Here is a 72,089-nt window from a genome sequence, read left to right as displayed (position 1 = left end):
AACAATTGGTAATTGTTTAATTTTACTAATCCCACGTTGATCCTTTTTTATACAAAATGATGTAAGTAAATTGTTAAAAACAATTTATTCTTGATTTCTTTCGTTGAATTATATTTACTCGATTTCATAAGACGGGAACCAAAAGGAATACACCAAAAATATTTTTTTAAACCTTACACTTGCGTAAATAAGCAAAGGCAGAATCTTATACAGCCACAGTTAAACGTTTGTACGATATTAAATTGGTTTAAAAGTTATTTAGCACTATATTCATGAAAATAAAATAAAATACAAGATAAAAAATTCTTATATTATTAATTAAATTGTTATTTAATATTTAAAATACTTTTATTATGTTATTACATGGTGCGGCGCACCAAGGTCGCGGTGCGGTCCGGTAGTCTGTTGCGGCTTTTAGAACGAAAAAGTATAAAATTAAAAAGTAAGAGGCAATCCCGCTGATTTTCATACTATAATGAACAAATCATTTTAAAAATACTGCAGTTTGTTAAAAAATGTGTGTTTTCGTAAATATTGCAATCTAAATGATTTTCGCTAGGGGTTATTAATCTTCATACATGTAAAGTCTCCGATTGCAAGTAAGTCTTAAGGAAAAAAAATCATGGCCGTAGGTCTATTAGGTATACTTCAATTACTGATTTTGCGAAATTGCCTTGTCTTGTTTGGTTTCCTCGCATTCGATATGAAAAGTAGAGTGTTTAACTCGGGTGAAAGGCACCATTTCCGTCTCGGACTATTGGCGCTCTCACTGCGTTCGAGCGCCAAACTACCTCGACAGAAATGGGTGCCTTTCAACCCTTGGTTAACAATCTACTATTCTAAAATTATTATAAAACACGTTTTGCTAAAATTTACAACAGGTTTTATTTTGTTACCGCTGGCTTATTAATTAACAAAGCTTTAATAAAGTCTGCACTCAAATAACCTTCCAGACCATTTGTCACAGTAAGGTTGGTAAAGTTTAGGCGGCCGTAGAAAGAGTTCAGGAAGTGGATGGACCCCGGTGTCGGCCCTCAAGATTGATGGCTTCCCCTGCCACGTTGTTTGGGTGTCCACTCTTCACAAATGTACCCTTTATTTTCATTAGCATATACGCTAACAATCCTCATTAATGACCGACTCGATTTCTGTAGGTACTTTGTTCTTTCCCTAATCTACTACCTTTTTATTATTACTGCGAAGAAAATAAACCTAATGCCTTTATGAAACTAGAGAAATGAACTCTTTAGAAAACACAACCCAAGGTATTGGTTTTTTCTCGTCTAAATAAAACATTTTTTTTACATTTTTGCTAATAAATACGAAAGCTTTATCGTCCAGCGGACTTTGTTTTCCCGGTTTAATTATTACAAATCTCTTAATAAAAGCCTCGACGCTCAGTAAGATAAATTAAAGCCGTAGAATTTAAATTTCATAAACCGAGGAAGGTGTTTAACGTCGATTCTCTATATCAATAACGGTATGAATTTAATTTGGCCGAGTCCCTTTCACCTACGATATTTCATAGATATTTGCCGACAATATGAATAATTCAAAAGGAGAGTGTGGCGTGAAAGAGTCTCAAAGGGAAGACGAGCTCCTATCAGAGTTTAAAATTGACGGTTCTATCGCGTCTGCTTGCTCGCTACCCACTTTGCATAGACATCAGACATTTAAATGCAGTTACGATCTTGAAACACATCTAAATCTTCATTATTTACCAATAATTCCACTTATTATTTGTCTATAGTTGAATACCTCCCTACTTACCTAAATGAAATGGACAGTCAAAATTACACATAACTCAAGCATAATATAAAATTCAAAAGCATTCTTACTTTAATCCGCACCTTAATTATTAACACAGGCGCTTTTAATCATTGCCTAAAATCTACCTTTCTACGTCTTGACACAAATAAGAACAAAATTACGAATCCGTTCGTTACCTTTTTTGTTCGTGACAGCATGCCGCAGCGCATTGCATCAAATTACCAAGATCAGAGCAAGTCACGACCTCCAAATTTTATGATGTATCGACACATGCTGAATTTATGAGCGTACATTGGCACTGATACTAAAGCGTGCGGCCTAGCGGTAAGAGCGTGCCTTTCAATCCGGAGGTCGTGGGTTCAAACCCCGGCTCGTACCAATGAGTTTTGCGGAACTTATGTAAGAAATATCATTTGATATTTACCAGTCGTTTTTCGGTGAAGGAAAACATCGTGAGGAAACCGGACTAATCCCAAGGCCTAATTTCCCCTCTGGGTTGGAAGGTCAGATGGCAGTCGCTTTCGTAAAAATAGTGCCTACGCCAATTCTCGGGATTAGTTGCCGAGCAGACCCCAGGCTCCCATGAGCAGTGGCAAAAAGCCGGGATAACGCGAGGAAGATGATGAGGCAATAAGCACTCAAAGGGACATGCACTAATAGCAAATTTTTTTCCTATACTACTTATATATACGTATACGTTCATAGTAGGGTGTTATCAACCTTGTTTAATTTATCTTGTCACTTATTTGTTTATACTTTGTTTTAAGAATACATAGGTACTGGCATGAACGAGGTATCATGTAATATCTACATAAGTACAAGAAGTGTGTTCTTTGTAGGTTTATCGGAACTTTAAGTACCTCATTGATAAAACCGCGATGAAATCCGCTCATTAGGTACGCGTTTCATCAGGCAGGACCGTCAGTTTTAGAAGTGCAAAAACAGATTAAATTATATTTTGCAGACACTTACACGTACATTACACAAGTCTAAAATTAGGAGATTAGGTACAAGCGTCGTGTCGTTCAAAACGACAGTATCAATCTTTCTGTGCCTGACTGAATATGCAATTACCAGTACAAAACTATAATACCGCGCTAAGATTAATTTTCGTTCTTATTCAATTGATCGGATCTTTTTGTTTGCACCCCGCTTAGCGCCTATTTGTCTCGTCTCACGCTTATCTATGTGAGATTTAACTGATTTACTGTCATTTTTGGATGCCGGGGACAGTTTTATATGTATCTGTGCCAACGACTCCACCTTTTCATATTCCCTCTGTCCTCCCAAAAGGTGAGATTCCCATTCCTAAACGTCTTCATTGATCCCAAGGGCTTAAACTGTGTATACCGATGCCAAATTTCATCAAATTCTCAGTAGTTTAGTGTTGAAAAGGAGACGGACAGATACCTAATTGTAGTTACATAATTTCCATCAATGTGGATTAACGACAACAATGCATTCTGTTTGTGTATGAGAGTAGCGTCTCTGGTTTAAATTACGCAATGCTCGAAACGTAATCTATGATGGCAGCTCCCGAGTGCCACATTCCCGACACGTCCTTTTCATTCAAATCAGTGTCGAGCTTCCGAGGCAAAGCGAACACTTTATCACTGTATGCGAATAAAACATATCTGAAACGGATTGAAAATGTACGATTGTGAAACGAATGGGCTCAAGTTTATTTTAAAACAGTTTAAGTACAGGGAACTCGCTTCGCGAGTCAGTTTCGAACAGAAAATTGAAAGGCTGCCAGAAGAAGTATTAAATAAAATTGTGCACTGTATTGCAGTTTTTATTAGACTGACGATAGAGAGAGGGAACTGTTTTAGAGTGCATACGTGTAACTCCACGTTATAAACACGAAGGTTACTACGTAAACAGTTTGGCGGCTTGGTTTTATTTTGGAAAAGTCTTCATTAAATTTGTTTCAATTTGGGAGTGAAATAAGATAAAGCTTTTGACTGACTTGTGATGTGACTTTCCCTGCCAATGCTCAACAATTGCTCATCCATTACGCTGTTTCACGTGCATTTATGTATTTATATTTGTTTTAAGGCTCGGAATCGAATGATTATTATTTATGTATATTGTTACGAGAAATAACTCAAAGCACAGATTAAGAAGGTAACCAAAGAAATACATAATCTCCCGAAAGTAAAACATGTAATAATATAATCTTTTTTATTTTCCTATTGAACCCCGCTAGAGTCGGGAAAACCTCCACCATCCACTTTCCGTTAACAAGTTTATCACACACGTGGCTATTTCAGCTAAAATCAAATAAGCTGTATTTTAATGTCATTCCAGCTACCGATATCCTATAGGTAGGTAAGAAATTTTGTCAAATGAAATAATATATGAGATACATTTTTATGAAGTTATTTTTCTTTAAAGAAAGAACAGCTGTAAATAATAGAATTTTCTTTATTTTCCTATTAAACCCGCTAGAGTCGGATAAAACCTCTTAAACAATAACTTTCCGATCTCCACCATCCACTCTTTGTTGAGAGGTTTATCACACACGTGGCTATTTTAGATAAAATGAAAATGGAATACGAGACAAACTCATCCAAATCCCTTCAGAGACGAGTGTAGACGCGCGAGAACTTAGGGTTCCACGTAACGGATATAGATGGCACGTATTTAACCGGGCATCTTAATAGGTAATAAAAAGTAAAAAAAAAAAACAGAAATTGATACTAGTGGCTTCATAATATCTTCATATAAGTTTGTATTTTAATGTAATTCTAGCTACCGATATCCAAATAGGGTCGAAGTAACTATACATATTGTCAACTGAAATAATATATGGGGGCCCGTTTTTAAAAATAACTTCTTCTTTAAAGAATAAGCAGTTGTAAATTTTAAAAATTAAGATGTTTTATGTTCTGATAGCAAATAATACATTCAACAACACATACATTCAAGTTTTTGTCACGTTTACAAATACAATTTGCCTTATGTCCTTTTGCCGGGCACCTTCCAAGTCAGAGCCACTTTGCCACGCTTCAGTTTATATTATTAGATGCCAAGTCGTTATTTTAGAAGACAACGTATAAACAAAGAGAATAGATAGTATGTATATGTAGAGGGGTCCTGTCATAGTAAATTTTGTAGTCACAGTAAATTTACTGCCATCTATCGACACACGACTAAAACTCAAAATGAAAACGTATAAAATTATCAAAAAAAATGTATATACATGGATAAATGATTTTATTATTTTTATATCATTTTGACCCATGTTCATTCACTGATATCTATGTGTTAAAATTGTTAAATATGAAACGGTATCGTCGCGCCATCTAGCCGAGCATAGGCTAAAGGTGTGTGCGCCATCTATCCGAGAATGACTTTTTCTTGATTTCCGAGGCACGTTTTTTCCTTAGACTTTATTCATCTTATACGAAATTACATATGTCTTTGGTATAAATAAACCATAGACTAGGAATCCTCTAGACCGAGTTTAGAGCAATTATTTCATGCAACCGATGATGCCAAAAATGCGGGGGTGCGCGGGACGAGGTGAGCGAATCCCGTGCCGTGATTGGTCCGTTCAAAGACACGGACGTCACACAGTTTCGACTCGAACATGGAGTAAAATTACCGTATGCGTGGCAGAGGGGGTAGCGCGACTATGCTCAGTCTGGAGGATGTTTTGTCTGTGAAATAAACTCAAGTTCTTTGTAAATTTTTGAAAAAAAAAACAGAACCCTCGGTGGACGAGTCCGACTCGCACTTCTCCGTTTTTTAATAATATGATGGGCGATATACGAGTATGGTGCCTGTCTACATAAATTAATTGCCGCTAAAATATTAACGTGCAGTTAAATTATTATATTTAAATAGTCCACTAGATGCTGCTGTAGGTAGATGGACGAAAAATAACAACCGAAATCGCAAATAATACTTAAATGCTAGACTTATGGAAATTCGAACTTGAAAAGGTACCTATTTTATCTAATTTCTGAAACTCAGTAACCTGTAATGTAAGGAAAAAGTATAATGAATTAATGGCAACACTTCAAGTAAAACATCTGCTCACCAAAACCTGTGTCTATATAAGTATCCTAGTTTTCGTTTGATTAAATGCGTATTCGAGTTTTTTTTTTATTAAATTAGGAAATGTGCTGAAATCATGAAGGTAGCCCTAATAAGAGCTAGCTGTTTTTTTTTATGTAGCTTTGTGTTATGGAATAGTAAAAATTTGGTTATCAGCTGGACCTAAGCAGTAGCTTTTCACTATGTTTCCACCGTAAAGGAACGGTATAATGAAGGCTGATTGAAGGGTTTTGTCGAGGAAAAGGGGTACCTCTGGCAGTAACACATTTTAACTCGTCAATAAAAGATCCATGTGTCGACGCCTTAAGTACCTCCACGCGTGCCACGCGCTCTTCGATTACTATAACATATCGACAATACGTGTTTACTTTTGACACTCATACATAATGTTCCACATTCAAGTTTCAAAGATATTGGAAATAATGTTTCACGCTAAAGAACTTTCCGATAAAAGGTTTATGATACATACTGCTCGTACGTAGCATAACTACGGATTTGCTACGAGATCGAGAGTTACGTAGTAGATCCTACGCGTAATCGGTTTAAATTATTACAGGCCTATTCGGATTTCGAGATAATCACAAGATCTTGAGACGATATAGAGATCAACTAGATCTACATTAGATATCGACTAGATGTGACTTGGATATCTAAGTCATAACTTGTCGAAATCGTTCAAGAGGACCTCCAGAATCGCGGAAACGTCAAATTTGACAAATCTATCTTACAAATATCTTTAAATTATCCGTATCGTAACTTGTTGAAGTCTAGTAGAAATCTAATTCATTTTCCGAATCGAGCCGTTAGTATAGGTACGCTGGTACGCGTTCTGGAACAGGGGGCCTATTCTGTTTTAACAGTGTGATATTGTTTTTATCTTATTTTGATACGACCTTGAGTTGAAAGCTTAGAGTTTAATTGCTCGACCATTTAGGACTACTTCATTGATACTTTACAGCTAATTACATCATCATCATGTTTGAGCGACACATCCCACTCGGCACTGCGAATCGGATGCAGTGTGCCATGCGCCATAGTTTAATAAACGCTGAATGGCGAATTCACATGGGTCATTCTTTGATTTGGTGTAAATGCATGTCGCCCGCGTTTTTCGGTACTAAACGAAGTTGGATCTTTACCGTGTCTTATACTTATAAGTACTAAATACAAAAATATTAGTACAGGCCGTTTTCTATTTCACGATATCTTAAGAAGATCTATATTTTTTAAGGCTCCAAAGGGTCAAAATGTCACTACCAACGCGTGTCGCCTGACCAGATTTCATCAACACATGAGCTAAAAGTCAATTTAAATGTAACTTTATGGCTAGTATTTACTAAGTGCCTAAAACTATATTAGTTAGTACATTCATTATTGATTGCACAAATTAAATTGTGTCGTACAGAACTACATGGCAGCATCCAACTTTTCCGGCCTCGCGGTACCGTCATTTCCGTGGATGCTACTTGTACATCATATAGCTCTCCAATAGAAGGCTGTGCTGAGATCCTGCCACTGCCACCGCGCGCCTTTCGTCGCCTATTAATCGACAGTGAGAACACACTTCAACATTTGTGCCCGTATATATTTTATTTTTAAATAATAACTCGATTACCGTGGTTTCGTCCAAAAAAAATTGTCAGTTCCGTGTGTCTTATTTCTCGGTAAGTGGAAATCATTTTAATACGAATTCTATTTGATATGATAACTTATTCGAATTGTTATGATGTAATTGGAAGAATGTTCTGGAACATTAACTATGTTTAGGGTTATGAGACAAAATGATAGTTTTTATCATTACCGTGGTAGTCATTGCCACGGAAACACGGTATTTTTCGACCACGGTAATGACTATTAATCCACGGTAAGAACATGAAACGCTTTTTTTATTGTTTATGTTTTCTTTTTTTACAAAATTTGCCGAAGGAAGGTTTTCTTTGTTGTATTTTATTCATATACTATAATATTTCACTTAAAGTGAGAAAAATATATAATTATTTATATGGTGAAAATGATAATTTGTCATTACCATGTATTAACGCCATACAAAGTCATCACCATGACACTTAAAAATTGCGAGGTCCATATCTTCGCAGATAAGTTTCACAGAAAGGGACCAAAACTTTTTTCAACATCCTTGCATCCTAAACATTTGATTACGGTCAAACAAATACCCAAAATAAAGATTATTTAATTTTTTACCGTGGACCCGCCGATTTACACCAAATCAAAGAATGACCCACATACAAAATAACGTAATATTTGGAATTGGATTTTACATCTCTATATAAAATACAAAATAAATTCCAACATTAAGTCCTATTATGTTTGTGGAATGTGCTTGCTTATGCCTGCTTACGTATCCATAAATACACCCACGTAATCCGGTACTCCGTGCGTAATGCTACGGAATAAATGGTTACGGTATAAAATACATTAAACAGTACGGCATAGGTTTTTCATTTCCGTCAGAGTAATGACGTAAAGTATCTGGAGTAATTCCAAATGCTGTGTAGGCCTATGACCATATTCGGAATCTAAAACTCTATGCCAATTTCAATCAATTCAATATGAACATTATGGTTGTAGGGTATTCTAAGGACAACGCACACCACACGTAAAACGAAATGTATTACTGGACATAGTGGACATAGGTGATTTCATTGTGACGTCAGATATTATATTTCTCATCTTAATTTTATATTAAAGCGTTTTTGCGTTTCAAAAAGAGTAGATGATTTGACTGATTAGAAAACTACTATTCTAGTTGTTTCGATTTTGATTTACTAGAATGCGCTGCAACTTTCAGCTCACGCTCTTTTACGTTGTGTACCCAAAATGACACAACGAAACGAAGCCCATTTGTCGATCTGTCTGTCACAAGAATTTTATTCAGAATGTATGAAATATATTATATTCATATATATTGAATATTAAAGAACCGACTTCACAAAAAGCAGTCCCACTTAACTATTTGGTACTTAAATACAATATTAGAAAAAAAATACGTATTACTTTAACAAATTAAACCACTGTAAGTGTTATTCTCTCGGTTTCTCCAGAATCACATTATCAGATACTGACGTAGTTACAATAAGATCAACTTGAAAACAAAACAAGAATTCTTCAAATTGGTCCAGCCACCGTCTCCGAGAAATCGGAGAAAATACACAGTGCATACGGTGGTGTGGTTGTTTCTAAATATAAAATATATGTTAAACTGTTTTGACCCATTAAAATTTAATTCGCGAATATGGCCCCTAATTTACGGAATGACATAAAGCCCTACACGCATTCGTCACTCGAACGGGCCAGTAAATCGTTAAACAAAGTCGTTGGCGAAACAAAAGAAACGAGCTTAACGAATTGGGCTATTAGAATCGAATTGGCTTGTTGGACTATCAATAAAGATCAATTGCCTAGTGCGGACATTTTTGTTGACAAATATATTGATTATGTGAATACGGATACTCGTAGCTCTGTGAGCTGTAGATCTGGCGACCACATGGCTCCGTCATTTTGAAAAACTTCGAAATAGTGAAGCGAACATATTTCCATATAATTATCGAACCCGTTTCCAAAATTTTACGAGAATCGGTTAAGAATTGCGGCCTATAGAAGATAACAGCCGAAGATACGCCAAGCTTGTCCAGTCCAAGATCTGCTTTGCAGTCGAAAAGATTCTGATATTTGTATGGATATACAGGTCTGTAGAGTCAGATAAAGTATTTGAAAAATCGTTATTTATATTTAAAGAACACACCTCAAACTTACTAAATGAAAAATGAAGTAAGTAAGTAATCTAACAGAAAATATTCCTCGAAGACAGCATAAATTCCTGGTGCATTATCGCGAAAGCTCGACTTCAATTTTCTACGTCAAGTAATACTCGAGTGAGCAAAAATGTGAAATGTGTTATTGCTCGTCTTATAACCCTAAAATGCAAATCGAATCTGTTTTCGTATAGGATATGTTTGCGTGTGGGAAGTATGAAATAAGCTTAGCGGAAAGTACGAAATTGGCTTGGATATGTCGATATTATTTAATGTAGCGCACCCCCGGGCTTGTTTGTCGACTGGAAAATATTTATTACGCTTTTCCTCTATTAGAATATTTTCATACGTTTCCATACTCGTACTCGGTGGATTGGAGGTGCGTATTAGATGCTTAGATTACTTTGAAAAATAAACTTTTGTCTTGTTTCAAAGGATGTAAATTATTTGCTTATGTTGCATAAATATAGGTAAATGGATTAGGTATGCATTAAATGCCATAGTCGGTATTCCATAGTAAGTTGGCCCTTAAACCAATTTGATTCGGTTTTTTTTTGTGAGTACCTCTTATGGTGAAGGATATTTTTGCTGAGTATCAACATCCTACTAGTGACAGTTTATGACTTATGATTTTTTTTTAATTTTTCTTTAATGTATTGTTTATCGGGATGTATTCAAGCGATTTGCTTAATTTTTTTAAATAGTGTTCTTTACTTAGGTATGCATCTAAACTCAAAAAACGAATACCAGTTGTCATATAAAAAAAAGAAAAAAAAAAGATTAAAAAAATTTAAAAAAAAATTATGTCGTGGTGAAGTAGTGACACCTCTATTTTTTTTTTCTAGTTGTAGGCCAGACATTGACCTACTACTTGCCTAAATATCAAAATTTTCCAAATGGTACTTCCTTTCAAAAATTAGCAATGTGTGTGGTAAGTTCTGTACTCAGTCGGTGTTTTTCAAAGTAGTATACAAACTCTTCGATTATGTTTCTTATCAGGTTGTCGTATTTATGAGTAAAATGCTAATGACAACTTAATGTTTGTATACTACATTGAAAAGACCGATTGAGTACAGAACGTGACCACACACATTCACACGTTGCTAATTTTTGACAGGAAGTACCATTTGGACAATTTTGATATTTAAGCAAGTAGTAGGCCAATGTCTGTCCTACGACTAGAAAAAAAAATTAGAGGTGTCACTACTTCACCACGACATAAAAGAATGATTTATTTTTTTAAACTTTTTTTTTTCTTTGTTTTTATATGACAACTGGTATTCGTTTTTTGAGTACAGATGCATACCTAAGTAAAGAACACTATTTAGAAAAATTAAGCAAATCGCTTGAATACATCCCGATAAACAATACATTAAAGAAAAAAAATTAAAAAATCATAAGTCAAAAACTGTCACTAGTAGGATGTTGATACTCAGCAAAAATATCCTTCACCATAAGAGGTACTCACAAAAAAAAACCGAATCAAATTGGTTTAAGGGCCAACTTACTATGGAAAACCGACTATGGCCTTTATATGCAGACGATTTTATTGCACGAAAATATGTATTACGTGTGTAACAAATTATTTATCTGCTATTTATTATCTATCCCACGGCACCACGCTCTAAAAGGCATTATAAGAAGTTTAGTTTATTTGTCTGTTCAATATATATTTTATTTAAACAAATGGTACCTAAATGAATGTGGTAAATGAAGATTTATTTTAAATATCACCACTAGGATTGGCTGAATACCTTTTTTGTATGTTTAGCATAACATAATCAAGACATTACAATATGCTGCAAAATTGACGATTACTTTAGGTATTTTTGTAACCAAATTTAGCTTGTTTCCATTTTCCGAGATATTTGACAGGTAAAGCGTAGGAGTTTCAGAACTTCTTTGTTTATAACGAAGACTCGCCGTGTCAACTCGGCGCATTTGCATAAAAGGCCGAAGAAACGAATAATATCGCTGATATTGGGAAACTTGGTGACTTGGTTTGAGCTACGTAGGTACATAGCCAATAACTTTCTCCGAGACGTTCCATATTTGCACGGTTTTGTAGGGCTGCCAAAATAATTAACTTCTATCCAGGTAAGTAAAACCATCAAAACACATGGAAAATAAATAAGAGAGCGATGGTATAATGTACCTATTTAGCGCTAAGTCTTAGTGATATTAGTGCCTACACTAATATCACTGTTCGGACTAGAATTATGGCTGCCAGAAATAAAATTAGTCCTTCAAAAGCAAACACTCAAAAAATTTTTTTAATGTTCTTGGTCCCATAAAGGCATTATTGATCATCGCACAAAACCAGACCGATTAACAATGATCAAGAATTATTTGCAGTACTAGCACGTCTTGCCGCCGCTCGCGCGAGGAGGAAAGATCGGCGCGACTCGATAGATGAAGTAGCGCGAATGACAGCAAAGCAAGACGTGCTAGCCGTACTAAACTAGTATTTCTTCACTCTATCAGTCAGCAGGTACTACGTGTACGTGGTATGTATATTGGCATTAAAACAATGATGTGGCAACCCTAAGACGAAATGCGTCTTCTAAAGCAACCAGCGCTTGCTATTTGTACGGAGGCGGAGGCTCCAATGCTTGCGCGCATCGTTTACCTAATACAAACTTCTCAACCGCGGCGCAACTGATGATAAGCCGCTTTGGGCCATTCCATTATATACCTGGGACCTATTTGATTACGGTGACAATTGACACCTGACACTGACAATTATCTGTCCATTTCTGAGTCGATATGTAACAACGGTACTTAGCGTCAATATTTACTTGTTGAACCTGTAATGTGCGGTCCAACAATGTGCGGCGAATTGACTCTCAGGTGACAATTGTTTCCACTTTTAACGATGAGACACTAATCTAACATAATTTATTAGGCACTTGAGCATGAGGCTGCCAATTTGTATAGTTTTAGAACTTATTTTCTACCTCCATGCTCATGCATGCATGGTATATTTATAAAAGTACCGAGTAGGTAAATGTAGTTTAACGCTACCAATAGTTAAAGCCTTTGAGTCGCCTGACACAAAGGGAATACCGTTGCAGTGTAGAATTCTGAGACTGAGCCATGACGCTTGACGTTGGGAGACGCATTCCCGACCATGCACGTAATTCATAAAACATTTTGTCTCGATATTGAGGCAGTTCCTATTCCTTTCATGTATACTCGAACCGGTTGAACGTTTGAGTGAAGGTGGCTGGTCGGCTTAGGACGATAAGTGTGTTAGGCGATGGAAACAAGAGTCCTGTGAAAATCGTTTAATCATGATGTTGCCTAACACAGGTTTATGTAGCCAAATCACCCAGCCTTTAAACAACGAAAAGTACCTTAGATGTAACGAATTATTTATTAGAATTATGTATGTACAAAAGGTAAAAACGTAAGTACCTATATAATTATATAATTACTTACTGTTTCCCATCACTTTGTTCGCCTGGATTTTTATATTGAATGTTTTAATTCTACTTATTGAACATTGAGCAGCAAAAAATGGTAGGGTAGTTCTCACAAATTCACAAAGTCTTTTTACGAAGTATCAAATCCCTCACTTAAAGATATTTGGTCTCAATGCGTTGTTTTGTAATATTGTATCTTTCTACGAACTTTCAAATCTCTCACTCAAAAATATACTCAAGCCCGATACAAACTATCAAGCCCTTTTTAAACCTTCTATAATACTTCTAACAACGGGTCCTTTAAGTGTGGGTTACAAAGAAAAATAACTGTTTATTTTTAAAATAGAATTAACATACAATTTACTTAGAACTAATCTTCCATTTTTAAGATTATTAGAACTAAGGGACATGGGGAGCAACCCCTATCAAAATTAATGAACATTACCATTAAGTTACATTAATACAGGATGCTTTACAGTGTCTGGCAATATTTTGCAAAATTATATGTAGTAGGTAGGTACTTACCTACATATATATTAAGAAGGTAAAGGGCTAGAAGCGCTGGCGCTAGTAGTCTAGCGTGCAACTTTCAATCCGGAGGTCGCAGGTTCAGAATCCGACTGTTACCAATGAGTTTTAGTTAAGTTTTAGTTAATTTGTAAACTTTTTCAAATGGTTATTACAGAGATATTCGATCATATGAGTAGGTTAATATCAAGAGGCCACACACACTTCCGTAACGTTGTCTAATTTCAGTCCACTACACTTTGTTCGCAACACCCCAATAATTCCACTGAATATAAATGAAGGTTTACTACTTCTATGAATAACATTTTACCTAACAACACAATTTACATTCATTTGCCGCCATTGTCGTGTATTTATAGGCATTCTAACAGTAAACATGATTAGTGTGAATTAGAGATGCACCAGATATTCGGTTACTATCCGGTATCCGGCCTATCCGGCCATTATTTTAATATTCTGCAGGATACCGGATAGTGACCTACTATCCGGCCGGATACCGGATAGTAACATTGCTAGATTTCGGAGTAAACAAATTGGATCTAAGAAACAGTCATGGTCATAATTGTACCCGTTTATTATTTGAAAACAAGTTAAACATTCCACTCACTTGCACGCGCACTAATTTCGAACCCAGAAATAAGTCCGCGCAAACGTTAACTACGAAACAGGTCAAAGTTTGCACAATACGCACCTGAAAAACCGAAATGTAGGTATAATTCCGCCGGCCGAATATTCGGCCGATGGTCAACCCGACTATCCGGTATCCGGCCAAACACTATCCGTTGCATCTCTAGTGTGAATTATACATAATCTGGAATTCGCTTGTAGGTACCTAAAGTTATTTAAAAGCATTACTTATTGTCTATCGTAGTGTTCTAAGCGTATCAATTTTTAAATAAGTAAAGGCTGGATATATATAGTTGTAACCTTACGAAAATCCGGAAAAGTTAACGGCGAAAGCTGGCGGGATACCGCTCTGGACCGATCAAAGTGGCGTGTTCTTGTGTTGGAGGCCAAGACTCATTTTGGGTCACCGCGCCAACCAAGTAAGTAAGTAAGTAAAAATTTGGTATGTACGAGTAAATCCAAAAGTACTCTATCAAAAATTATTTTATAGCTACGTTTTCGAGACCAACCATCCCGTAATATAGGAAAAACATAATCCACCTACTAAAAAAAAGAAGTTCACTGTACCTACGCTTTTTTAGGGATGTACCTACGACTGTACATGCTTAAGAGCGTACCTACTCCCATGTCCACGGGTAACGGTAATTGCTTACCATTAGGTGATTTTTCTACTCGTTTACCTCTTTGCTTATACAGTGGATTCTCTTGGCCAAGGTAACGATTTTCCCAAAAAATAGGAATTGTACAAATGTTCACCACAGTGGCAGTGGGGTAGCTTCGTACTCCATTGGATTCTTCCCGGGATTCATTTTCTCAGCTATTTCACCTGTTCTTGTCAACTTTTAGGTATATCTTACTGACCTAATCTCATTCTTGATTTTAATTTTTAACCAGTTCCATGACCGTGCATTCGTACTGTTTAAATTACATAAAATTGGAGTTTACGAGGGCACCCCGATCAATCGGAACACAAAAAATCTAAATATTTTTCTTATATATTATCTTATTATACCTACGTATTTACGAGTAGGTACCTAACGCGTTCGCGTCGGCGAGCGCAAAAATTACTCGTCTTGAGTAATGTTCTCCTTTTATTAACATCTGAAAATATTACCACGTAAGAAGAAAACACCCGTGACACGGCCAACGAGATTACCTGAGACGTTTTTCAAGGAAGATAAAATCCATTTATCTTGGTTGTGAAGAGGATGGCTTTTGTCAAATCAAAGTACTTTTGCGGCGCTTTGCCTATAAAATCAAGGGGACTGAAGTAAACTGAAACGTAATTCCATTGTTATTTTTCTACAGCTCGTGATATCTTAGTATCTTGTAAAATTACAAAGATTTCACAAAGAAAAATAACTGTCACAGAATCAATTTAACAGTTCGCCGATGATACCCACACTTGTAACGAAGCTAGCCAAATAATCATAATAATAATTGAATTATGATATGACAAGTCGTATAATAATTGAATTGAAATAACAGAAATGACAATAAAAGGTAAAAAATAATTCATAGCAAACAGACAGGTACTTGAGACGGTCCTTAATAATTGGCATTGATAACATAAAACATGATACATAGTTAAAATACCGATGGCTCACTGGGCTCTGATGGCTCTGATGACAAATAAAGAATATTGTATGAAGCAACAGTTTATGCTTTTTATTTGAGTACTTACATTTGAAATAAAATGCATCTTGTAGTGTATGAACTCAAGAAATGAGCATTATACTACGCAAATATCCCGTGATTAACTGTAGTTTTAAGTAAATTACCAGTTCCTCTTTAGCTTAAAATCGTATAATATTAAATGAACCTCATTATATAAAATTAAAAATATACATTTTTAATGAACTGGTGTTATGAAAAGCACGTAGACCTTGGACCCTCGCGACGTGATTTAAATTAAAATGTCTCCGTTTGCCCTTACTTCGTTGAAGAAATATTTAACTTGGAAAGAGGTACACCCTGTTTTCGTCACGGAGCTAGAATCTTTGCACATTATAAGTTTTAATGACGTCCGAAGTTTTTCGGCGGATGATCGCCGTCATACAAATTATGGAGCGTCGTTACTAAGTAACTGAATTTTTATGCTGAAATATTTTCTTAGAAATTTTCTTTTGGAGTTTGAATTTGAATTTTCAACTGAAGAAATTCATAAAGAAAATGTAATTGAATTAAAAATAATTTGCTTGTTGAGAGTTAATATATGTAGGTAGTTAGGTACATGAATAGATAGGTACGCGTATTTAATATTTTAAATTTTTACTCAACTAAGCACTTACTAAGTAACGATTATTGAATGCACGATTACCTATTAGCTGTGCGCACTTCGCTGAATACTTTATAATATAATTTATTGATAATATTTATTCAAATAGGTACTTAGTTACAGTAATAATATTCTTAGCTTTTAGGTTTATACCTAGACAAATACCTAGTACAGTTGAAGTGGAGATGGGCAGGTCACTGGACGAGAAGGAACGATAGAAGATTGACAAGAAAGGTTAGAATGGTAACTAAGGTGTGCAAAAAGATTAGCGTGGAGGCCACTATACTATCAACTAGATGGTCAGACGACCGCAAACGATTGGCATCTTGGCTAGCCCCCCAAATGCTATCTGCTGAAAGATAAATCTGGGTACACTGGATGACTTTAGCACAGGATCGAGGAGAGTGTCGTAATAAAGAAGAGGCCTAGTCAGTAGTCAGCAGTGGGTGGATGCAGGCTGAATAGTTCAATACGTATAAACTTTGGGTTAAATAGGTATAATAGAAGTTTACATAATCTGTAAATATTTATTACAAGTTTTATTTTATGATTTACATAATAAGTAATTTCATGAGTGATTTTATAGTTACTTTAAATGAAGTATCAAATAAAAATATTCATTTCATATCCGAAGATTCCGAAGTGCGAACGAAGTTCCAGTGAATAAGAGCCCTGTGTTGCAACAATACCTACTGACATTATTGGCCCGAAAAGTATCTCTATCCGTCTTCAGAGTTCGAAAACCGATTTCTCATTTAAAATGGAAATCCATGGCTCTTGTAGAATAATAGCCGCTGTCTATGGCGGACTAAACTTGTTGACAAATAACTTTCAGCATTGTTCGATTACGGGTCACGCATAAACCATAAACAAAGATTCACTGAGAGTAAAGTATCGAGATGTATTAGGCAATTTCAATACAATTTAGCAAAACGCTACCCCTCGTGGTGTGAAATATTTAGTGTTTTCCTCAACCAGTGTTTTCCTCATATTTAATAAATCAAGTAGTAAACGAGTCGCCAACTATGTAAGTCAGTGGGTGGTAAGTTTTAAGCTACTCGTAGCGTTCCTTAATGGAAAAGTGGGAACTACTAGTGAGGTGTTTATCGGGTAATAAACATTTGTGACCTCGTCCTCAGAATAATTTTGTGTCCGAAAAAACTCTTCCACTTTTTCTCGTTACTTCTGATTTGGATTCAAGTAGCTCGTCATTTTTATAGATATGGTATTTCCAATTCCCGCCAGTCCTCGATGGGCACTTGCTTCAAACGGGGTAAACACTCCTAAAATTTGATGTTCGGGTCTCAGCAATGTACTTGAATTACTCGAATAAGTCTTGATAAGTATCTGAAGGGGACTCAGTGGCTCAAGTTTGGGGATTTCCTTTTCGGTCAACGATATTAACTTTCTCAAGTAATTTTTGGTCTTACCTAATTGTTGTATTTTCGGGGTTCTTATTAATAATGCTACATCTTCCTACTGTTTGCGTAAACAAAGATAAAGTTTCTCTTAGACCCCTTGTTTTTAGGGTTCCGTAGTCAACGATGAACCCTCATCCGTCTGTTTGTCCGTCTGTCCGTCCGTGGTTTTGCTCCGAAATCGTTGTTTCGTTAATACTAAGCAGCAATTGTTTTTGTAATTGTTATTATATCTGCGTATTGTGTCTGTTTCGTTAATGCTCCGTAATTGCTAGAAAGCTGCAATTTGCAATTCGATATATAAATCAATCACGCCGACAAAGTGGTAAAATAAATAAATATGGGGTAAGTACGTAAGTCTATCAAGTACTTAACCAAAAAATATGCATCCTATACTTTTCCTTACCGCAAAGTAAAACTTCGTAACCAGTAATTCGTAAAATTAGACAGTATGGGCCATTACAGGTCTTTTATCCTAATTTTTAGTTTAACCTCCATACAAATGAATGTTATTGTAATGTTCCTATCGATCCATGAATTATTCACGTGGGAACGCTTGCCGACAACGAACAACAGCTGTAATAACCCAACAACTCGCAACTCCCAAACAAAAACTTGTTTCTTTTCGCTATGAAACAATAACGACAACATTCAACAGATCCAACCACAATCACGTGTTCGAATATCAATTTGAATTGTTTGATATAATACGTAAAAAAAACCGGCCAAGTGCGAGTAGGACTCGCGCACAAAAGGTTCCGTACCATGCAAAAAACGGCCATAAAATCACGTTTGTTGTATGGGGGCCCCACTTAAATATTTATGTTATTCCGTTTTTATTAGTGTTCCGTACAAAACTTTGTTCACGGAACACTTATTTAGTATTTGATGTCATAGCGGCAACAGAAATACACCATGGTTCATGAGATACAGCCTGGACAAACAGACAGACAGACGAACAGTGCAGGCTTAAGTAATAGGGTCCCGTTTTTACCCTTTGGGTACGGAACCCTAAAAACCAACTTTCTGACTTTACCCAATTAATATCTACATATTCCCGTTACCGGTTTATGAATTATTCGTTTCAATATAGATACCAAAAGTAAGTACAATGTTTTCGTTCACATTTTTTTCGTATAACTGTGTAGTTTCATGTTATTTCGTTTATTCATTTTCTTTCTTAGGCTAGGTTTTTTTACAACATTTTATTTCGTTATTATTATAGAGCCAACAACCCACTGCAAAAAAACATTACGTGAGATTTTAAATGTTCGATTCATACATTACTTAAATAAAAAATCGTCCCGCCGAATGTTAAATAGCAGAATGTGTTTTATAAAATTGTCTTGGTTTTCCTTCTATATGATGGTACTGTATGCATGCTGAAATCCGTGCTAACAGTAACACATTCAGTGCCAGCTATGCGCTACGAGTGTAGCCGATAACAGGGGAAAAACCGTATGTAGCGGAAAGCGCCTACGAACAGAGAACGCACGATCTACGAGCGAGTCGCTGGCAGTGAATGTGTTAATAAAGGCAGAAACTCACCCCGCACCGGAGCGGCTTCGGCTTCTAGCACGAAGTCGGGGAACCGCACTCGCACCGCGAAGTTGGTCTCCTTCTTCTGCGTAGCTTTGCATTCGCTGCCAAATCAAAGAGAACATTTAAAAACATGTTACGTCACCTACAACTTAATAAATGGATAATAAAGTTACTAGATTCAGAAACTATAGTAAGACAAAAGTTTTTGATATGTTTATATGACTGTTGGGTTATATAAATGAATTAATAAAAAAGTAATGCTTTGTTGTTTGTTTTAATAATGATTGAATTCCATTAAAATAGAGTGTATTACGTACATCATAATATACATTGGGCACGAATATGCTATAAACGGAGGTGGTTTATATTTGAACATGTACTTAACACGTTATTCAATTCAAAGCGTAAAAGTCACAATTGGCGTAAATAATGACATTAAGTAGGATTATAAGAAAATTTAAGCCGTATTTCAGAGACTCCCCCATACAGCGACGAGCAAACGTATTCATTTGTAAAGCGCCCAACACAATGATGCGAGTATGAAGCGATCTGTCGCTATGATAAGCCTTTGTTCTCCGCGCGACGAGTTTTTAGAATTGTTATCAAGTCTATTGTGGGCGTTAATGAACGACGTTTCGCGGAAAGTGGTGCCTGGGGTGCTACTTCCAACGTTTACCAAGCGCAAGAGAGTCGAGCGACGAGATCAACTTATAAAACGTACCCTTACGGCCCGGCCACGACATTGCGCGACCGGCGACGGCGGCGGTGACAACCATAGGCTGGAGCGAGACACAGCGATCGGACATTTCGTTCCCAACTACGGTTGCCGCCGCCGCCGTCGCCGGTCGCACAATGTCGTGGCCGGGCCGTTATATGCCTATAGATGTTTCTCCGTACAAACGTAGTTCCCATTTTCCTCTCTAGTATTTTCGGCATGGCCCCTAAACTCTATAACAAACTGCCAGATGATATCACTAAATTAGATGACATAAGTATTTTCAAAAAGAGTCTGTTTAAATTTTTAGTTAGGAAAGCATACTACTCGATCGGAGAATATTTGTCTGATACAGAATATTAATTATATAGGTATATGTAGGAATGTAAATTACTAAATTATATTTTATTTTTATAGATTAAGTTTGTAAATATGCATGCACCATCTGGAAAATATTTGTATGCCTAATGGCTAAACATAGTGATACCCTTTTTAAGTGTAGAATTATATCTGTAAAAACCTATGTTTACAAATAAATATATGATTTATTAGATATTGACATTATGGAAAATATTTTCACATAATTGGATGTATATTTAACCATAGCTAATAGCTATCTATGCCCCTATGTTTGACTTTTATTAGATTTTTTCATTATGGTAATAATTAGGAACGAAAAAACAGATTTCATACACTAAATACTCCTAACCGTTATACAACAAATTGTGTTAAAATATTTTCCAGTAATTTTAATATCCGGAGAGGAAAATGAGGACTACGTTTCTATGAAAAGATGAATTCACGCGGGTCCTCCACTTTCGTCTTAAGGATCCTGAGGTCACAACTACTCTGGCAAGCCTTTGTGTTCGACTCGCTTTGCACATTGGAAGACTCAGCTTGAAGGAAGATAAATAGAGGGTGAGTGGGTGTGGAGCTTACGAGCTACGACTCCCGGAGTCATTCCAGTTTATACATCATCGATAGGTACCTGTACCTTTGAAGTCTTACTTTACAATGAAATAATTTACTTATTGTAAATAATGTACTTCAAAAATCATTAAAACTACCAGTAACGTCAATGTGGAGCAGATCGGCATATAAAATGTATTGCAGGGAAGACTGTCATAGGGTATGAACTCTCGTATTTTATATAAGTACTTAAGTATAAGTACGTCGCTCAGATACATTCAGAAAGGAATTTAGTTGAGAGGATGATGTTGGAAATAAATTCGATTGTAATTAAATTAAATTAAAACCAAGTCAAGACCATACCACTAAGTTGACTTTCCAGTAGATGATATTGCCTAGTATATTAGGTAGGTACTCGTACATTTCGTAAATAGTGCAGTATTCACGAAAATAGCTTTTATTATATTACAGTAACTAACTCCATCCAAGTGTATTAAATTGGCCAACTCCCTATCTGCCGAATAGGAATGAGACATCGTGAGCACTAATTGCCATGCAATGAGGATTACTATTACTAAAGACACTAACTAGTATCTAGCCACCATAATACCTACCTACTCGTAATTTGAGTAGGTAAGCAGAAACACTTTAACAGATTGCGACAGAGACAGATGATTTGCTAAATCCGTTTTTGTACAAAACATCGAGTTTATTCGATTTCGGCTTTAAGATTCTACTTCTTTTTAGGGTTCCGTACCTCAAAAGGAAAAAACGGAACCCTTATATACTAACATAAATACTAGCCAAAAACTTATTTAAAAAATCGAATTAATTTCTCGCCTTGCGTGACCTTTTCACCCTGCATTTTTATTTGCTTAATTATGTAAATTCGGAGAACGGCTTCCAGCTTTTTTACATAACGGCACTATTTTATTTTAATACATCTACAACATGAATATTGGTAAAGCAACGGTTTTGATTGGTGCACAATACACCGGTAACATTAATTAACCTCGCCAAAGCAAGTAACAAATTGTAATAGTTTCCACCACGCACTGAGATTGTGCAATCTACCGAACCATAGCTCACTGGAGGGGTGGATAAGTTCCAACGGTAAATACGCAGAAGCGTTGGAAGAGCTTCCTTTCCTCTCTGTACACTGAGAAAATAAACCAAGGTAATTAGACAGTTTCCCTTACTTTGTTCTAAGAGCACCGTCTTTATTTTGTTGTAAAAAAGCTTTTATAGTAGTTTGCGTAACGAAGTTAAATACAGCATTGTTTATTACATTAGCAGTACCCAATGGAATAAATTTAAACAATATATACCTGTATTATAAATTACTATTGATTGATCAAATCATCCCGATATATTGCTATTAACAAAATAGCACGATTACAACATCTTCGTTGTTACGTTGAGTAAATAATTAAAACTTCTGTAAGTGTTGTACGTCGAGTTAAATTAATTGACTTGAAGAATTCTTGCCCAAAAAAATACCTAGGTAATTGTGGTTCGTTTACATTCTTTTAAATAGGTACCTAAAGATACAGACTATTGAAAAAATAGTAGTATTTTTTTATTAGGTAGACTTATTGTTGTGTTGAATGTTATGTGCTGATTCGAGAACAGTTTCGCCGTTGTTATTTTTATTCTAAAATGAGACTAATCGAAACAATAACAAATTCAATAGAAGATAACTCATACCCAACTTAAAGTTGCATTGATAACAAATAGACTATAGGTATATGTAGGTACTTAACAGACTACTAAGATCCCCGTGCAATCTCCTGTTAAAGGTTCTCATTGTTACTTATGATTATCACCAGATAAATATTAAAAATGAAAATATTTATCTCACCTTCATTCAACTTTATCCTACAACAAACTTTATAAATAAATAAAAATCCAAATGCACAGATGTCCCTTGTTGACTAAAGGCCCTCGCTACGCTCGGTCATTCGATGGGCTCAGATACTAGATGGGCAACACCGACCGCGAGCCATGGCTACTACGCCACCCTCCTCTTAGAGGAGATTAGTGTCTGAGCGCGATGAAAAGCCAAACGGCAACCCGGCCGTTTCAGCTGCACAAGTATCGGCGGCCACTGAACGTACTCCTACTCCGCGGTCGTTGAAGAATGAGCAATCCCATTAGCAAGACGACCGACGAATTCCCGAGTCTCCGCAAATTTAATTAGACTTGAGCTTAAGAGACTCCTCAAAAACCAGCTAGTTTCTTAATGCCATTCATTACAGCGCTATAAAAATGTTACAGTATTCACAGGTCGTAATTATGGAGCCGCATTATGTTCATTATGAATTCGACAAGCGTAAACTTACAGCAACCCCACGCGGGAGGTAAACTAATTAAATTTTCATAATGCCTCAAGCATTCAACTCGAGAAAGCCAAATAACCTCGCAGGTTGACAACTTGACAACCTGACTAGCTCTAAATTATAATTTTATAATTAACCATACAAACCGCTAACTTTAATTGAAAATTACGTAAGTATTTCACAGGAATTGAATTTTGCGGGAAACGAAATGTTCTGCAAAGTACCTACCTCTACCTATAATAATAAATAATAGTGAAAACACTTACAAAACTATTAATTATATCCAGTAACGGGAATCTGGGCAAGTATCTGACCTATATACTGTAACGTAGATACGTTACGTAACCTAGGTTACATTTATAAAATTAAATTAGATTGATAAATAACTTGTAACACTTTAATATTATTTTTACAAAACTGTTCCTTCTTATTACGACTCACTGTACTTCGTGCAACACTCTTTTGTTCGAAGTAAACCGGCTAGCGGCGTCCCCGTCCCGCGGACCCTCTCTCCGCGCGGGCCCGCGCGCGAGTCGATCATAGTCAGGACAGATCTAGCTTTCGTCGCCGGCGCACGCTCGCTTGCCTTCGCGCAGCGACGTCTGTCGTGCCCGGCGAGAATTAATTTGTTCGATTGTATTTATTCATTCCGTTCCTGCACTCATTTAGTGCAAATGGAATCATTTTTTAGTGTTTTAAATCCCCTTTGGGTAAGTGTTGAACATTTCTTACGCTTATTCTAAGCAGGTAGATTTAAATGTTATTTCTAACGGCTATTTCGCTATGCTACTTCTTTGTGTGATTTTGCTTGCCGCTTAATTCAAGTACTCTTGCATTCATTCCACTCTTATTACATCTCGTTTTAATTGCTAAATTGTGTTTCTTTAAAGTCTATGAGTTAATTTATTTTCCAGTAATTTATAATTCAAAATTTGACCGTTACATTCTATACTCAGTTTTGTTTTAAAGCTTGTTCATTTAAACTTAGCATCAGTGAAAAGTGTAAACTCCGTCTGACTGTACCATTCCGCACATCACCAAACTTTCACCATCATCATCACGCAGTACTGCTTCTTGCTTTGCTTTTTGCCGTGCCGGGTACAGTCAGCGGAGACTTATTAAGAACTTTTCCTCACACAATGGAAATAAATTCCAGGGAGCCTAGTTACGGCTAGAACCGTAGCCGTGAAGACAGCCCGGCAGTTCCTGAGCGGCCCCAGCTGACGTCCCTCAGCTCGTCCGTCTCCCAACCCGCAGTGGCACCGGCAGCTTCAGGGGAGTACTTGCGTGGTGGAACTGTCCTCGGAGCAAAATCAGTACCGGCCTAGAACGTACCCTACCCTACGACGTAATCGTGTGCTTGCGGCGGAAGTTAAGGGAGAATAAATTTAGTTCGTTATTTTAAAAACTACAGTTTTATTTATTCTCACCGCCTACCCGTAGCAATACCTACATAATTCGAATGACAATAACAAATTGTCTTCCGAGATGAGTCGAATCCGACTCTCCTAAACGACATAGGTATATATATATGTATTTTGTTACCAAATTTTGTACCTATATATGAAATGGATTACTTAATAGTTAAAGTTCAGCTTCAGTTGTAAGCGCTACAAACAACTAACAGGTAAAAAAACAACGGGTTGCACTCCGGGAGTGCCGACAGAAGTGAAAACTCAATGACTAGTCCAAAATGTCTGTAGCACTATGTATAATTGACCCATCCTCCTTTCTATTGAAAAACTTTAGTTCCGAAATTGCTGGTCAGTGAGCTTGTTTAAAATTCGAAATTCAAAGTAGCGTTCATTGTTTAAAATTTGAATAGAAATTGTAAAGTTACCTTGCAGACCTCGCATCTAAATATATTTGGTCATGATATTATGAGTTTTATTCACCAGTACTAGAGTTCACTTTTATTAGCGATTTCATCAAGATGTAGCTTTATTGAATTATATTTGAGTGATATAAAGTTAGAATGTAACTGTGAGATCCTCGTATTTCAACCCGTACAAGATTAGAACCTTTTTCATGTAATGTCATTGAGTTTTTCTTTATTGATTTAAATGCCATCTAAATGAGTGGCCATCTAAACGTTACGGTCACGCGATACGCTGTCTCGAGTTTATCATTTTTTCCCCACCTCAAAAAGTGCTCAGCGCCGCTAAAGAAGTTTTCACTTCAAAAATATACTATAATAGTATACCTACTGTAATAAATTAATAATTAGGTACTAATACCTATTCTAACCGGATTGCCTTATTCTGTAGCCAATTACCCCCGGTAACCTGTGAACGAGTTTCTCCGAAGCCGGTGTACTTCTCAACTAGCCATCGATCGAGCTCCAACAACCACCACTTCTAGTTACTTAACTTGAGTTTGGGAGATTAAGCGCTGAGGAATACTTCATTATTTTCAGCTTAACGATCAGGATAATACTGGTTCTTGTTAGTCAATAAAACAAATGAATATATATTCGGTAAAAACTAATAAAACTGGCTACAACTTCCGTTTTTATTCATTTTCATAGATTATTGGTTATGTAACAAGAATTTACCAATCCTATCGTGAAATACTCCTAAAGAATTTACATCCTACCTAGTAATGATTTTTTCTGCCCATAACAGGACCATATTTATTCGATTTATTTTCACTCTACCAGCTTTACCAGCTTTTTTTGTCTTTTTCTTTGATGGATTGATTTGTAATTTTATATACAGTTGTAGGTAAATATTTTACGTGCCTATGCCCTTTTTATATCTATATACATTGATGCAATAGAGAGAAGGTAGATTATGTACCAACTTAAATATTATACTTGTTGTACCTACTTGTTAGATGATTTCACGAAATTGGGGAGTCAAATGACATGAGGGAATCAGTGAAGTTATTGTATAAAAATATCGTTTCCCTTCGGGATAAGCTTATTTCATGGGCGCACCGTATCCCTCGCAAATACATGATTTTTGCATGCATAAACTTTGGAATAAAACGCGTAAGATTACCTGCCTACGACTACGAAAGAAAAATATCTTTACATCGCAATGATTTCAGCGTATTTCATCGAAGCGATACCAACAACTTACGCCAACTCATCATTATAGTATGTACTTCTAAAGAAATAAAATAAAAATAGGTTCATCAATTAGGGCAATCCATAAAAAATATAATATATCGTCGGGTGACAAGCAAAAGTCACTAACTAACACCATTGAAATTATTGGACAATAAACCGTGTTACAAGTGTGATAAAGTGCATTGTTACTTTAATTTTTTGATAGTACTTAGTGACTTTTGCTTGTCACCCGACGATATTTTCAAAGTCTATTCTAAATCTTATATGTTCATTTTAAAACCTTAAGGTTTTAAACTTTAAAACTTAATGTACCTAAGTACCGTTTTTAGGGTTCCGTACCCAAGGGTAAAAACCCTACCCTAATACTAAGACTCAGCTGTCCGTCAGTCTGTCTGTCTGTCTGTCTGTCCGTCTGTCTGTCTGTCACCAGGCTGTATCTCATGAACCGTGATAGCTAGGCAGTTGAAATTTTCACAGATGATATATTTCTGTTGCCGCTATAACAACAAATACTAAACTTAGAATATAATAAATATTTAAGTGGGGCTCCCTTCGAGCAACACCGGCTTCCGACACGGGGCTCCCATACAATAAGCGTGATTTTTTGCCGTTTTTTGCGTAATGGTACGGAACCCTTCGTGCGCGAGTCCGACTCGTACTTGGCCGGTTTTATTTTTTATTTATAAGTAGCCACTTCATTATTAAACAATCTGTTCTTATCGTAGGTACTTATGTTTGACGCGGCAGTTTTTCAGCCACTTTTATTGCTTTTATACGCAGAACCGCTGGCTCAGCTTTTTTTGTTTTCGCTTGACCGACCTACGGTTTTCGCAAATTGGAAGACTGAATGCTGCGAATGCTTACACCACCTCATTAGTAACAATTAGAAGTAATCTTATAAGAATAAATTTTCTTTTCGTCACTTGAAATTTCTCAAGCTCTGTAAATTATATTCACAACACAATGCAAAAAATTACGATCGGATTTGCGACGAATCCATTCGAGGATATTCATGACACTTTTAGATCAATTCTTATAACGAAGCATATGACTTATTCATGGTTTCGAAGGTAGACGCAATAAGTCCGATGCCTTCAGATGGAATACCGTATTTTAAACGAGACGATAACGAACGAAAACAAATTTATGGCACAACCACCTTCCTCTAAGTTTTTTCATTGTATCTAATGTAGGTATTTAATTGGTTACATTATATCTGTTATACCTAGCATTACCCAAGCCTTTTGGGTAAAGCCCAAATTTAAGTAGGTAAACTTGTGTTTACCTGGGTGTACCTAGTATTACCCAAGCCTTTTGGGTAAAGCCCTAAAATTAAAACATCTTTAACTTTGTTTTCGGCCTTTACCCGTATATGTCTAGGTCTACCTAGTACTGGGAGGGTAATATCACTTAACAGATGATGCAACACCTAACATTACCCAGCCAGTGTTGGGTAAACCGAGATGTGTACGTGTAAACGCCGAATACAGATTATGTTGTATAAATTTACGGACTTTATCCAAAATGCTCGTATAATACTAGTTATACCAGGGTAAACATGAGTTTAATTATCCTTCGAACATTACCCGTAACACATACAAAAAATAATGATACGGTCGAATTGATAACCTCTTTTATTGAGGCAGTTAAAAGTAAAAATAACGATAACACAAAGTAATAAAAAAAGAAATTAAAAAATTATATAAAACTAAAAGTGACCGTTCAATCCGTTCATAATACAACAGGGACATGAATATGCGACACAACTGAAAACCGCCGTGTCGCCGAAATAATTTTTAGCTTGTAAGATTTTACTATTGTATGTATGTTAGTTTGTAAGGTATGTATCTATGGGCCTTAGTTGCCTGATAATAAATGATATTTGATTTGATTTGATATGCCAAACATTATATGCGGTAGTTCGCGCCCGTACAGGTCTAAGCAATTTCATTAGAGGTGGTCAAATCTGTAAATAATATTAATTTTGTTATTAAATTTACAAAACATCCATGAGACACAGACATTTTTAAATATATTAAGAACGGGTCACTCACGTACCTATCAATCACGTATCACGGGTCGGTACGAAGGGAAAAATGTCGAGCGTTTTTCGACTTAAAATACGTGAGTGACCCGTTCTTAATATATTTAATATAATGCAAAAGTAAGTTCATAGCGTTTTGGAAAATATATTTTTAGGGTTCCGTACCCAAAGGGAAACCTATTACTAAAACTCTACTGTCCGTCTATCTTTCACCGGGCTGTATCTCATGAACCGTGGTAGCTAGACAGTTGAAATTTGACAGATTTCACAGATGAAGTATAGTCTGTCAAGCAAAGTATATTAGTAGCAATGTACAGCAAAGTGAAGTAGGGCAACACTCATAGAGCAGTATTGCGCTAAGAAAAGCAGCAATGTACATCGAACCAAAACATGTAATTACCTATCATAACCTCAAATTTTACAAATATTTACGATCAACGAGCATGTAGCATTGTAGGCACCTTGACTTTGCTTAATTTCATGCACAATCTTATTTATATTGGTATTTAATGGTGACAGCAGAAATTTCTTTTGAAATAGCAACGATTCAGAATGTAAACAAACAAGATGGCTGTCATTCACGATCCACATTCCACAGATAAAACACAGATGATACTCGATTTTGGAATTATTCGAAAACAGTGTTGCTAACCCGCGATTTTTCAAATTTGCCGCCTTTTGCTACTGACAAGATTTGCTTGACCAAGTATATTTTTGTTGCCGCTATAACAACAAATACTAAAATTTACTTTATCGGGTAATTTACTTTATCGGGTTCCTCGTGGCGTGGGCATGTTGTACATGTGTTTGTCTTATTTCTAATAATGGTAGCGATTCTTTTAATATTAGTAATTCTAATTAGAATTAGACAGCCGTTTTGTAAAGAATCCCCGTTAAGCCAGGCGATGTTGAGCATGATGGGCAATGTTGAGCAAGTTATCGGTATGTACATACTTCATTTGGTATGCATATTACTTGTACGCTGCAAAAAACTGAAAAGTCAGTCAATCGGTGGGGATGGGATTGTGAATATGCCAAATGTTATTCGGCAATTCGCGCCCAAATACGTCTAAGCAGGTTTTCATCGTGGGAGCGTAAATCTGTAACAAAACATGACGCACTTAATTAATTTCTGGCATTTATTTAAATAGGACTAATCAAATCTTAATTTAATTCCTCGACTTTGATAACTTACTTTCCCGTAGAATCCCGATTCCCCCTTCCCGGTGTCCACGCCTAAATTAATATTGGTGGCGCAATGATTTATTATAATGTCTTCATTTACCTAAAAATTAAATATTTTATATGATTTGAATTTAAGCAGATGCGTCTACAAAAATGTTCCTGACATCTTGTCGACAATATTTTTCGGCTTTTATATATACATACATGGAATGCTGTGTAAGCCGATACTGCGGGCTCAGCAGGGTTCCATTTTTATCGCCTATCATTATGCGCGTCCCTTTCGCACTCACATACTTGTTAGAACGTGACAGGCATGGTGACAAGCGATAAAAACGCGACCGTGCTACAGGCTACGGGGGCTGGAGCCCATAGTCGTCACATGCGCATTGCCAAATTTTTATACTTGTATGTATATATTTTACCCAAATAATAATAAATAGAGTAAATAGAGATTTAAATAAAGATAATAATAATATATAGAGTAAATAGTAGCCCAATAATGGTCGCCCCTAGGTTGGAGCCATTGGAGCTAATTCCCTAGTTAAACTTCCTTTTAAATTCGATCTTTCCAGCCGTGTGTTTGGTATTCGGAACATATTTTTTTTTTATAAAAAGACTAATCAATAGGCTTACAGGGACTGGTTTCCCTTCCTGTTCAAAGCGAGAGATGTTAGGCCTCTGGACCGGCAGGATTCGCCAGCGCGTGCTTGACACCGCATGCTCGCTCAGGAACAACGGGAACTTTCCGCACAAACCTGGGATTGGGTTCGGGTCGAACCTCACGTAAAGGGGCTAAAAATAATGTAGTAGGCAGTTGGTAATCGTTTTTCATAATAATTTCCAGAAGTCGGTACTTATATGAAACTATCAACCTGCCCCGGCTTCGCACGGGTTACACAAAGACGCTTAGCACACAGGGTACGATTCGCACGTCGTTCCGATGTTTGAGCGAAATCCTCCTCCTCCTCCTCGCACCTCCTCCCACTCGCACATCGGAACAACGTACGAATCCTATCCAGTGTGCTAAGCGCCAAAACCTCAACAAATTGTACTTTTAAACTTTTCTCAAGAATCAATATCAATAGAGATAGGTAAAACCGCATTAAAAATCTGTTCAGTACTTATTGTAGCATCCAAAGTATTCAAATAGTTCGGTACGCCATACAAATTATATAGTGTACCTACCGAACTATTTGAATAAAGGTTTGCATCAAATTACTTTTCTTCTCCTAGAATTAATTAATAAAATGCAACTTTCAGCCACTGATTGCAAGGTTTAAAGAGAGCCTTTCCGAACGAGTGTGGTGAACAATGTTTTTTTTTTACTTTTTGTGGATAATAAAGACCTTGGCAACGAATCGCAACCGATTATCGATACAATGCGGCATAATCTATCGATTGAATTCGTTGCAGCTATAGTCGGGCGATGTAAAAAAGTTTTTTAAAATACCTATATTATAGGCACATTTTAAATTATAATCACCTTTTTCTTCACTGTTTTAGAGAGAGTTAGAAGAAATTCCTGATTATACTTCAAAATTTCGTGTTCCCGATTGCAGTAATCGGCACTGGTTATCACGAAGGTGTGTTTTTCTTGTGGCACCACATCCTGGTGAGCTACCACCGAGCATCCATCGCGGAGCTCTTGTGAGTACATTATTTCATCAGGCGAAATGCGACCACCTAAGAAGATACCCATATATTCCGCACTGGGATTGTTTGAAACTGCAAGAATATAGTTCCAATATTGTTACTCTGCATTGAAAATTTAAAAACCTGAGTTAAAATGTCAACATTTAAGAGTCTGATACAATGTGAAACTGCTTAAATCTGCCAACAACCCGTTTACAAATTAGGCGTCTTTCTAATTGAAGCATCAGCAAGCAAGCAGCATCTGGTTAAGATTACAAAATGTTATTGTAACGTTATAGGTGTGTTTTTTTTTTCGCTTCAATCCTTTAGTTTTGGGATGTCGTTGAATAGGTCGTTTAAAACTTCTAGGTTGAATGTTACATTAAATATTTTCGTAAATAATCGCTCCGAAAAAAAAATGCGTAGCCAAAATTTTAGACCGTGAGACCCTGGCTAACTCTCAGTAAAGGACCAAAAATTAAATATTAAGCCAATTCATCCAAAATCCTATTGCTATTAATATGAAATACTACGTACATAGCGATCGATCATAAGCGCGGATATCCACAATATACAGTGTGTTTTTTTTAAGTGGGACAGTATGGGGAAATCCCAAAGTATAAGAGATACAGGGAAACTGTCTTAGGAAACATTAGGTACTTTTTTGTGAAAAAAAAATGGTATAGTCAAAATTTTGGTCAAGTGTGAGTTGTCCCTAAAAATGATTAATTTTGATGAAATTTTTTTTTGACACACATCTACTCAGTTTCATGAGGGGATCATTTTATTGTATGAGAAGAAAAAAATCGGGACAGCAGAAGTTAGTCAAATTTAAGAAAATCGTTTTCATTTTTACAACCCGTGTAAATTGAAAACCACTGCCCACTGCAAGGTTTTTATTTAAAAAATATTGCCTATTCCAGTTTTACATTTGAATTTGGAACACTTTATTTGGTTTAAAAAGGATTAAAATACTTTAAGATATTCTTACGCGAGCCTTACCTTACAAATCTAATTTAAAAAAAAAACAAATTTTAAATTTGGAACTTCTTGAAACAAACAGTATTTTACTTGATATTTCATTGTTTAAAGTTAACATTATGTTAAGTTTTCGTCATGGAATTACCAAACTCGCATAAAGTAGATTTAATTGAAGCGTATTTTGTAAATTATCGTAGCTCTGTGAATGCGTTACAGTGGTATCGGGAACGTTATCCGGACCGCGATCAACCGGACCGCAAAATTTTTGACAAACTGGTGAAAAATTTAAGAAAGGGAGGCTGTTTTAAATTAAAACGGAAGAGACGAGCCACAGTAATAAATGAATTTACAACTATCGCAATCTTAGGATATTTTGAAGCCTACCCAAAAGCCTCATTGAGGGAAGCTGCTAACACTATCGGTGTGCATAAATCTACAGTACGAAAGGTATTGAAGGCTTACAAGTACAAGTGTTACATAGAAGGTCATCTTGTACAAGCATTGCTTCCAGGAGACACTGACCGGAGATTAGCATTTTGCCAGTGGTTTGTAGCATGCTCGATTAGAAACCCGTCTTTTCCAAGCCGGATTATTTGGACAGATGAATGCAATTTTTCAAACAATGGCATGTACAATAGAAAAAATAATCATTTTTGGGCACGTACAAACCCCTTCCGAACTACGGCAACCCATAACCAGGTCCGCTTTTCCTTTAATTGTTGGTGTGCAATATTAGATAATAAAATCTTTGCCATTAAAATTTACCATGGAACATTGAATAGTCAAAAATATCAGGAAATATTAAACATGGCTGTGGATTTAGTAGATATGGCAATTCCATTAAATAATTTGAATAATATCATCTACCAACAAGACGGCGCCCCTGCCCACAATAGTATCGCTACGAAACAGTTTTTAAATGAACATTTTCTTGATCGCTGGATGGGCACAAATGGCCCTATTAAATGGCCACCACGTTCACCCGATTTAACACCGTTGGATTTTTTCATTTGGGGGTACCTTAAAGGTCGAATTTATGCAGATACTTACAACTCGGTACAAGAGTTAAAAGACGCAGTGCATTATCATTTGAACAACATACATCACAACGCCTTGTCTAAAGCTACCAGAGGTGTTCTGAAACGCGCTCGTGCCTGCATTCGACAAGAGGGAGGCCACTTTGAACATTTACTTTAATGTAAAATTATTTTATTAAATTTACCTAACTTCTGCTGTCCCGATTTTTTTCTTCCCATACAATAAAATGATCCCCTCATGAAACTGAGTAGATGTGCGTCAAAAAAAAATTTCATCAAAATTAATCATTTTTAGGGACAACTCACACTTGACCAAAATTTTGACTATACCAATTTTTTTTTCACAAAAAAGTACCTAATGTTTCCTAAGACAGTTTCCCTGTATCTCTTATACTTTAGGATTTCCCCATACTGTCCCACTTAAAAAAAACACACTGTATACCAAATATAATAAATAATCTACATCCGTCTAGCATACCTATACTTTTGAAAGTTTCTAACCTGATACGTGAGGTGCAAGCAATGAAATCTTGGCACCAAAATTAATTGTTCCCGTAGACTGAGTCAAGACGGTGGGTTTATTAAGGTTTTCAGTCATCTTCCGGTATCTCGCAAGTATCATGTCACCATTTTCCATTTGATTCCGAAATGCCTCCAATTTGCACTAAAAATGGATTGATCAAATTAAATGACGGTCGTCTTTACGAGGGCAGTTTCAGGGGCACATTAGTCAGTGGCGAGTCACTGCCTGCATCGATAACGTGTATAAACATTGTTATGGCAGGTGTCCGGAATTCTCAGCAATAGTCCAATCTTATGACCAGCCAAACTTCAACACCATAACCGGCACTCTTCTCCACTGTATTTACAATAAGCCCCTACGCCAGCTGGCACCGATTTACATGTATCTATTTGCGCTATAATGGGTTCTAGCTGGTGTATTACATAAAATCAAATTTGTCTTGAAGGGCCTCTGCGCTGTTGGGTTCGGCCCCACGCCTACTACTTTTGACCAACATGCTCAGTCAAAAGCAGTTTTGCCTGTTTTTGTCGGTTAAAAGTTCTTTTGACCAGTTCACACTTTTGACTGCAAGATATATAGTAGTATACCCTATAATGGACACGGAACCAGTAATGGGACAAAAAAACACAATTCCTCTAAAATAAGTATATAAAAGTAGTTTATAAACACTGGATATATTTTTATCATAAATAAGAGTCCTAGAGCTGATTATGTTTGAATTTTTATTAAATTCGGTTATTTTTTAAGAAATGTGCGTCAACCCAAAAGTTGTCGTGCCACTGAAAAAAAATATCACTAAAAATTCTTAACAACTTCGCTAAGAGAGGTGAGTTAATTTATTAAATTTTAATTAATTAATACTTGATGGCAGATGGCAGTCGCTTTCGTAAAAGCTAGTGCCTACGTCAAATCATGGGATTAGTTGTCAAGCGGACCCCAGGCTCCCATGAGCCGTGGCAAAATGCCGGGATAACGCGAGGAAGAAGAAGAAGAAATAATTAATACTTGATGAAAACTAGAATGTGTTTTGTTAATTGCATTTACCATGAGATAAGGTATACAACACACTATGTTGTGACTCCACAGATGTAAAAAAATAGTGGTATTTGGCCCAATCCCATTATAGGAGCTGTAAAACTGCATACCTCCTATGATGGGACAATTGACATAATGATGCTTGCCATGCCATAATTTCATGTTTTAAACAATACAGAAGTAAAATGTAGTTACGAAATATGTCAACCAGGAGGTATTCTCGGACTTAGGATAAATTAATATCGTTTTTCAAAATTTTTATTTAACTTGCCTTGTTAGTTAGTGTGGGTCAAATCTTGGTAGCTGAATTTGACCCACTTTTCGATTTCCGATTCAGTTGAAATTTTGTGTAAGTACGTAATTAAGTATGCAAATCGGATGATAATGCAATATTATGATAACATGGACTTGATCTGATGATGGAGACAGGAGGTGGCCATGGGAACTTTATCGCAATAAACCCTAACTAATTGTGTTTGGGTATATTAGAATTGTCTCGATGAATCTAATACAATAATAATTGGCTGTGGAAAGAAAAATACATTCAGCGATAAAAGCTTATACCAAAAATTTATTTTTTTGCCATAACTTATTCCCCATTTCAAAATTTTATACTGATAGAGCAATGTCCATTATAGGGGGCCCATTACTGGATCCACGTCCATTACCGGGGGCCCATTACTGGAGCTTTGGTGTCCATGACTGGAGAAAAAAGCATAGTTTTAATTTGTTAATTATGTGGAAACTCATTGCAGTATCTTTGATACAACACGCCTAAAATATGAAAGGCGGATAGGACTTTCATCTTTTAACACGCTAAGCGGACGACCATTTACAAGGGAAATATCATAAATACTCCAAATTTCCTCTTAAATGTCCCATGACTGGTGCTGTTACTATATATATATATATATTTTTATTATATCGACTGATTAGTGATACTGATAAATCAAACCTTCCTGAGCACCAGGAAAGTTTCGTGGAACAGAACGGAATAATAGCAATGCGAAGCGGCTATCGTTTTACTAACGAACAGAATAACCTCACCTCCTCCAAGTTGGAAGCTAACTATAAATAAAATATAACTACTAACTTTACCTCCTCCAATACTTTCTCTTCATACCAATTACCAATACGTACGCGGCTACAGTAATCTGTGCCCTTGTCTTCATTTAGTTTCGAATTAAACATTTTGGAAAAAAGTAAAAATAAAAAATCTTTATAAAGATCTGCGGTAAAAAACGATAGAAAACTAAAATGACACGATGTTCACGTCATGGTTACGTCAGTTGTTGACCAAAGAGTATAATAATTATATGTATAGTGTTGTTGACTATCACAAGACAACCATTTGTAATAATACTAATAATAGTAATTTATACAATCGTGATATAATAGAGAGTTTTTCAGTCGAGTACCGTGTTTAGGCAACGAAGCTTGCTGAGTTGACTAAGTATGGTACCAGATTGAAAAGCTTGATTATATCACTATTGTATACAATATTTTTTCTACGAGTCAACAAAAATAATACTTTAAACTAGTAGAATCATACAAACAAACCAAACCAAAAGTATACAGCTAAGATACGCGAGCAGCCGCGATACCTTCATACTGGAGTACTCGTTATTATACTGTGATACTGGTACGCGCCCCGGCCGCCGCGTTGGTCAACGACACCTTCTCGTAACTCATGAGGCCCTGGTACTTGCTCCGCGCTAAATTCAATTTTTAGACAGTTGTTTTCTCGATTTTGGCCACCGTAGACTATGGAGACTAACAAGCAACTACTTAAGTGGTTTTCGTAGTCTATGGATGTTGCTATATGAAGGGTGTCACATGCGCGTTTCTGACTTATGAACCAATTGTTTATACTATACAACCTAAAATAAATAATTAATTTGAGCTATGGTTTTGTTTCGTCGTCTTGATGGCGGCGAGCTTGTAACTTCCCCCCCTTAATATTATCTAAACTAAAGCTTAACCCCTCCTTACTGAAAATTATCCCCTGAAATTTAGCCACGTGATCGTCTAGTCTAGAGTTAGGACCCCTCGAAATGTACCGCAGAAACCTAAGTTCTTTAATGAATACTAGCTAAATTTTGGACTCTGTTTTATTTTATTACTAGCTGAGGTACCCGGCTTCGCTCAGGGAGCTGAAATGAGAATTGTGTGGTGGTTGTAATAAAAGGATACTCTTGAAAATATATTTAGGTTTTTTTTTCTAAGTACAATACCTATACCTACTTCTTACATTAACAGCAACCTACGCATAGTTGACCATGAGAAAAGCATAGGGCAATATATAATATAGTTGAATTATCGAGAAGATGGAATTGCATTTGTAGTGGTTGTATGCTGATAGTACAAGAAAATAGAAAATTCAAATATAGAATGCCTGTAAACAAACAATACTACTACATATGCAATTCCACGCTCTCGATGATTCAACTATAACTGGAAGTATTTGTCGAAAATCTCCTGAGAGTATGAAGGCTTCGAATAGTCCACAATGTTCTAGAATATTCCACAACATTTGAGTGTGTTCTGGAACACTCCACAATGATCTGGGATCCTGGATTCTAGGCTATATTTACGAATATTTGATAACATTCCAGAATATTCCGGAATGTTCTCGAACATTCGAACCTCACAACTGTCTTACTTTAAATATATACCCCTACCAATAGATAGCTCCAACCCTATAAAAAAGGCTTCGAATGGTCCAGAATATTCCACATTTGAAAGTGTCCCGGAATGTTCCACAATGATCTAGAAAGTTCTCGAATACTCGAAAACATTCCAGAATGTTCTGTAGCTTCACCCATACAAAAAAGGCTTCGAATGGGCCACAATGTTCCAGAATATTCCATAACATTCGAGAGTGTTCTTGAATATTCCACAATGATCTGGGATGTTCTCAAACATTCGACAACATTCCAGAAAGTTCTGAAATGTTGTAGAATGATCTCGAATACTCTCGAATGCTCTTGACTGTTCTAGAAATGTCTAGAGGGTAAAATTATCTTCAAATGCACGCCTTTCAGGAAAAAACGGGAATCTTCTGCGTGGAAAGACAAAAAAGGCTTCAAATAGGCCACAATGTTCTAGAACATTCCACATTTGAGTGTGTTCTGGAACGTTCCACAATGATCTGGTATCCTGGATTCTAAGCTATTTCCGAATATTTGACATCATTCCAGAATATTCCGGAATGTTCTTGATCATTCGAACCTTACGACGTTACCACAATAGGTAGCTATGATCCTACAAAAAACCTTCGAATGGTCCAGAATATTCCATAACATTCCAAAGTATTCTGGAATATTCCACAATGATCTGGAATGTTCTCAAATATTCGACAACATTCTAGAATGTTCTGAAATACTGTAGGATGCTCTCGAATATTTTCGAATGTTCTGGACTGTTTTAGAAATGTCTAGCCTCCGAGACCCGAGACGGCTTCGAATGTTCCAGAATATTCCACAATGATGTAGAATGTTCTCGAATATTCGACAACATTCCAGAATGCTGTGGACTGCTCTCGAATACTCTCGAATGGTCTGGAATGTTCCAGAAATGTCTAGCCTCCGAGACGGCTTCGGATGTTTCAGAATATTCCACAATATTCGAAAGTGTTCTGGAATGTTCACATTGATCTAGAATGTTCTCGAATATTCACCAACATTCCAGAATGTTCTGATATGCTGTGGAATGCTCTCGAATACTCTCGAATGTTCTAGAAATATCTAGCCTCCGAGACCCGAGACACCTCACCAGGTACAAATTTTAGTAGGTATATATTTCACGATCTATTCTGAACTTTCCTTCATTAAATTAAGGTTCAAAATTCAAAAACAAAAACAACTGCTTCTGGGTCTCAGAGGGCGAAACTTTCAGCCCTTATATCTTCAAAAGCACACCCTTCAGGTAAAAACGGAAAACTTCTTCATGGACGGGAGATAGAGGGCTACCACCCCATATAGCTTCCTTGATCGTATCGGGACTCATTTCTGAGTTTTAGCGGCACGCACATTGTACACTTTCTTTTATTATATATATTGATTACCTAGTTCATAAAATAGAGATTTTATTACTGAGAATATTTTTTATTATGTTATTAAAGAAAATTTTCAGGAATATTTTATTAAGTTATTGTCGCAGCATATTCAACGTGTTCTAAGGTAAAGTATAAATGGTATTGCTAAAAATATTAGAATGGTATGGTAATGCAGTATATAAAATATTAAGAAGGTTATATATTCTTGATAAAATGAGTTAAAAAAAATTGTTGGTAAAAACCTGCCACACCTATTAAGCCTCTGGGATAACATATAAGTAGCATTCCTGGGATAAGCCCATTTACACCCTAACTTTTCAAGATTATAATTAACTACCAGCTTCTTGCGAAGATGCTACTCATACGCTCGATGCAGGATAGGAGGCTCCTAGTCCAATCAACAAGGTTAGTCGGAACACCTACCCTATCTTGGTAGCCAGACGGGCTTTGACCAACACTTCGGAACTTATGCGTATCTAGATGACTATGAAGAGAAGTGCCAAATATTCATCAGTCATCAAAATTACTTATCTTTTATTTCAAAAGCTAAGGGATATTAATCCCATTTCCATTCCCCAAACCTAAAATATAAGCTGCATTTCTGGTCTCTTAGTAGTATAAACGAAGTACTAAATTTACTATGAAACTGAAAACGAACTATGAATATCAAAATGAGCATTATTTCACTCAAAGTATCCTTTGGTTTACTCTTGCCTGCCAAAGGTTCCCTAAAAACAGCTATTCTTTGATATTCCATCTCAGGATAGACTGCATTTCCTAGCAACTCAATTTGATATTTAGGAATTTGTTTTATAAATACCTTGGAAACCTGATTATGTTACTCAGTACTTCATCTCTACTCCAGACGACCAGAATTTTAATAGATAAAATTAGAATAAGATAGAAAATACCCTTTTACCCAGATAAATTATAAGTTCTTAAGCAGTAACATTTAACTCCACATAATTTTATAATGAAGAAACCATATTTGAAGTCTTTAAACGAGGAAAAATATCAACCGTTTCAATTTTAGACCCTAAATCTCTAAAGAAACCCTAATTCCCTAGTAATAGTGTGCGATTTTACCCTATTAACCCTATCCTCTGTCTCTACTCTAGTATAACCAAAGCACAGTTCGTACTTACCATCGACCCTGGTACTTTGGAATATACGCAAGTGTGTCCTTATTAGTTACAAGCTAAGCATTCGGCGAGTGACTCCGAGATTGCAACCTATCAACTCGTGTTATTGCCCCCCTCCATGGCATTTTGCACAAAGGCAGGGATGCAACATGGATAGGACAGGTCCCTATTGTGTATATAATTGGTATAAATAAATATATTTAATTACAAAGCCTTCGAATACTGTAGATTTCAAGCAAGCCCACGTTACCCCGGATGACGCGCACGTGACGTCCTTGCTATTCATCTAACAGCTGGACATCGAAAAAGCTAGGGAGGGAGACGTTTTAAGTCTGCTGTGTTGATATAAAGCAGACCCCAAGACAACCCTCATCTTGGAACGAGATAGACCTCCTTCCATCCGCTGTTTGTCACCGTTAGGATAGCAGATGAAAGGCTAGACTAAACTATATGTCTAGGCACTGATTTGGTTTTGAATCATATGAAAAAATAAAAATTAGGAGTTTTCAGATATAGGTCAAGTAAACACTTTCCAAACAACTACATTTCTATTGAGAACTCCTATAGAAAACTATTAGCAAAGTGGACACACTCTATCCAATGATATCTAAGCTTAAATATAACGGAAACACATATTTCCGCCATGCCAAACAAAGACACAATTCCAAGTTCTACTCTATGAGAATTGGGACATACGTCTTATTCTCGATAAAGCTAAGCACTTAGAAAAATGGACAGAGTTTCCCCACTCTCACCAATAATCTCCGCGTACTATAGAAAAACCAAGGTCAGTTGTCGGTCCCGACGCTAGTAAAAGACTAACTCGCGTCGTCCCCCATCAGTCCTTTTATACTATTATTCATGTCGTCAGTGACGACACAAATGTCGTCAGTGAAGACACCCGATGTCGTCAGTGACGACACAAATGACCTTGGCGAGTGCAAAACAGCGTCAGTGAAGACAACCCACCGTCCCATAATATACCCACTTACCTTACCGAAATATAAGTCTTACATACTTTACTTAAAGCTTATTTTTGGTTTGATAATTTAATAGAAACGTTTAATGAATGAATGAATAATATTTATTTCAGGACTAGTCCCATATTATGTTAGTAACAAGTTTATACTACTTAAATTTAGTGTTAGTGCAAAACAACATAAATATAATTTAACAAATAAAACTTATAACCTACCTACGTGGAGCGCGATACATGGAGCTGTGTCCATCTCCGCATCAGCGCGGAATCCCAGCGGTCCGCGAACGCGCTCAGGAGCCCGTTGGTGCTGCAGCGAATTCGGGCTAGCAGGGAGGCGCACCGCTTGCGCATTATGGCAGCAAAATCGTCGGTCCGCATGCCGACTCTTGACATGTTTCGCATGTAGTCCCTATGCCTCATACTTTAAGATTTACTCTTGATTAACCATGATGATCTTAATCTGAGCCATCTATGAATCTCTTACGCAACTACTTAAACCTTATGTCCTACATGTTAAGGTCCATATTCTAATAACTAAAACAAAATGCTGATGAGGGTAGTTTTAAATCGTATTTATGCACGCGCATGCACAAATAAAGCAACCAAATGTACGTTTGAGTTAACATTTTTCCCTTTATGATTCCAAATATTGCGTTCATACTGAAGTATTTCATGTTTACCTTTATAATAATGTTTTTTAAACATATAAAAGAAATTAATTATTTAATTATTGTAACCTTTTATCTACCTCACGCTTTTTGAATTTTACGGTTTTAAAACGATACCTAGATGGCTCCTTGCACACAACTGTCAATAATGTCAATGTCAACCTTATGTCAACAAAAAATATGTTGTTTATTTTCTCAAATAGATTCTTGTTGTTATTTTGTCTTTCTATTAAGTTATTTAGTAATTAATTTAATCGTGGATACATGTGATAAAGACTAGACCGTGAAACCAAGTGATTTAAGCTACCATTGACTAGAATATTCAACAAAATCATGAGCAAAATACACAATTACCTAGGAACTACCTGGAAAGCTTTCTTTCATCGCTGAAAATGTAAGTTTTATATTGAGAAATGAGCTTAATACTGTGTTATAGGCATAGGGCCAGTCACAAGTTGTGATTGATCAATTTCATTATAGTTGACTAAACTGTATCGAAATGAATATTATAGTTGAGTTGAGAGCCCATACATTAAAAATACCCGATTGCAGTTTGGTATAAGAAATCTTAATTCAAGAATTACAGTCGTTGAGTAGAAAAAGCTTTTTTTAATACTTTTTTTAATAGGGAGTATTACTGCAATGTTCTGCCGCCAGAGTGCAGCACTAATTTGTTTAGAGTCTGGCTACTGAAATATTACACAAAGTTTTGGCGGGAAATTCAAAAAATCTTGGGCTGGTCACATTTTGTGTAGTAGGAATTATAGTTTTGATACTAGAAAATATTTTTCTTTTTTTCTGTGCACACGTAAGGTACCTAAGGAAATAAATTAAATATACGTTGACGTGCACTCAAAGTCAGCGCACATAATTTCTACCACTAGGCATAGTCTAATAAAACATGGTCTTCTATTCCCAGAGTGACACAGGCCTACGTCACAATAACATGGCCGCTATATATATAGCGCTATCGCATATTATCATATAGCGCTGTCGCATGATGACGTAGGCTTGTGTCAGTTAGGTGACCTAGAAAAGACGGGAATGGAGTACCAGGCGGAGTATATTATTATACCATGCCACTAGGTAAAGTACAGTCAACGACATACACACATGTTTACGTTCCAATGTTTTGATTTTATTGATATTTTTCAGAACTTCTAGTTTATCCGTTTTTTTACACACTTGTCCTGTTTATGAGATTCATGTATTAATAAATTCACGTACTTAATCAACGTTATGGGCAAATGTTAGAACTAGTACTTAAAGTATCGAAATATATAGAGCACCAACCTACTAAATTGTTTACAACTTTACAGTTTTACATTGCCAGTAAACATTGCAGTTTTTCGTTATACCACGCTTCACGTCGACTTCGCACATCGTCGTAATTTTACCACCTTAAATAGTAGTTTGCGTACCTCACTTAGCATGGTCACTATTAATATTATTTAAAATAAACCCATTATAACCCGCAAACAATCTGAATGAATGACATAAATTGACAACTGACTTTTAGCTTTTTTTTAAATCATAGACAATTGGTGATACAACAAGGAAATATCTGTCAACAAAATTTGGCTAGCCAGACTCTAGTAAACCATAGAGTAACTTATACATACTACGCCTTAAACAGTTTTTTGACAAGTTTTTACCATGACATTGATTCATCAAGGCGGTTTGTTTACAGGTGGCCTACCGCGAAACGCGAAAATCGAAATTTCGTTATCTGCCTCTCTATCGATCGAATAAGCAAGAGTAATAGAGAGGCAGAGACCGAACTTTCGATTGTCGTGTTTCACGGTAGGCCATGTGATTGAGTTAGTGATGCCCTCTTCGCAGAGTTTTGCGTAATATTCCCTACATAGTTTTATAAGGCATAGATCGAGTGTTCGTACATCCCTAGTGAAGCCATTTCAAGTGCGACGTCACGTCGCACTCGCGTCACCGTATTCGATCGGCCCTCGCAGTACCCAAGGTCACGTCGGTTTGTGTACACCTCCCGTTTAAAAATCAAAAACACAGGAAAAATGGTTGTTTGTGCATTGAATGGGTGTCACAACGCATCATATCATAAAAACAAACCGACTTACATTACATTTCACGCGTAAGTATAGAGTTTAATGTGATATTTTTACGTAATCGTAACTACAAAAATCCAATGTTTCGTCAGGCGCCATTTCTTATAAATGTTGCCAGTGTAGTGAATATTTTTTCCTCAAAATGGGGCATGACGTTTACATTCTAAAATGAATACGCTTAATTGAAGTTCCTTGTATAAGTAATTATTTAAAAATTATATATTTTTAAATATTTCATTATTTTATTTCAAATTATATAGTAATTTTATGCACATTTTAAATAAAAAATTGTAAAAATGTATCATTTTTTTTATTTAAACCTTATTTCACAAAGGACAGAAATGCAAAATTCCTTAAATAAACATAAAAAGCTTTTGCTATTAAATCTACACACAAATTATTAATAACCAAGTGTTAAGGATGTTGTTAAATCCCCCCTTTTGAGGGAAATATCTATATACTGGCAACACGTTTTTGTATATGTGTGTGTTGCTGAGCGTAAAACACGAGCCTCCCACGCACACATCGATCGTGTTTCGGCTTCACTTTTGGCAGGTTAGCCGTATGAGGACTATCTGTCTATGTGTTATTAGTCTGAGATTCCCTATTTAACTTTTATAAAAGATATTGTAATAATCCTAATATAAATTACAAACTGATTAAAGAGTATAAAATATCCATAGAATGTAAAAAGGTTTGAAATAGGTATAGTTTGGCAAACCAAATTTGTCTGTAGAAAAGGCGGCGTACATTTTATTGCGTGTCATTATGTCATTATGCAGTTTATGCACGGGTCCCGAGAGACGTTTTTTAATAACTATATTTGCGAAAAAATTTACAATAAAACAAATATTGATTACATAACTTTGTATTTTGCATATTTTTACTAAGTCTCCCGTTGACCACGAACACTGCCAAGCCAAGAGTATAATCCGTTTAACATATTATAGAATAGATAGTTTTATATTATGATATTGTTTATGAACAAACATACAGGGTGGACCAAAAAAATTGCACTTTTGAAACATTGTCAGAAATAAAACTATACAAGATTTTCTTAATGTCATGTAATCTTTCTAGCAACAATTTGATGCATTTTTTTGCACATGCATATTTAATGCAGAATTGCAGATGGATCGAATTACATCATATCCGTCTCGTCGTTGTGTGACTAGTCGTATGCCTATTGCCTAGTATTAACCACATTTTTCATTACCGAACACAGAAAATGGAAAGAAATACCGTGTAATACTAAAGACCTATTCAGCCGCATATTTCATTCATAATTCCATCTAATATTCTAACAACTGAAACTTGAAGCACTTAATTCCATGGATTATTACCTATCGCCTGTCTTTGTTTTTCTTTTTTTTTATCTTTATGTTAACTTAGAAATAAACAGAATAAAACCTCGGGAAATAATCAACACCAAATTGGTATTGACGTAGACAATAAAACTGATGAAGGCAGCTCGACGTTCCGTTACGCTGATGCTCTAGTACAATTTCGAAACATAAAATCTAAAAATTCATAAGATAAATAAAAATATTAAAATAATTAATTCTCTAAATTCCGGATGTCTTAAGTAATATATTTGATACTAATAAACATAAAAAAACTTCAATACAGGAACGTTTTTCAGAAGTATACTAAAAATATCTCAAAGTAAAATAATGCTTACAAATTCGTACGTGATGAGTTTTCGAACGTTCCCTTTTTATTATTGTCTACTCGGCTACTGTCTATGTATGCATAGATTTCATTGAAGATAGTTCTGTCTACCTCTAAACTGTGTGAGAGAAAGGGACATGATTTTTGATCTGAAGTAAGCAATAGTGAACCTTAATATTTAGGACATATGGTTTAGTAAAACAACCTGGAACTTATGATCTTTCTTCTTGAATCGAATCTTGTTACCCGCCTGAGGCAAAAGACCTCTTCCTTAGTTCTGGTAGCCTGGTACTTTTGGTAAACGTTTGTCTTGATAAGTCAGCTGTCGTCAGTTGTGTGTCGATAGTAGGTCACAAGACGAAAACAACCTCTTCTTCAATTCTGGTATCCTGGTATTTTTGGAACAATGTTTATCTTGTTATGTCGCCGTTATGTCGCTGTTATGTCGCTATTATGTCGCCGTTATGTCGCCAATATGTCGCCGTTATGTCGCCAATATGTTGCCGTTATGTCGCCAATATGTCGCCGTTATGTCGCCAATATGTCGCCGTTATGTCGCCGTCATGTCGCCGTTATGTCGCCGTCATGTCGCCGTTATGTCGCCGTTATGTCGCTGTTATGTCGCCGTTATGTCGCTACTATGTCGCCGTTATGTCGCTGTTATGTCGCCGTCATGTCACTGATATGTCGCCGTCATGTCACTGTTATGTCGCTGTTATGTCGCCGTTATGTAGCCGTTATGTCGCCGTTATGTAGCCAATATGTCGCTGTTATGTCGCCGTTATGTCGCTGTTATGTCGCTATTATGTCGTCAATATGTCGCCGTTATGCCGCCGTTATGTCGCCGTTATGCCGCCGTTATGTCGCCGTTATGTCGCCGTTATGCCGCCGTTATGTCGCCAATATGTCACTGTTATGTCGCTAGTATATCGCTGTTATGTGGCCAGTTGTCTTTGTTTTGATTCATGTCGCCAATATGGCGCCGTTATGCCGCTATTAAGTCTTTCTAGCTAATGTCGCCAATATGTCGCCGTTATGTCGCCAATATGTCGCTGTTATGTCACCAGTGTCGCTGTTATGTCGCCAGTTGTTCTTTGTTTTGATTCATGTCGCCAATATGTTGCCGTTATGTCGCCATTAAGTCTTTCTAGCTAATGTCGCCAATATGTCGCCGTTATGACGCCAATATGTCGCCGTTATGTCGCCAGTATGTCGCTGTTATGTCGCCAGTTGTCTTTGTTTTGATTCATGACGCCAATATGTCGCCGTTATGTCGCCATTAAGTCTTTCTAGCTAATGTCGCCAATATGTCGCCGTTTTGTTGCCAATATATCGCTGTTATGTCGCCGTTATGTCGCCATTATGTCGCTAGTATGTCGTTATTATGTCGCCGTTATGTCGCCAATATGTCGCTGTTATGTCGCCGTTATGTCGCTATTATGTCGCCGTTATGTCGCCAATATGTCGCTGTTATGTCGCCGTTATGTCGCTATTATGTCGCCGTTATGTCGCCAATATGTCGCTGTTATGTCGCTATTATGTCGCCGTTATGTCGCCGTTATGTCGCCAATATGTCGTTATTACAAAAAAAAAAAAAATATTTGTCCAACATAGGTTATAGGGTGTTACAGTTCAGTCAGTTTCACTATGTGGCGCCTTACGGCATACAAATGTTGAGAGCATGCATGTCAAAATATAATAGGTATTTAGAAGTCCTTATCATCTAAAAAATCTTTTATTGAGTAGTAACTCTTTCGAATCAGTAACAGTTTCAAGGCTTTTTTAAACTGGTTGAGCTCTAGCAATTGAATGTCTTGTGGTATTTTATTAAATATTCTTGGGGCCATTCCGACCACATTTTTTTGGAATAGCATCGTTTTGGGTATGACAGAATGTAATATTTTACCCCGTAATCGTGAGCTTCTAAAGTTTAAGAATAGATGGGAGTTACATTTTACAAAAACACACATTTCAAATATATATAGGCTAGGAAGAGTTAGAATCTTGAGATTTTGAAAATAATGCTTACAGGATTCTTCAAAGCTAATACCGCACAAGGATCTTACACACTTTTTCTGAGCTAGAAATGCCATTTCTCGGTCTGTAGAGTTGCCCCAAAAAATTATGCCGTATCTTAGAGTGGATGTTACAAAGGCATGGTAAGCGGTAAGCACTGCAGATGGGTTCACCCTTTTTCTTAAATTATACAATGCATATGAATGTTGGCTTAGTTTCTTACATATAGAGTCAATTTGATATTTCCACGTCAGCTTATCTTCTACATTCAATCCTAGAAATTTGGTCATGTCAGTCTCATCAATTCTTTGTCCCTTATAAGCTACATTTAGATTAGGTGTATAATTAGTCCGTTGTTTAAATGTCATAAGTTTTGTTTTGTCCAAATTAATTTTCAAGTTATTATTCGTTAGCCAATCTATAATTTTACTTAATGTTTTGTTTATGTCAGCCTCATAAGCATTCAAAATGTTCCCAGAGAATATAATGGTGCTGTCGTCAGCAAAAAGAACCATTGGATGATCAATAGCATTTGGCATATCATTGATGTAAATGAGAAACAACAGGGGACCTAGAACGCTCCCCTGTGGCACACCATAAGAAACTTCCTTTACATCTGATGAGTATGTTAGTTCCATTTTCGACTTAGGACACAGTTTATTAATTTGAGTGATTTGTTTCCTACCGCTTAAATAAGATTTTATTAAAGAATGGACATTGCCACGTATTCCGTAGCGAAAAAGTTTGTCCAAAAGTATTTGATGGTCAACATAATCGAACGCTTTCGACATATCCATGTATAACGCAGAGACTGGACGTTTTTTATCCAAACTCTTTAGGACCGTTTGAATTAAGTCGTAGATAGCCATATTAATCGACATACTTTTGCGGAAACCTTTTTGCTCATTAGCAAATAGATTATTGCTTTCAAAGTAGTTTGATACACTGCTATAAATACATTTTTCTATAATTTTTGAGAATATAGGAATAAGTGCTATTGGTCTATAATTGCTGATATTTTCTTTGCTATCTTTTTTATATAGAGGTTTTACGATGCTTATTTTTAATTTGTCTGGAAATTGACCACACGTAATGCATAAGTTAATAATATGACTGAGGATGGGTGAAATTATATCAGAAACTTTCTTTATTATAATAGTACTAACGCCGTCATAGCCAGTACTGTTTGTGTTTTTTTAGAGAGCCTATTATTTTATGAATGTCATCGGGAATGGTCGGTTTCATAAATAAAGAATTAAGTGAATTGAATGTCAAAGTGTTATTAGAATTATTAATGTTAACGTCGTTACTTACTGTACTAATTGGTTGAATTTGGTCGATAAAATGATTGTTAAATTCCTGTGCGATATGTTTCGGATTCACTATAACATTGCTATTCGTAACTATTTGTGAACTATATTGGCTCGGTTGATTTAGTTTTGAGTTATTGATTATTTTCCATGTAGCTTTGGATTTGTTTTGTGCAACATTAATGAAATTATTATTTTGCGATTTTTGTGTCAAATGTATAATTTTTTTAAGCCGTTTAGAATAGTTTATAAAATATTCTTTGTCGCCTTTTTCACAAGAGAATCGATATTTCCAAAGCAGCAGTCTCTTTGTTTTGCAGCAATTTTTTATTCCCTTTGAGATCCATGTAGGTTTCTTTGTGGATGATATTTTTATTCTTTGAAAAGGGAAACACAAATTATAAAGTAGGCCGAATAAGTCCGAAAAAGCGTCGAATGCTGTATTAGGATCAACGGATGAATAAACTTTATGGAAAGTTAGATTTTGCAAGCATTCAGTAAACTTATCAATGTTATCCTGACTTAAGTCTCTCCTTTTAATGTACCAGTGGGTCAACAGATTTGTTCTCTTCACTGGACATTTTATAATTTGAGCTGTATGGTCAGAAAGTGCTAATTCAACAACTTCCGCTTTACTACCCCGTATATTATGAATTATATTATCTATGCAAGTGTTGCTACATAGTCTAGTCGGCTCCAAAATAGCTAATCTTAAATTATAACTATATAATATATTCTTAAATTCTACTGATGTCGAGGTTCTTTTAAGCATGTTAATATTAAAGTCACCACATATTAATACTTTCTTACTTCTACTACATATGTTATTTAAAATGTTATACAATTTATCAAAAAATATTCTTACACAATTGCTATCATTCTTAGGTACTCTATAGATAGTAACAATAATGATTTTGTGATCTGTCAACTCAACAGCACAACATTCAATTATGTTAGGAATAGAAAAGCCAGCCATCTCTGGTAAAATATTATATTTATGAATGTTCCTGACTAGTATGCACGACCCGCCATTTCTATTATTCCTTGAAAAGTGAGCAGCTAGATTGTAATTTGCTATCGCCAAATGAATGTCGTCGTCTAATTTCATGTTATGTTCTGTAATACAAAGGACGTCTATTGGCTTGCCAGATTCGAGTAAATTCTCTAAATGGACGCTTAATGCGTCAGCTTTATTAATTATGCCATTTATGTTCTGATGTAACACATGTATATGTTTATAAGTTACAAGGTCTTCACTAATATGTAGTTTTACCCGGCTTGGGTTGGCTAGCCCTGCAGCTAGTTACGTTATCTATAAAAAAGAACCCTTATTATAAAATGCTTCATTTACGCTCTTTAACACGTTATTTATACATTGCGCTAGTTTATATTTGCCTCTAAAATTAAGTTCGTTACCATTAAATTTATAATCAGTGGTTCCTAGATAAATACTGTTTGGTTGAAGCCAAACATTAGAGTCGGCATTAGCAAATTTCTTATGTAGAGCAAAATTAATTTTACCTATATAACTATTGTAATTGTCTGCATACTTATTAATACTACAAGGTATGTCACAAATCATTACATTGGTGTGACTGGCAACATTAACCGTATCTTCCAGGATTCTGACAACCTTATTTACGGAGTTAATATTGTGATCACTTCCTCCACACATAATGACCAGACAATCACTTTTTGTAAAGTTGGCAATTTTTTCTTTTACACCTTGTAAGACACGTTCAGTTGTTCCGTACTTTATGATGTCCGCTGTAAAATCATAATCATTACGTCTGATCCTTGATAAGGGTAACAATAAATCAGCACCATGAAAATCGGATAGTAGAAGTAATTTCGGCTTGTGAATATTTTGTTCTATGCGATCTTCTGCCACGCTTTTCTCAGTAGTCTTCTGTCCAAGAGGTACAGATAGATTTATGGATGAATTTAAATCTTTGTGTTCTGTTGAAATATTCTTGCTGAGGTGTTCTTGTATTTGGTAGGCAGACCTTTGCAAAATTTTCGTGGATTGTTCTATACGTGTTAGAGTTAAATTTTTACTATCGAGAAAAGCTGATTTCCGCTTCATTTGAACATTGGTTTTAAGAGCATCACTAAGCTTAGCTTGCAACTGTTTGTGTTTTTTTTCCATTTTTTTAATTTCATTTTCTAATATTTGTATTTTCTCTAGTGTCTCCGATAGCTTATGTTCTAAATTGGAATTAGGTAATGGTGAATTCAAACCACAGGCAACCTTAACGGGTGAATTTCTTTTAGAACTATCTTCATTTAGTAATTTAGTCAAAATATTATTTTTCTTTTTAAGGTCCTCTACCTCTTTTTTTAAGTCATTATTCTCAGTATTTAGTTTAATTATTTCGTCATGAGCACTAGATAGCTCAGTATGAAGTCCCTCTACTTGTGTCTTTAAGTCAAACACTTCAGAGTTTTCATCGTGCGATACATTTGGCAGGCTTCTTCTTGTGCTATTTTCGTCAATCAGTGTGGAGCTTAGAATATCTATATTACTTGGTGAGCTGGATAAACTCTCACACGATGGGTTCTTGCGTAAAATATGCTTCCTCTGAGTTATATTATCTGGAGTAGAGTTTTGAGCTTCGCTCGTGATTTCTTTTGATGTTTTTCTTGACTTTCTTTAGGTCCTTTGCAGTTTTCACATTTCCAGGTTTTCTTCAATTCGTTAGTCAAGGCATTAAATTTTTTTATTGTTATTTTTAAACATATCAAATCATAAGCATGCAGGCATTCCGAACACTTTAAGTAGTCTGCAGTTTTTATGGCCTTTTTACATAGGTAGCAACTATGATTTTTTGTGGACTTCGTCGACACCGTGGGAGTCATTTTAACCAAATTAAACTCTATTGTTTATTTCTTAAACGATTTTTTAGTATTGGAACGCACCCGTTCACGATATTTCTGAACACAGCTTTTCTGTCAGTGTCAATGTCAAATCAAACCAGTCAAACGTTAGTTCGTTGTTGTGACTTATAAAATGACCAGTTGGTGCGGTAGATTTCATTTATTTTCAAAATTTTTATCGTTATTTTGACTTGTGTATGTGTGCGTTATTAAATAGTGATAATATGTGAAATCAGTTTTCAATTTAAGTCAAGTAACTCACGGTTCTCGACGAATATAACGTTGGTGCTCGACGATAAGGTTATGTTCTACACTTATTACTACATTTGGTGCTGTATATCGAGGTTTGTCTCGAAGTATTAATATAATTAGTGCTGCGATTATTTATGCGACTTGTTCCTTTGACAGCTGTCAAGGCTCCTCCTCCTATTATGTCGCTATTCTGTCGCCAGTATGTCGCCATTATGTCGCCATTATGTCTCCAGTATGTCGCCGTTATGTCGCCGTTATGTCGCCGGTATGTCACCAGTATATCGCCGTTATGTCGCCGGTATGTCGCCGTTATGTCGCCATAGTAAAAGGTATAAAAGGCCGGTGCGGAGCGTTGGCTGAGCATTCATTCTTCGACCGGGCTAGCAGTGACTCTGGTTTTCGGGTGTAAAGTAGTGCAGGGAGGTCAAGTTTCTCCGCGACTTTTACTTGGAATTATCCCGGTAAATTTTAAACTTGGAATTTGTGTCTGTGCTTGGTTTTGCGGGGATTTTGATCGTCGTAACGCTAAGTTTAGACTCTTGTGGAGATTCTTTACTGCCATGTGTGGGCTATTAGTTATTGTGAAGTTTTCTCTACACTGTGTGTTCTAAGTGCTGTCATGCTATGCAGGGACAATGTCGTTGCATGGCCGGGGCTTGGAATTGTGTCTGTGTTTGGTTTTACGGGAAGAAATTCTCGTAACGTTAAATATAGATGACAGTGTTTTGGGGAATTTCACTCTTCTGTTGAGTTAGTTTAATTTTGTGATAACTTAGCTATTTTAGTGTTTTTCTATGGGGTATTTTTGCTATTTTAAAAGCCAGATCATTGTTTGGACTGACAGTTTGTCCAGCTAAGCATTCACTCCGCCTAACGGTGCCAAAGGATTGGATGGCTAGGAGTCTTTTGCTCCAAGTTTGAGAGAACTTGGCATCTCTTCTTTATCGACATAAGAGATGAATTATCTCACTAGTCTCAACGCCCAGCTGTTTAGATGGATGTGGGGACGTCACGTGCGCGTCATTGGGAGTAATCCCTGCCCACTGAAGTCGGCAGTAATTGAGATTAGGTCTCCTATTAAATTTATTTATATATTTCGGTGCTCCGGTTCATGCTAGTGCTGGTTGCAGGGAAGGGCTTCTGTCGTGACTGATATTACACTTATAGTCTTTGTCTCGGCAGAGTTTTCCATGTGATCAGTATGTGTGTGTGCTAGGGTACTGATCCACTTAGGGGCTGTCCATAAATTACGTCATCGATTTTTGACGATTTTTGACGATTTTTGACCCCCCCCCCCCCCCTATAATCATCCAAAAATCATGCTTCAAATGACCCCATTTCCTCCTACTTCATGCTACCGTCATCCGATGTCCAGACCCCCCCCCCCCCTAATTTGAAATGACGTAATTTATGAATAGCCCCTTATATATGTTGCAGTCAAAAGTGTGAACTGGTCAAAAGAACTTTTAACCGACAAAAACAGGCAAAACTGCTTTTGACTGAGCATGTTGGTCAAAAGTAGTTTTACCTGAAAATCATACCTATTTCTGGCAGCAATTTCGTTTTTAGGGCGTAGCAAAAAAAATAACCCTAACCTACCTATCTCTGGGAACAGTTTCGTTTTTTGGGCGTAGCAAAAAAAAAACCCTAACCTACCTATCTCTGCGAGTACTTTTGACTGATAGTAACAAACACAATTACTATTAACCAATGATTTTCAGGTAAAACTACTTTTGACCAACATGCTCAGTCAAAAACAGTTTTGCCTGTTTTTGTCGGTTAAAAGTTCTTTTGACCAGTTCACATTTTGACTGCGACATATACACGGAATAGGGCCGGCTTACTTTCTGCATCCTAGCTTGCGAGCGCAGAAGGGGGAGCTACACAAAACACTGGCCTGTAGGTGGCCTTATCGGTCTCGCCTGCCGAACTTTACAGCTTCTCGTAGGGACAACACTTGAGTATATTACAAAGCATTAGGTCGATGGTAGTTAAGAACGAACTATGCTTTGAATATACTAGATTAGGGACAAAAGGTAGGATTAGGGTAGAATCACATACTTGTTTGATGTCTATTAACGTTATTTTTTAGTTAGGGTCTATAAATTTGAAATGGTTGATATAAATTTATCTTTAAGGGTTTTAAAATATGGTTTCCTAATCCTAAAATATGTGTGTTTAAAAGGTAAAGAGTTTAATTACCTAAATCTTTCTAATTTCTAATTTATATGGGGAAAGAATTAATGCTTCTACAAAATTTTATTTCTAATTTTCATTTCTGGTTGTCTGGTGCAGGAACGAGGTACTGAGTAATAAAATCAGGTATTTACAACATAAACTCTTAATTATCAAGCTAGATTTAGGAACGCAGACTATTCTGGGATTGAAGAACGGTTTGTTTTAGGGAACCTTTGTCAGGCAAGAGCAGTACAAAGGATATTTTGAGTGAATACTCAATTTCAGCCTCGATTAAACATAATAGTTAGCAAATAAACTCGGTGCTTCGTTTATACATCTAGACTACTAGGAATTCTGTCTAGATTATCAGCTTTGGGGAATGGGACTAAGGGATTAGCATCCCTAGCTTTTGAATATAAAAAAGATAAGTAATTATGATGATTGATGGATACTTTGACACTTCTTTTCATCATCATCTAGGTGCGCTTAGGTTACGAAGTGTTGGTCATAGCCCTTCCGGCTAAACTGGTAGGGTAGGTGTTCCGATTGATACTTGCAAATCGGACTAAGAGCTTCCAGACCTGCATCGGGCGTATGGAGCAGCACGTGTGATTAAATCACACATCGTTTAGAAGATGATAGTTAATTATAATTCACCTTGAAATGCTAGGGTGTAAAAGAGCTTATCTCAGGAGTGCTGCTTCTATGTTATCCCGGAAGCTTAATAGGTGTGGCAGGATTTTACCAACAACATTTTTATATATTTATATCATCATATATGCTGTAATACTTAAATACATTATAGTAAATTTTACACCATCATTTACGTTGCACTAATAAATTCTGAACAATTTTCTATTTCTCTGAATAATTTTCTTTAGATTATTTCTTACTTCCATAAATAATTATTTTATTACCATAAATATGTTCTCAAAATCTAGGTAATAATAAATAAAGTCAGAGTCCAAAATTTAGCTGATACTCATTAAAGAATTTGAGGTTGCTGCGGTTCACTTCAAGGGGTCCTAACCACTAGCTAGACGATCACATGGCCATATTTTAGGGTAAATCTAAAGGGTGTTTATATTATGGTAAGTTAAGAAAGTAAGGGGTGGGAGTTACAGTTGGCACTCCTGAAATCGACTAGGTATATATCTTTAAAAACTTGCTGACACATGCTGCGGGGGATCGTGGCTAGTCTCATCGTCAATATTTTGCTTTAATTGGGGTATTGTTATCAGTTTACTAAAGTACACTTGACTCTTCAGACATCACAGAAAACATCACAAGGTGTAAGGTCTGGGCCTAATTTTAAAATAATCAAAGAAATAAGGTAAAGGGCCCCTGTTTCGGCAGGTTAAGGCTCTTGAGAATTTGTATATTTTTTTTTAATATTACTAAGCATATCAATACCTTGAAACCTTTTGAGTAAGTTATATTAGTTCTTTGTTAATAATTTAATGTATAAACTATAGGGTTTTACTTGAAACTTTTTTTATATGAATTTTTTCGTGGACCTCTTATTTGGCTCCCATTTCGTGATACAAATTTAGCTCAGCTCCTAAGTTCGTGAATTCGTGTCCCCTGTTTCGGAATAAAGTTTTCTTAGAGTAATTGGTGATAATTTGCTGATAATCATTTTAAATATTTAACGGTCTTACCTACTTACGAGTAACTGTATGGTCAAATTAAAAATATTAAAAAAAATGTTAAATTGAGAGCTAGCTTAAAGTTTTTTGTACTCGTCGACTTTAATGGTTGCATTAAGACTTCGTAAACCATATGGGTACTTTAATACTTGATTAAAAGCCGAAACTATATAAATAAAAAATAAATATTTAAAAAAATACAAAGATTTTTTTTTTGCCAAATAAATAATATTAACTATCTTATACGTTAAATATAAACATACACAAAAATAAATCAAATAAATTGAATTATAAAAAGCACTCAAAATGTATCTAGAAACTCCTTGATTCGTTAGTGGCACGAAATAGGAGACACACGAAAAATAAAATGACCGCTATTTCGTGAGTCGAGTTATTGCAATTTTAAGGTATTTCTATGCATATATTCAATCTTTTTTCTTATCTTATCAATTACTAAGGAACCCACAGAAACACTCCCAAAAACTTTTATTCGAATGGGTTTAGCTTTCCCTTCCTATAAGCTTAACACGTGAGAGCGCGCATCTTACGCCTAAAAAAAGTGCACGCATACAACACAGCTGTTCGCGGCCGTCGGACAGTTTCGACCGTCGTATTACTCTCAGTTTAATCACTAAAATATTGGTCATTATTTTATTAAAGAGATTAAATAATACAGATATTTTTCATATGTATAATTTAAATAAAAAATATTTGAATTCCTTATTATTTGCGCCAGAAACAAAACTAACGAAATAACGTACTAACACGAACTTGGGGCCCTTTACCTTAACTTAACGTTATTGCAAGTTCAGTGGAATACGTGAAGATGACGTGAGAGTTTTGGTTCCACAGTTGCATGAATTTGAAGGATTAGTCCGTGGAGCTCACGACAAAAAAGTGTATTATACGGCAAATGATGATGATGGAATTTCCTTTTGCAGAGTTGCTCGTTTTGACTCACAGATTGATTTAGGAAGGGGAGCCAACCGGATTTTTGATGCAAAATTTTGACTTAAGGGGGGGTGCCCTCCGAAATTTGTAAAAAAATTTGTTTGGCTATGTGCGCAAGTTTGGTATCATTTTCGGGTAAATCAAGGATGCTAAATTCATTTCTGATATTTAATTTATACGGTTTCATATAAATAATTTGAAAATAAATGAAAAATAAAATTTTCTATTTTTTTTTCGAATAAATGCCAAAATTTTTCTTATTTTTCTATATACACAAAAAATAAAAATTTCATGAATAAGCCCTACTATTCCTCGTTTTAAAAAGTATACACATGGCATATTTATGTCTAAAAATATAGAGAAAATAAAATGAAATGTAGACCTACTTTCGACCACCAGCTCACTGAATAGTATACAAAGATATGAGTTACAGCTATGAGAATTACGGCGTTTGATGATGATGAGATACCCTTTAGCATAGTGAGTCCTTGGATTCCTTAGAACCCTTAGATCATTTTAGGAACGAGAGCCACCTTGATTTTTGGTGCGGTGTGCTTGAAAGGGTAGGGATGATTTGTCCCATACAATCATAAATTTACGCAAGCATCTGTTTAGGTTTCTGCATTAAGTTTGGTGTCATTATCGAGTAAATTAAAAGAAAAAAAAGAGAAATGGACTAATAGTTACATTATTTCGTATTTAAAAGATGTTACTGCTTTTATTTGTAAATACTCTTTAACATTGCTTATGCTTGGTGCACAACGTAATCGGATTTAAGGGACGTAGCTATACGGAGGAAAATAATTTAAATATTAGTCAATATTTACATTATTAATTTGTATTTTGAATATTTAATTACCTAAATTATTTCTGTCTTTTGATTTACTCGAAAATGTCATCAAACTTATTGCAGAAACCTAAACAGGTGCTTGCGTAAATTTATGATTGTATGGGACAAATCACCCCACCTTTCATCCCGACTGTATCAAAAATCAAGGTGGATCTCCTTCCTAAAATGATGTAAGGGTTCTAAGGACTCACTATGTATAATAAAAAGGGATCTCATCATCGTAAATTGATAAGCTGTAGCTCACATCGTTGTATCTTGTTCAATGAGTAGTCGAAAGTAGGTCTACATTTAATTTTTTTTGGTCACATTAATGTTAAATAAATATGCCATATGTATACTTTTTATAACGAGAAATAGTAGGGCTTTTTCATGAAATTTTTTGTGTGCATATTAAAATAAGAAAAATATCGGCTTTTATTTGGAAAAAAGTAAAATAGAAATTTTTAAAATTCATGTTTTTCAAATTATTTATGTGAAACCGTATAAATTAAATATTAGAAACGAATTTAGCATCCTTGAGTTACACGAAAATGATACCAAACTTCACCACATAGCAAAACATTATTTTTTACAAATTTCGGGGGGCACGCCTTAAGTCAAAACTTTGCATCAAAAATTCGATTGGCTCCCCTTCGTAAATCAATCTGTGAGTCAAAAGGAGCAACTCTGCAATAGGAAATTCCATCATCATCATTTGCCGTATAATTAAGTGAACACCAGGGGCTAGATAGAAAAGCAGGCCATGGATGCAACAAGATGGCGCACCATAAGTAGGTAATATCAAAAGTTATGAAAAGCAAATAAAACGTTTTTTGCGCCATCTGTTGCCATTGATTTTCGTCACGTACGAGTATGTAGGTCAGTGGTGGGCAAGTACGGCCCGCGGGCCAAGTCCGGCTCGCGAATGGATTTTATCTGGCCCGCCGCCGGTCATTTAAAAAAATGTATAATATGGCCAGCAATATAATAAAAATACAATTTTGCTGTAAATCTGGCCCTCCTCTGAAATTCCTTCAAGTTTTGGCCCCTCATGAATAAAGTTTGCCCACCACTGATGTAGGTACTGTGCCAGACGACCGTGAATCAAGCAACACGTTTTTAAGTAGGAATTAAATCCCAGCAAGCTGGAAATCGTCTTAATACCTTCAGTTGGTTCTAAATTAGCGTAATCCGAGTTTGCTCCATCCCAGGAGTTGTGGAAAAAATATTGCTCTTTTTCAGTTTTTGCTTGTACTTCAAAAACTGTACGTCCGATGGAAAATTTGCTCTAATCATGATAAAAATTCACATCTGAGGATCCGAAAGATACCTTATTGAATTTCTTTTTGTTTGTAAAATCGTGTCAAAATACGATTTTTTTTTACCAGTGTCTGACCTACAACAACCTTGCTGGTAGTAACATTGATTTTGACGATGGGTTCCTTCTACATCGAGTGATTTTGTCAATCCAAGGTAAAATGTATTTCCCAAGGCCCTCAAAATTTATCCTCATTTCCTGGGATGGAGCAAACTCGGATTATACTAATTTAGGACCTAATGAAGGTATTAAAATGGTTTCTAGCTTGCTGAGAATTAATTCCTCAAAACGCTTTTTTTTATCTAATTTGATTGGCCTATTGTCTCTAGTATTTTACGTTTATCGGAAGAATTAATTCTTTTTTAAAAGATTTTTATTTTACACCTAGTAAGTACAGATGTGGTGCATAATTAATTATTTATCATCGTATTTTCACGGAAACTTACGAACATGTCTTGCTATTGCAGTCTCGGTAAAGAAAGTACCTACTGACATTGATTGAACCAGCATAATAAATACGAACGTTTCCGAGAAAATACAATTTAAAACAATTATGCACTGCATCAGATAAGTACGGGAATTATGCCCGAATTTGTAACACTTTATACTTAAGAACTTTTGTTCGATTTCTTTCTACACTTCCTTCGTCAAGGTAAACCTAGGTACTTATTTCCTTGCATCATTAAATTAAACAAACGTAAAATGTAATTAAATAATACAACTTTATTAATAATTAAATAAATTAAAGTTAAAAATATAAACAAACTACATAAAAATACAAGTAAAGACTTAAATAATAAAATGTAACATCCTCATGATTTTTGTGTCTTATGTAGATAACATTTAGAAAGTGGTTAAAATTGTGCGTTGTTTGTTGAATTTTTCCATCGTTGGTTGGTTATCCCTGCCGAAATAGTAATTACTCTTTTAGTGCGCATGAGTTGATGGCAAGTCAAGGTGCTACGCTAATCTTTTTTACATCATAAGCAAGCTGCACGCTACATCGTAGCCGGTAGCGAAATATGCTACGTATGTGCGCTGAAAGGGCTCTCTACAAATATATCTCTCTAACAACCTATTTGGTATACCTACTAGGCATAATATTATGTATTATATTGTATTTTCTTCAGTTTAAGCAATTCTGAACAAAGTAAGTACCGTAAATTTGCTCAACATAGCCTATCATGCCCAAAAGTGCCTGGCTTAAAAAACGGTGATTTTTTTTATCGGGTTTCTCGTGGCGTGGGTAGGTTGTCCATGTTTTGTCTTACCTATTCATAATAATGGTAGCGATTCTTTCACAATTAGTAGTTCTAATTAGATATAGACAGCCGTTTTGTAAAGAATCCCCGTTAAGCCAGGCGATTTTGGGCATGATGGGCAATGTTGAGCAAGTTATAGGTATGTACATACTTCATTTGGTACATTGCATATTACGCTGCAAACAACTGAAAAGTCAGTCAGTCTTTGGCGACGGGAATGTGAATATGCCAAATGTTATTCGGCAATTCGCGCCCAAATACGTCTAAGCAAGTTTTCATCGTGGGAGCGTAAATCTGTAACAAAACATGACGCACTTAATTAATTTCTGGCATATATTTAAATAGGACTAATCAAATCTTAATTAAATTCCTCGACTTTGATGACTTACTTTCCCGTAGAATCCCAATTCCCACTTCCCGGTGTCCACGCCTAAATTAATATTGGTGGCGCAATGATTTATTATAATGTCTTCATTTACCTAAAAATTTAATATTTTATATGATTTGAATTTAAGCAGATGCGTCTACAAAAATGTTCCTGACATATTGTCGACAAAATTCTCGGTATTTATATATACCTACATGGAATGCTGAGTAAGCCGATACTGGAACCCATAGACGTCACATGTGCGTTGCCAAATTTTTTTACTTGTACTTATATATTTTACCCATCGAGTAAAGTACGTATGACATATGTATAAAAATCTACTGCTTTGGCAACTTACTAAAGCCAGATCTTTGACAAACGGTACTTGTTCGGGTGCTCTGTCGACCTCACTTACCGACAGAGAAATAACTTATATATGTGTCGGACCCTGACACCAGAAAGACTTATTGCAGCGTTATAGTTCATTATTTTAGACGCCTGTATAAAATCGATTAGCAATGTTGAGCTACGTATTATTTGGTTGTAACAAAATAAATAAAGTTGTGTAGAGAGTAACTCCGTCTATTGGCGCATTGTTGAAATAAAGTTGCGTAGAGAGTAACGCCATCTATTGGCGTGTTGTTGAACTGAGATGACAGGTAGAAGGCTTTGGAACGTCGAGTGAGCGTAGGCACGAGTTGGCGTTTTTGTCGGTATGTTGGTAGACTGGTCGAGCAGGTTTGCCAACTTGACTGAGGCGGGAGCGGAGAGGCTCCGCCGCTGGTAGTTCTTCTTGATCGGACCGCGCTAGAGATCGGACGTACTCGTTAGCCAACCTCGTGCCTAACTCGCCGCGTTCCTGAAGGCTTATACCTGAAGGATTATTGTGATAGCTTATAGAATCCCGCGTTCTTTAACAATTTAGCTAAGTGTTTTATTTCAAGTGTTATTTTGATTTCTTATGTTTCATTAGAAGCTTACTTTTGTGAAATAAAGAAAGGATGTGTTATGTGTTGTTTTGAAAAGATATGTCCCTCTTGAGTTTGTTGCCGGTCCCATATTGGGCTAAATCTTCTCAGGTCAGGGGTTAGGGTTTGAGCCGGCCTAGTTTGACTTAAATAAAGATTTGAACGGTTTCATGTGATCTTTTTATTTTCAATTTTACCAGTCAACATCTTAATATCAATTAGTTCTTTTTATCATTTAGTTCTGAAATATAGTAGGCACTAGTATGGTTAACGAGTCAGTATGTTAATTTCATGCACTGGTAGCAATGGTAGCATACTGGTTTAGCTGTGAAGTAATACATCTAGGTACTACCCCCACGCGCCCACCGCCTTTAGGACCATCGGTACTCGACATATGTATAGAGTATAATAATAAGCTTGGGCCTTGCCCCGCTGCCAGCGGCACCCTAGGTTAGGTTTTGTATAGTTAATGTATTTTTTGTAATGTTTTGCAAGTGTTTTTATATTGTACTTTTATACTTCACATTGTAAAACCCTAACCTAAGAGCCAAGTTAAATAAAAATAATAAAATATATAGAGTAAATAGTAGCCCAATAATGGTCGCCCGTAGGTTGGAGCCGTTGGAGCTAATTCCCTAGTTAAACTTCCTTTTAAATTCGATCTTTCCTGCCGTGTGTCCCGAATACCAATTAATTAAAAAATATTTTATAATAAAAAGACAAATCAAAAGTAGGTAGGCTTACAGGGACTGGTTTCCCTTCCTGTTCAAAGCGAGAGATGTTAGGCCTCTGGACCGGCAGGATTCGCCAGCGCGTGCTTGACACCGGATGCTCGCTCAGGAACAACGGGAACTTTCCGCACAAACCTGGGATTGGGTTCGGGTCGAACCTCACGTAAAGGGGCTAAAAATAATGTAGTATTTAGTCAGTTGGTAATCGATTTTCATAATAATTTCCAGAAGTCGGTACTTATACATACATACATACATCCTGTCCTAGCCGGTTTCGGCCTCGGCGACTGGATATTCACTGGCTAGTGAGAGCGACGATCGTGAGGTCTCAGGTGACTGACGTAGCCTATTTTTACGGTACGGTACTTATATGAAACTAGCGACCTGCCCCGGCTACGCACGGGTTACACAAAGGCGCTTAACACACAGGATACGATTCGCACGTCGTTCCGATGTTTGATTGAGATAATACGTGCATAGCGACTCGCACATCGGAACAACGTACGAATCCTATCCAGTGTGCTAAGCGCCAAAACCTTAACAAATTGTACCTACTTAGAAACTTTTCTCAAGAATCACTCTATTGATATGTAAAAACCGCATTAAAAATCTGATCAGTGCTTATCGAGTTATAATACACACCTACATTACATACAGTTAGCAGCAGAAATTGCTAAGCGAGCGAGGTGTTCAAAATAACCTTGACACACTCTTATTCTCTTAACAATGAAGTCGCGTCAAGATCATTTTGAACACCTGGCCCGCGTACGTAGCAACTTCTGCTGCCGACTGTACAGACAGGCGCGGCGGGGGACTTTGTTTTGTAAGGTGGAGTGATAGTGAAATATTTTGTATAAGTAATAATAATTTGCTCCCTATGTTTTTGTTGCTAATTTCAAGACCCCAAGCAAGTGTAACCCGCCAAAAGGTGAATCTTAAGCGTACGAGAGTTTCAAGGCATGAAAGGTGGACCACTTTTGCTGTCAAGTAAAACAAAAAAAAAACACCACACCAACGAGAGCAAAATTGCAGTTGTAAAACATTACAAAATTAATATTATTCAATATTTATCATGAAAAATCATCACTTAAAAAGATCATCTTACCTACTCTAGACCTAATTCAAGGTTTGCAACAAATTACTTAGATAATTAATAAAATGCAAGTTTCAGCCACTGATTGCAAGGAGTAAAGAGAGCCTTTCCGAACGAGTGTGGTGAAATATGGTTTTTTACTTTTTGTGGATAATAAAGACCTTGGCAACGAATCGCATGCGATTATCGATACAATGCGGCATAATCTATCGATTGAAATCGTTGCACCTATTTAGTCGGGCGGTAATGTCGGCAAAAAAGTTTCTTAAAATACCTGTACATATATACATTTTTAATTATAATCACCTTTGTCTTCACTGTTTTAGAGAGAGTTAGAAGAAATTCCTGATTATACTTCAAAACTTCGTGTTCCCGATTGCAGTAATCGGCACTGGTTATCACGAAGGTGTGTTTTTCTTGTGGCACCACATCCTGGTGAGCTACCACCGAGCATCCATCGCGGAGCTCTTGTGAGTACATTATTTCATCAGCCGAAATGCGACCACCCAAGAAGAGACCCTTATATTCCGCACTGGGATTGTTTAAAACTGCAAGAATATAGTTGCAATATTGTTACTCTGCATTGAAAATTTAAAACCCCAAGTTAAAATGTCAACATTTAAGAGTCTGATACAATGTGAACCTGCTTAAATCTGCCAATCAGTATTCAAATTAGGCGTCTTTCTAATTGAAGCATCAGCAAGCAAGCTGCATCAGGTTAAATCTGATTAAATTGTCCGATCAAATTGGCGTTTGCGTCCGCCAATTAAAATACGCCAATTTGACTCTCCGAGTTCGACCGCCGATGATTACCAATATTACCTACCGATAAAATGGGGTGCGGACGCAAGAATACCAATTCGCGTTTGGGGGCATTTTTTAATGTAGAGCGCTCAAATATCACCATAAATCTAAAATTGGTGAAAGTAGGCCGATGATTTGATCGGACAATTTAATCAATCAGATTGGCGAAAAATGGTTCCCGTCTGGACAGGCCTTTAGGTTACAAACGTTATTTTATGGTACATGGAAATCGAAACAAAAAGAGGTGTTGCCTTACATCAAATGAGGTAGATCTGTTTTTTTTTTTTATATTTTGGTAGTGACGAAATAGATATGACAAATCCAAGTTTTCCACCTCAAAAGCCCTTCGGATCATTGTATGTATATTATACAGTACAGTGAGGGAAATTGTTATAACTCGTATCTCTTGTATCGTGTCTCGTATATCTTTGACGGATCATGCGGGTCCTCTGAATCCACAGCACTCCTTTTGGAGGCAGCTTGAAAAAACATGCTATTAATTTCATCGTCGACCTGATCAGGCAGGTTATAATTGTCATATGATGGTGGATCATCAATGAACGATTTATCAACGTCGACACACATCAGCTGGCGTGTTATGGATGGCTTTATCCATCTTTATCCACGTGATAAAACAACTGTCACTTTTTAACACCATGGGATAGAAAGTGACGGACACCGTTTTATCACGCTGTCACGTAGACAAGAACGACCATCATATCCGTACTGTAGGCCAAGCACATGATTGGCGCGACAGTATCTCGCCGCGAGATAGACTACCCGTCTTTTTCTAACTGTATTAATTAAAGAGGGACGGGTAGTCTATCTCGCGGCGAGATACTGTCGCGCCAATCATGTGCTAGCCCGGCTGTACTGGTCTATTTTCACAGCATTGGCCATTGCAGTAGTTGCAAACAGCTGAGCATTTGAGTCCTACTTTCGTGCAACCACAACTGCTGGTAAAACCTTTTTTGCAGTTACAGTTAGTTAACCTTTTCGACGCCGTGTCAAACACAAAAGCAGTCACCCGGACGCCACGTCACCGAAGTGTCAAAACTGAAATTGAACTTTATGCATATGCACGTAGGTCTATGTTGCTCCGTGGTCGTGACCGATTAATCAGTCTTTGGCGTCCAAAAGGTTAATAAATTGGCAACCTTTGAGAAGCCGTATCTTAGAAACTATGTGGCTTACTAAGAATAAATTATTGTCATTTAATTCTGTCTACTTAAAAGTGTGCATAGTGACTATTGCCGTAACACGGGTTCTTGGTGGAAAAAATTACAAAAACAGAAAAAAGTCTTAAAATTTAATGGATTTCCATGTACTTTACAATGATCCGAAGAGCTTTCGAGGTGGAAAACTTGAATTTGTTATTACCATTTCATCACTACCAACATAAAAAAACAGAACTGCCTCATTTGATTTAAGGTTAAATGTACCAATTCCATGTACATAAATTGTAAGTATTATGTAACGTCATAGGTGTGTTTTTAGGGTTCCGTACCCAAAGGATAAACGGGACCCTATTACTAAGACTCCGCTGTCCGTCCGTCCGTCCGTCCGTCCGTCCGTCCGTCCGTCCGTCCGTCCGTCTGTCTGTCACCAGGCTGTATCTCACGAACCGTGATATTAGCTAGACAGTTGAAATTTTCACAGATGTTGTATTTCTGTTGCCGATATAACAACAAATACTAAAAACAGAATAAAATAAAAATTTAAGTGGGAGCCCCCATACAACAAACGTGATTTTTGACCGAAGTTAAGCAACGTCGTCGGGCGGGTTCAGTACTTGGATGGGTGACCGTTTTTTTTTTTTGCCGTTTTTTGCATTATGGTACGGAACCCTTCGTGCGCGAGTCCGACTCGCACTTGCCCGGTTTTTTTCTTTCGCTTCAACCTTTTAGTGTAGGGTCTCATTGGATAGGTCTTTTAAGACGTAGGTTGAATGATAAAGTTTTTTTGTCCGAAATAATCACTCTGGAAAAAAAAATGCGTAAACAAAAAATTTGACCAGTCATTCAGTGAAGGACCAAAAATTCAATTCTAAGCCAATTCATCCAAAATCCTGTTGCTATTAATATGAAATACTACGTACAGTCGCCATCAGATATATCGGAGCGGCCAAGGTGTTCACAATATCTGAACACGCGCTCTAACGCCCTGATAATAGAGGCGTGTTCCGATATTTGTGAGCACCTTGGCCGCTCCGATATATCTGATGGCGACTGTACACAGCGATCGATCATCGCGTATATCCACAATATAAGTAGGTATACCAAATAACAAAGAATCTACATACATCCGTCTAGCATATATTATACTTTTGAAAGTTTCTAACCTGATACGTGAGGTGCAAGCAATGAAATCTTGGCACCAAAAGAAGTGCTACCCGTAGACTGGGTCAAGACGGTGGGTTTATTAAGGTTTTCAGTCATCTTCCGGTATCTGGCAAGTATCATGTCACCATTTTCCATTTGATTCCGAAATGTCTCCAATTTGTACTAAAAATGGAGTGATCAAATTAAATGCTGATGGGTACCTACTTGTAATGTCACGAAACCCCTTGATATATACAGGGTGGAAAGGCACGACGATCCTTCCCGGAAGTATTAGGTCGTTTAAGTGATACAGAGACTATTGGTAATGGTAAGAATCGTTAATTGAGTAAAAAATAAAAATTGCAAAAATACTACTTTTTAACTGTGGTGATAACCCTATAGCATGTGCACATGACGGCTAGATTAAGGATCTCCGTCGGGAAAGCTCGGGACTTTACACTTTTTTCCGATCGTTGACAGTATCGCAATGATGTATGAATGACGCATAAATGTCAAATAAATCAAATGCATGCAAAAATATTACAAACAATTTTATTACTTTCTTAGATAATTACTTTTTTCCAATATTTAATACTATCTTCTTTTCACATACGGTGTTCAAATGTACCTCCGTGTATTACAACGCCGCCGCAGCCCGTACCCGAGTATGTCGATGCACATGCGATATAGTGTATGCTCTTCGTCATTTATCCTCCCCAGAAAGCACCAATTAGCCTTTGTCTCATTTCGTCCGCAGTTTCACATTCCGTTTGGTTTGGTACACCATATCTTTTACACAGCCCCACAAATTTAAATAGCCACGAGCATCTAACATTTTTATTTGAAGAATATGACATTCAATAAGTATAGTTCAATGAAAATTTAATTTCAAACATCAGACGTCTTGTCTATTTCCTACCACGCCAGAAGGTTTGTTAGTTTGGTATTGAAGAAATATTTATTCTTGATTTATTCTTAGTATTTAATTTTTGCAAGTTCATTTGGTGCAACTAACACAACCTACTTGTTATTTTTAATTATTTTAGATAGTTTCCAATTATTCGAAAATAATTTTGTGAAACGTGTTAAGAAACTAAAACCTTTTTATCAGTCAAGGAAACCAGAGATATTTATAAGACGATTGCGTACTTTTGAGTGGTTGTCAATGTCACCATTTGAACTGTCGTTGTAAACAATGTTGTGGTTAGTATTATTAATATTAAGGAATAACATAACTATTTCATTCAAGTATTGAACAAGTGGAACCACTAAGAAAGCGAAAATCCTGCAATGATTCTTACCGTGCTGTAAGCAGACCTAAAAATGGTTAGATGGCAACAAATTAGCATAATTTCCTGTCGAATACTGATTGTTTACAAGTAAGTTCATTGACCCTGTCACCTGTTAGGGTTAGAACAAAGTAGTTTTTTGCGTGGATGTTTAAAAGGTCATAATTTAGAAACGGTTGCCCGTATTAACATAGTTTCTATGGAGAAAATATAGAGCTTAGGCTAAACTATCTCCCATTTCCGGGAAGGATCGTCGTGCCTTACCACCCTGTATATGTAAGTAGGTACGTAACTAACGTAATTTTTTGTAGATTATAATTTTCCTCTTAAAATATTAATTGGCCTAAATATAAAGAGCTATTTCTCAGGGTAATTTTTGTAACCTTACAGCAAAGATAGAGCCGACATTTAGCACTGGTGCAATCTGCTGTCGCCCGAAACAGCTAAGACTCGTCTACACGGGGTTCAGTTCAGCGATGCAGTAGTTGTGTTTTGAATAATTGTACCTAACTATAAAGCGCGTTAACCAGCGCGTCAATATGTATATGTTTGATACCCGATCAAGCGAAATATTCTAAAATTGTGTGTAAATAAAAAATAAACTAACTAAAAAAATAAACTTCGCTACCGAGAGAAACATAAATTTTCACCACACCAATGCGAGGAAAATACAAATTGTAAGGCATTATAAATAAAATTTAGGTAAATCAACGCTGCTAAATTACTATTTATTATCTATATAATATTTATCATTGAAAATCATCACTTTAGTCAATTCTACTAGCCAACAAAAGAAAATAACTTAAAATTTACATAAAATTATCTACTTTGCCACTCTTGTGGGTACAATAATAATTATGCTACATTTGTCATCAGTTTGAAAGAATAAAGAGAGGCTTTACGAGCTGGTGTGGTGGAAACATTAATCTATCGTCGATCATAGCCTTACTTTAATAATCTTCATTATTCTAAAAATCTTACTCGTAGATATCGACTGATTAGTGAGAAATCAAATCTTCCTGAGCACCAGGAAAGGCCCTTTTGTGAAACAGGGCTATTACCGCTAAAATCGAAGTTCGCAAATTGCGGGCTTCTTTCTTTGTCACTCTAATTATGCCTTCATTGGAGTAAAAGAGAAAGATCCCCGCAATTTGCGATTTCGATTTTTCGCGGTAGGCCCCCGGAACGGAATAATAGCAACGCGCGAAGCGGCTATCGTTTTACTAACGAACAGAATAACCTCACCTCCTCCAATTTGGCAGATTCATACCAATTACCGAGAAGCACGCGGTTACAGTAAACAATGCCTTTGTCTTCGTCCAATTTCGACAGCTTCAACATTTTGTAGTGAACTAATATACAATACAATTCTCGTGACCTGGTTTTTACACAAAGTGTTTGCGAGCGCGGATTTTTGTACAGTACATATACCTCCTTGGCTACCAGGAAAGAATGACCAAGTGACACTACATGTCAAACATCATTAGCAATCGTCGATCGTTTTTATTAGATTCTCTCCAGAGGCTGCATTAATTGATTATTAAAGAGGTTAAATATATTTCAATATTATAAAAAAACTTTTTTATTAGGTACCTACGTCTTCGAGCAACACGGAAGGGAGGCGGTATTCGCACTATTTCCCCTCTGCCGAGGTACAAGATTAGCGCGTCAATCTAATCTAGCGCGGGTAATAAAACTAGTTGCACTTGGATTTTTCACTAGACCGAGTCCAGACGCGCGCGTGAACACTGCTGCACAAAAATGCCTGTTTGCTCGGTTTTTTGTTATAAAAAGAGGTCGTGGACATCAAATTTACAAAAAGAAAGTGTTACATTTCACATGTAATATTTTTTTTTACATATCATACGTTTAATTACATTCAAACACAATTATTATATTTTAGTCTCATGTAATTGTTGGATTTATCGATTTTGCTCGCTCAGTACAAATTGCGGATCGGTCGAGCGACAAATCCGACTTCTCATCTCTCAGAATACAATAACATACTTCAACGAAAATGTGTTAGTGTGCGTGTTGTGACACTTGTCACTCGTCCGTACACAAAAAGAGATCGAGGTTTGCAAGATTTGTCTTTGACGTGTGTCATTTTCTATGTATTTGTGTCGTCATTACATATTGGATTTTGTATGTAAGTGTGTGAGAAGTGCGACTGTGTGCACCTTTCCCCCCGCGAAAAATGGCAGAAAGATTTGTACGGTGAGGTATCGCTTGGGCCCCTCCCTTCCGATGTGTCGGAAGCCGGTGTTGCTCGAAGACCTACGTCGTTAGTAAGTATTAATATGTTGAAATGTCATTTGAATATAAATAGTCCTGTAGCGCTGGCTATATTTTGAGCCCTAACTTAAAGTAATATTAAAGTCAATTATTTTTTCGCTTACGAATACTGTTTTAAGATGTTAATCTTACATTTTGTTTTGTGTCACAGATATTATTTGCTTTTTAAGTAATTTAATAATTTGTGGTAATTATTTTTATTTTGAATTATTTTGGAAAAAAGAATATTCGAGAGAAAACATGTAACTGTGTCGCATTTAGGATAGTTTTTTTAATGTGAAAACATAGTTTGTGTCAATTACGTCCATTGCAATTGGATACTATGTCATACTATTCAAAATGACTCAAAAAATAATTAAAGTTCAAAAAAATTGCTGACGTCGCATTTAATCGTGTCAATATGTACAGTCACCAGCAATAATATGTTACACAAGGAAGGCCGCAAAAATATCTGACACGGTCTTATTTGTAGTACAATAAGAGCGCGTCACATATTTTTGCGGCCTTCATTGTGTAACATATTATTGCTGGTGACTGTACATTACATGTTTTTGTGTCTTATTAAGGCATAGCTTCATAAGATTTTTGATAATTTTGTTCTAACAGGCTATTACCATAACAAAAGAATATTAAAGTTACTAGAGTTCACATCTTATTAATATAAAAGGCGGGATAAATAAGAAAAATTAATTTGTGTTAGTTTCATCCATTGCATAAACAAATAATACAAAAATAATGTTTGCGTTCATATACGATGCTAACGGGTGGCTCTTAACGGGCAACGCGGGCCGTGCAGGGGGGGGGGCGGTCGGGCGCGGCGCGACCTTGGCGTGGCGGTGGGTAAGGGCCTCTCTCTAAAAACCACACGTTGCGTACTGTTATAGGGCAGCCTCCGTTGGAATTTCGAAGAAAACTCTTGAATACAACCCAAACAGTTTATTGAACCCAAAATACACTGCACAAACTTACACACTAAAAGATTTAGGATATTACTAGATCTATGTTAAAGAGTAAATTACGAGTGACAATGTTTTTACTATTATTCGAATTTTTATACAGTAATATTGCTGTCAATGCTTCACCTACATTTTAGTTTTACCTGGTAAGAAATAGTTATTTGTTTTACAAGGGGGCAAAGTTGTTGTTTAAGCGCTCGTGCTAATATTGATACCCGAGCAAGCGAAAGATTCCAAAATTGAACCACGAACGTAGCGAGTGGTTAGAAAAATGGAATCTTGAGCGTTGCGAGGGTTTCAAAGCACGAGGGTTAAACAAAATTTGCCCCCGAATGAAACACAAAAATTTTCACCACACCAACGAACGAAGCAAATATTAAATACAAAATATCAAACAAAATCAAATCCAAATGAATGTTATTGAATATTTATCATCCAAAATCATCATTTAAAAGTCAATTCTACCAGCAAACATAAGAAACCAACTCAAAATTTGCATTTGATTACTTTGCCTCACATGTGAATAAAATGCAACTTTGCTATCAGTTTTTGAAGTGCAAAGTAAGCCTTTCCGAGCTGGTGTGGTGAAAAATAATTATACATGTATATAACAGGCCCCCCGATAAGACGAGGCTTTATCTTGAATAGATGAAGCTGAGTGAGAAAATTACATATAAAAGACTTAATGGAAAATGGTTAATTACTATACATTTCAAAAACTTTTATAAGTACTTATAATTAATCTTATTCTATACTAAAGCTAGTTATGTTCAGCAGAAGTGCTTGATTGACAACTAAGTAAATTATATTAAAAGCAATACTAAGTTAAGTGTTACACTTGAGTAGCTAGTAAGTTTAGGAATTTCTATAGCCGACACATAATAGTCTTTGATATCGTCATTACATTTTACAGTTAAATGACAGGGTTTTGATTAAACAAAAATCCATTTAATATTATTTAGTAAGTACATGCCAAATATCGACATCACAAGAAATACATTTGGGGTTACACTCTTTTGGTACAGATTTGAGAATTTCGGTGAAAAAACGAGTTTCGCAACATGGGTTAATGATACTGGAATAAATAGGTAGTTAAAAGAGGACAGATGGAATATTCACTATTCAC

The 72,089-nt window shown here is 36.3% G+C and overlaps 2 protein-coding genes across 2 annotated transcripts; both read right to left on the bottom strand.

Moving 5' to 3' along the window:
- Positions 1-29,416: 29,416 nt before the first annotated feature.
- LOC134789587 (cilia- and flagella-associated protein 161-like) lies at positions 29,417-41,470 on the bottom strand. The gene is made up of 5 exons (XM_063760157.1): positions 41,298-41,470; positions 31,175-31,400; positions 30,325-30,483; positions 29,702-29,791; positions 29,417-29,606 (listed from the first exon to the last, which is right to left on the bottom strand). The coding sequence occupies exons 1-5, from the start codon at positions 41,468-41,470 to the stop codon at positions 29,511-29,513; spliced, it is 744 nt and encodes a 247-aa protein (XP_063616227.1). The 3' UTR covers positions 29,417-29,510.
- An 18,205-nt stretch (positions 41,471-59,675) lies between these two features.
- On the bottom strand, positions 59,676-69,159 carry LOC134789945 (cilia- and flagella-associated protein 161-like). The gene is made up of 7 exons (XM_063760673.1): positions 68,958-69,159; positions 66,444-66,606; positions 63,605-63,846; positions 62,219-62,377; positions 60,529-60,618; positions 60,291-60,433; positions 59,676-59,781 (listed from the first exon to the last, which is right to left on the bottom strand). The coding sequence occupies exons 1-6, from the start codon at positions 69,051-69,053 to the stop codon at positions 60,338-60,340; spliced, it is 846 nt and encodes a 281-aa protein (XP_063616743.1). The 5' UTR covers positions 69,054-69,159; the 3' UTR covers positions 59,676-59,781; positions 60,291-60,337.
- Between the last annotated feature and the right edge of the window lie 2,930 nt (positions 69,160-72,089).

Source organism: Cydia splendana, chromosome 4 (genome assembly GCF_910591565.1).
Source record: "Cydia splendana chromosome 4, ilCydSple1.2, whole genome shotgun sequence".
In the NCBI taxonomy this organism is placed as follows: Eukaryota; Metazoa; Arthropoda; class Insecta; order Lepidoptera; family Tortricidae; genus Cydia; species Cydia splendana.
This window is presented reverse-complemented; position numbering and strand designations above follow the sequence as displayed.

Excerpts from the sequence above, each read along its gene's own strand:
- LOC134789587 (XM_063760157.1), bottom strand. The coding sequence starts at position 41,470 with ATGTCAAGAGTCGGCATGCGGACCGACGATTTTGCTGCCATAATGCGC. Across the intron at positions 31,401-41,297 it reads CTCCATGTATCGCGCTCCAC|TGCGGAATATATGGGTATCT; the intron begins GTAGGTAGGTTA and ends AAACAATCCCAG. Across the intron at positions 29,607-29,701 it reads AATCGGGATTCTACGGGAAA|ATTTACGCTCCCACGATGAA; the intron begins GTAAGTTATCAA and ends GTTTTGTTACAG.
- LOC134789945 (XM_063760673.1), bottom strand. The coding sequence starts at position 69,053 with ATGTTGAAGCTGTCGAAATTGGACGAAGACAAAGGCATTGTTTACTGT. Across the intron at positions 63,847-66,443 it reads GCTTGCACCTCACGTATCAG|TTTTAAACAATCCCAGTGCG; the intron begins GTTAGAAACTTT and ends ATATTCTTGCAG. Across the intron at positions 60,434-60,528 it reads AATTGGGATTCTACGGGAAA|ATTTACGCTCCCACGATGAA; the intron begins GTAAGTCATCAA and ends GTTTTGTTACAG.